The following is a 72,089-nucleotide window of genomic DNA, read 5'->3' on the forward strand; positions in this document are numbered from 1 at the left end:
GATAATTCAAGGAAGTCAGCAAATTCGAATTTCAAGAGAACCTCTCATCTTTACTTTTCTTCTTTAAGGTACAAGAATCACAGACAAGTGACAGTATGACTTCCAAAAAAAAGGTAATGAGGATGGATTATGTGAAGATCTAGCACTGTGAATTAATAATAATAATAATAATAATAATTGTATTTATATATCGCCAACGTATTCCCCAGCTCTTTACAAATTATAGAGGGGACTTATAACAGAAATCACAGTTCAAAATAGATACCAAAAGGAATGAGGGCCCTGCTTGCACAGCTTACAAACTATGAGGAAAAGGGAAACACGAGAGGTGGAGGGTAACAATTGCTTTAGTTATTCGGACCAGCCATAGTGTAAGGCTCGGGTGTTCATGTAAAGCTGCATGAACCAGTTAACTGCCTAAGTATGTAGCAGTACAGACACAGAGGGCTATTAACTGCATAAAGTGAATGAGAACATGATACGAGGAACCTGATTATGTTTTTTTTTTTTTTTGTAGGCCACACAGGGATCGTTAGGTTAATGCGTTGAGGCGGAAGGCCAGTCTGAACAAATGAGTTTTTAGGGCACACTTAAAACTGTGGGGATTGGGGATTCATTGTATTAACCTAGGTAGTGCATTCCAAAGAATTGGCGCAGCACGTGTAAAGTCTTGGAGACGGGTGTGGGAGGTTCTGATTATTGGGGATGCTAACCTGAGGTCATTAGTGGAGTGGAGGGCACGGGTAGGGTGGTAGACTGATACCAGGGAGGAGATGTAGGGTGGTGCTGAGCCATGGGGTGCTTTGTGGATGAGGGTAGTAGTTTTGTACTGGATTCTGGAGTGGATGGGTAACCAGTGTAATGACTGGCACAAAGTAGAGGCATCAGTGTAACGGTTGGTGAGGAATATGATCCTGGCTGCAGCATTCAGCACAGATTGGAGCGGGGAGAGTTTGGTAAGAGGAAGGCCGATTAGTAGAGAGTTACAATAGTCCAGACGAGAATGAATGAATGAAACAGTGAGAGTTTTTGCAGAGTCGAAAGTAAGAAAAGGGCAAATTCTACAAATGTTTTTGAGATGCAGATAAGAAGAGCGAGCCAGTGATCGGATGTGGGGGGTGAATGAGAGCTCGGAATCAAGGATGACCCCAAGGCAGCGGGCATGTTGCTTTGGAGTAATGGTGGAACCGCACACGGAGATGGCAATGTCAGGCAAAGGTAGGTTAGTAGAGTTAAGGACTCAAACAGCTTTTCTATAAATATTTTCAAAAACTTCATGCTTTTATATTTATTTGTCAGGACTGCAGAGAGGCTCCATATGGCTACCGTTCATGAGAATTCAGAAGTATTAAGGTTTTTAAAAAAAAAAAAAATAAATAAAAAATTTGGGTTGAATATGCATTTTAAGTCGACCATACAGTTTATGTAGATGTCAACGACTTTCTGATAATGTGTCCTACAGATGACCTAATATGTAAGTTTAAAGAACAAGACGCTGCTCAGCACCTACTATCTCCCAGAGGAACAAATTATTTGCACGTTTTAAACTAAAGGTACCGTCACACATAACGATATCGTTGCTTTTTGTGACGTAGCAACGATATCGTTAACGAAATCGTTATGTGTGACAGCGACCAACGATCAGGCCCCTGCTGGGAGATCGTTGGTCGCTGGGGAAAGATCAGAACTTTATTTCGTCGCTGATCTCCCGTTGACATCGCTGAATCGACGTGTGTGACGCCGATTCAGCGATGTCTTCACTGGTAACCAGGGTAAACATCGGGTTACTAAGTGCAGGGCCGCGCTTAGTAACCCGATGTTTACCCTGGTTACCGTTGTAAATGTAAAAAAAAAACACTACATACTTACATTCACGGTGTCTGGTCATGTCCCTCGCCTTCAGCTTCCCGCACTGACTGGTGAGCGCCGGCCGGCCGTAAAGCAGACATCACCGCTGTGCTTTACGGCTGGCGCTCAGTCAGTGCGGGAAGCTGAAGGCGAGGGACATGACCAGACACCGGGAATGTAAATATGTAGTGTTATTTTTTTACATTTACAACGGTAACCAGGGTAAACATCGGGTTACTAAGCGCGGCCCTGTGCTTAGTAACCCGATGTTTACCCTGGTTACCCGGGGACTTCGGGATCGTTGGTCGCTGGAGTGCTGTCGTTGTCTATATCGCTGCAGCGTCGCTTAGTGTGACGGTACCTTAACATTCCCATTACCTTATCTCCATGACAGAAGACTTTGAGGAAGTACGAAACTTTATGTATTGAAATATTTAAACCATCCCATACTATATACTACAAAGACTATAGAAACGACAATGCAAAAATCCAGAAAGACTATATGGTCATTCTTGAAGTTTTTCTGCCTGTTATTAAAATGAGCATTTTACAACTAAGGCTCATATTTGGTTTATTTAGCCATTCTGACATGGATTTTCACAGTAAGTACACCAGCCCCATCAGAATTAAGAGATCTATTTAATACAGAATTAAATTTTTCAATGTGAAGTCTGATAACAGATTCACTTTATATGAATGTGTTTCAAATGTTTGCCTGTGGATGACGGCGGTTTCCTAGAACCGAAAAAACAAACAAAAGAAAAATAGGATTCCTCAGGAACTGAAATATCACGCAACACAGATATGTGTTATTAAACTGCTATAAAATAAGGACTGGTTTATTTTGCCTTTCTAATGGGAATGATATAATATTGCTATTTATCTAATTGTTATTATAGTAATTTAATTAATGTTATGACATGAAAAACATTAATTCTTTGTCTACTGATTTCGAAATAGGGAAAGGGAAGAACAGCAAGTGATATGGAAAGTTACAAACTGCAGTATCATTACTAACATCGATTGAACCCTGTGTCCCAGATTGCTCGCCAGGTGTTTTTCTAACTAAATTAGTAAAGAAATCAAAAGTACTAGGAGGTTATAGAAGTTTCTGGTTTGACCTCAGTAAACTAAAAGGGCAACCATAAAGTTGCTATTACGTAGTAGAATAAAGCTTTTATATGTAGATTGTGTAAACTATAAAGTGGTGAATTAGGGTACCGTCACACTATACGATTTACCTACGATCACGACCAGCGATATGACCTGGCCGTGATCGTAGGTAAATCGTAGTGTGGTCGCTGGGGAGCTGTCACACAGACAGCTCTCCATCGACCAACGATGCCGAGGTCCCTGGGTAACCAGGGTAAACATCGGGTAACTAAGCGCAGGACCGCGCTTAGTTACCCGATGTTTACCCTGGTTACAAGCGTAAAACTAAAAAAAAACAAACAGCACATACTTACATTCTGGTGTCCGTCAGGTCCCTTGCAGTCTCTGCTTCCCGCACTGTGACTGCCGGCCGTAAAGTGAAAGTGAAAGCACAGCCGCTGTGCTCTGCTTTCACTTTACAGCCGGCAGTCACAGTGCTGGAAGCAGACGGCAAGGGACCTGACGGACACCAGAATGTAAGTATGTGCTGTTTGTTTTTTTTTAGTTTTACGCTTGTAACCAGGGTAAACATCGGGTAACTAAGCGCGGTCCTGCGCTTAGTTACCCGATGTTTACCCTGGTTACAAGCGAACGCATCGCTGGATCGCATCGCTAGATCGCTAGATCGGTGTCACACACACCGATCTAGCGATGACAGTGGGAGATCCAGCGATGAAAGAAAGTTCTAAACGATCTGCTACGACGTACGATTCTCAGCAGGATCCCTGATCGCTGCTGCGTGTCAGACACAGCGATATCGTAACGATATCGCTGGAACGTCACGAATCGTACCGTCGTAGCGATCGAAATGTTATAGTGTGACGGTACCCTTAGATGTGTATCTCTGCCTTTTAAGTTGAAAGGCTTCGTTACATAAGGGTATGTGCACACGTTCAATATTTGCAGCAGAAAAGTCTACTGCAAATACTGTAGCCTTGGCAGGAAAACTGCTCATTTTTGCCGAGTTTTTTTATTTTATTTTTTTTTTATGTATTTTTTTCCTCATTCATTTTTGAATGGGTGAAAAACGCTGCCAAAATGCTGAAAAAATTGACATGCTGCAGATTTAAAATTGCTTCTGATTGGCATGTCATTGGTTCCTGTCCTGCTAGAGACCAGTAGAAGTAGCTTATACTTGGGCCAAAAATAAAAGCTTGGACAGTCATAGGCCAACCTTGCTACTTATTAAAAAAAAGTTTACAGTTTAGTAAGTTTTTCCTTATCAAATAAAACGATGAACTTTTTCATATGGAAATAAACATAAAGGGATTTGTCCCACAAACAAAGTACATTTTAATAAGTAGATCTTAGAATAAAGTATTGGAATACCGTAATATGTTATGTAAGGACAGTAAAAAGCATATGGCTCAATGTCCTTATTTTAAATATGTAATAACAAAGGATAAAAAAACCTTGAATAATACAGATAATAAAGTATGATGCAGACAAAAATGCCAGCAAACACCTTATGATACCCCCACAGTGAATTCCTCCACAATAGCCTCCACAAGCAAAATCCTCAATCCCCCCGACAAAGAATAGTGACCCCATCACAGTATGATTCTCTAACTTTAATCCCCACACAGCCCTCCATACAGTAAAAAAGCCTTAAAAAGTACTTTATACAGTATAATAGGCCCCACATAGTCCAACATACAGTATAATGGGCCCACATAGTGCTCCATACAGCATAATGGGCTCCAAAAAGTGTTTCGTACAGTATAATGGGTCACACATAGTCTTCCATACAGTATAATGGCCCCACATAATGCTTCATACAGTATAATGGGGCCCTGAATTGCCTTCCATACAGTACAATGGCTCTACATAGTGATCATACAGTACAATGTACACAAACAGTGCTTCATACAGTATAATGGCCTCGCATAGTCCTCTATACAGTATAAAGGCCCCACATAGTGCTCTATCTATAATATAACGCTGGGAGCGTCACTCTGTCCGAAGCCTTTATAGACTGCGCAAGCGCTGGCGCAGTCTGGCCCCCTCAGAGTGACGCTCCCAGGAAATCGCGGTATGCGTAAACACTGAACGCACACCGTGATCTCCAATGGAGAGGCAGGGACCGCCAGGAGGGTAAGTATCGGCTATATTCACCTTTCCCCCATTCCAGCGCTGCATGCGGCTCCGTCTCCGTGTCCCGGTCCTCGGCCTGTGACGTTCAGTTCAGAGGGCGCGATGACGCGCTTAATACGTGCCACCCTCTGACTGACCAGTCACAGCCAGAGAACCCGGAAGATGGCGGCGCGCAGCGGTGGAACGGGGCCAGGTGAATATAGCAAGTGCTGGGGGGCCTGAGCTAGCGGCGATACCGGCACCCGACCCCCACAGCGCGCCGGTGTCCCCGTCTGCTCAGGCCCCCCAGGCACTCGGCGCCCAGCGACGATAGGTGAGTATGGTATTTTTTTTTATATATTGCAGCAGCATACGGGGCATATACTATGGAGCATCTTATGGGGGCCATCAACCATAATGGAGCAGTGTACGGGGGCATACACTATAGAGCATGTTATGGGGGGCCATAAACCATAATGGAGCAGTGTACGGGGGCATACACTATGGAGCATCTTATGGAGGCCATCAACCATAATGGAGCAGTGTACGGGGGCATATACAATGGAGCATCTTATGGGGGCCATCAACCATAATGGGCAGTGTATGGGGGCATATACAATGGAGCATCTTATGGGGGCCATCAACCATAATGGAGCAGTGTACGGGGGCATATACAATGGAGCATCTTATGGGGGCCATCAACCATAATGGAGCAGTGTATGGGGGCATATACAATGGAGCATCTTATGGGGGCCATAAACCATAATGGAGCAGTGTACGGGGGCATATACCATGGAGCATCTTATGGGGGCCATAAACCATAATGGAGCAGTGTATGGGGGCATATACCATGGAGCATCTTATGGGGGCCATAAACCTTTATGGAACAGCGTACGGGGCATAAACTATGGAGCATCTTATGGGGCCATCAACCATAATGAAGCAGTGTACGATGGCATATACTATGGAGCATCTTATGGGGCCATAAACCTTTATGGAGCAGCGTATGGGGCATATGGATGGGAGCAGCAAATTAAAGAACGGTGGCGCAGGATGGGAGCAGCACATGACAGAACGGGGGTGCAGGATGGAAGCAGCACATGACAGAACGGGGGCACAGGATGGGAGCAGCACATGACAGGATGGAGGCGCAGGATGGGTGCAGCACATGACAGGATGGAGGCCCAGGATGGGTGCAGCACATGTCAGAATGGAGGCGCAGGATGGGTGCAGCACATGTCAGAATGGGGGCGCAGGATGGGAGCAGCACATGTCAGAATGGAGGTGCAGGATGGGTGCAGCACATGACAGGATGGAGGCGCAGGATGGGTGCAGCACATGTCAGAATGGAGGCGCAGGATGGGTGCAGCACATGTCAGAATGAGGGCGCAGGATGGGTGCAGCACATGTCAGAATGGGGGCGCAGGATGGGAGCAGCACATGTCAGAATGGGGGCGCAGGATGGGAGCAGCACATGACAGGATGGGGACGCAGGATGGGAGCAGCACATGACAGGATGGGGACGCAGGATGGGTGCAGCACATGACAGGATGGGTACCATATACCAATATAAATGCTCGCCAGAACGGGTTCAATAGCTAGTACAGTATATTGTCCCCAGATAATGCTCCATACAGTATAATGGCCTTACACAGTATTCCATGATGTATAATGACCTCATATAGTGCTCCATACAGTATAAATGGCCCCACATAAAGCTCAATACAGTATAATGCAACCCACATAGTGCTCCATACATTAAAAAAAATATCTCTGTCCATTACCCTGCTGATCCGGTCTCTTTATGGAGTCTTCAGATCCTCTGCACATCTCAGTACAGCAGGCGAGTTGTAATGACGTCATTGCGCCCTCTGCGCTGAGATATCAGGCGTAGAGGGGGAATGATGGGAGAGGGAATGTCAGCTGACGCTCCATCCATCATCATTCCTTTCAAAAGTATTGGCATCTAGGATGGCGATATAGTTGAAAGTGTGATGTCGGGTGGAGGATCCGCCCGTCGTCGCTGGTCAAATGTATTTGGGGGACCCGTCCGGTGTTGCGGGCCAGGTTGCACTTAATTAACCTCTTCTTCCTGGTAGTGTGATGTAATGTGGTGCACTCCAAATAGTCCAGAAAACAGGGAGGCCAGAGAGGCTATTGATAAACGTTACTTGCTGCATAAATACACAGGTACATCCTGATGGCTTAACAGAGATTCATTTCCAATGCAGCAATTACAGTTACTTCCCAGTATAGTCATGCAAATATACAGTTGAAACTAGAAGTTTACATACACTATAAAAAACATATATGTATGTTTTTGTCAATATCTGACATGAAAAAAGAATAAATCTTACCTGTATTAGGTCAATTAGGATTACGATAATTATTAATATTTTCCAAATGCCAGAATAATGAGAGAGAGAGAGAGAGAATGCTTTAAGGTATTTTTATTACTTACTGCAAAGTCAAAAGTTTAGATAGATTTCATTAGTATTTGGTACCATTGCCCTTAAACTAAATGACTTGGGTCCAACATTTGGGATATCCATCCACAAGCTTCTCACAATAGTTGGTTGGAATTTGGGCCCCTTCCTCCTGACAACACTGGTGTAACTGATCCAGGTTTGTAGGTCGCCTTGCTCGCACCGGCCTTTTCAACTTTGCCCATAAATTTTCAATAGAATTGAGATCAGGGCTTTGTGATGACCACTCCAAAACATTGACTTTGTTATCCTTAAGCCACTTGGTTACCATTTTGGCAGTATGCTTCGTGTCATTGTCCATTTGGAAGACCCATTTCCGCCCAAGCTTTAACTTCCTGGCTGATGTCTTGAGATGTTGCTTCAGTATTGCCACATAATCTTCTTTTCTCATGATGCCATCTATTTTGTGAAGAGCACCAGTCCTTCCTCCTGCAGCAAAACAACCCCACAAAATGTTTCACAGTTGGGATGGTGATCTTAGGCTTCCAAGGTTCTTCCTTTTTACACTAAACGTAACGATGTTCATTATGCCCTAAAAGTAAAATTTTAGTTTCATCAGACCACAGGACATCTCCAAAAATTAATATCTATGTTACTGTGTGCACTTGCAATCATTAATCTACCTTTTTTTATGTTTCCTTTCGAGTAATGGATTCTTCCTGGCAGAGTGGACTTTCAGCCGATGTTGATAAAGTACTCATTTTACTGTATATATTGACACAATTTTACCAGATTCCGTCGTCATCTTTACAATGTGTTTTGCTTTTGTCCTTGATTTGATATGCACATGTCGGACCACAGCACGTTTATCTCTGGGACACAGAACCCGTCTCCTTTCTGAGCAGTATGATGGCTGGACATTCCCATATCGTTTGTACTTGCATATAATTGTTTGTTCAGATGAACGAGGAACCTTCAGGAATCTTGAGATTGTACCAAAGGATGAGCCAGGCTTGTGCAAGTCCACAATTCTCTTCCTGATATATTGGCTGATTTCTTTAGACTTTCCCATGATGCTACATAAATAAGCATACCCTGTTTTTTCCATCTTTTTACTAGCACTTGCTGTCCACTGTGATTTTTTTGCAACAGTGTGTTTTTGGTTTTACTGTGCTTTTTTGTGTTTTCAAGTCTCTTGGTGGTGTGAACATGTCTCTACGGGCTTGTTCACTGTGCGCGCAGCTCATGTGTTCTGGTTTCATATAATTGTTTTCTTGTGTCCACAAGACTGGGGAGGCCTCCACCCCTCTTTTTTTGAGCTGTGCGCACAGGAGCCGTTCTGTCCAGCGTGTCCAGATGGACATTCCTTTTCTGAATCCTGCTCATACAGGTATTGTACATATGACCAGGTTTTAAATACATCAGATAGGGATTACATACATTAGTTAGGACTGCTCTGATATGGGTATACCTTGACGTTTGGTAGAGCGGCTTAATATACATTTTTTGCAAAAAACGTATCAATCAAATACCCTGTTTTTTCCATCTTTTTACTAGCACTTGCTGTCCACTGTGATTTTTTTGCAACAGTGTGTTTTTGGTTTTACTGTGCTTTTTTGTGTTTTCAAGTCTCTTGGTGGTGTGAACATGTCTCTACGGGCTTGTTCACTGTGCGCGCAGCTCATGTGTTCTGGTTTCATATAATTGTTTTCTTGTGTCCACAAGACTGGGGAGGCCTCCACCCCTCTTTTTTTGAGCTGTGCGCACAGGAGCCGTTCTGTCCAGCGTGTCCAGATGGACATTCCTTTTCTGAATCCTGCTCATACAGGTATTGTACATATGACCAGGTTTTAAATACATCAGATAGGGATTACATACATTAGTTAGGACTGCTCTGATATGGGTATACCTTGACGTTTGGTAGAGCGGCTTAATATACATTTTTTGCAAAAAACGTATCAACCAAATACCCTGTTTTTTCCATCTTTTTACTAGCACTTGCTGTCCACTGTGATTTTTTTGCAACAGTGTGTTTTTGGTTTTACTGTGCTTTTTTTTTGTGTTTTCAAGTCTCTTGGTGGTGTGAACATGTCTCTACGGGCTTGTTCACTGTGCGCGCAGCTCATGTGTTCTGGTTTCATATAATTGTTTTCTTGTGTCCACAAGACTGGGGAGGCCTCCACCCCTCTTTTTTTGAGCTGTGCGCACAGGAGCCGTTCTGTCCAGCGTGTCCAGATGGACATTCCTTTTCTGAATCCTGCTCATACAGGTATTGTACATATGACCAGGTTTTAAATACATCAGATAGGGATTACATACATTAGTTAGGACTGCTCTGATATGGGTATACCTTGACGTTTGGTAGAGCGGCTTAATATACATTTTTTGCAAAAAACGTATCAACCAAATACCCTGTTTTTTCCATCTTTTTACTAGCACTTGCTGTCCACTGTGATTTTTTTGCAACAGTGTGTTTTTGGTTTTACTGTGCTTTTTTGTGTTTTCAAGTCTCTTGGTGGTGTGAACATATCTCTACGGGCTTGTTCACTGTGCGCGCAGCTCATGTGTTCTGGTTTCATATAATTGTTTTCTTGTGTCCACAAGACTGGGGAGGCCTCCACCCCTCTTTTTTTGAGCTGTGCGCACAGGAGCCGTTCTGTCCAGCGTGTCCAGATGGACATTCCTTTTCTGAATCCTGCTCATACAGGTATTGTACATATGACCAGGTTTTAAATACATCAGATAGGGATTACATACATTAGTTAGGACTGCTCTGATATGGGTATACCTTGACGTTTGGTAGTGCGGCTTAATATACATTTTTTGCAAAAAACGTATCAACCAAATACCCTGTTTTTTCCATCTTTTTACTAGCACTTGCTGTCCACTGTGATTTTTTTGCAACAGTGTGTTTTTGGTTTTACTGTGCTTTTTTGTGTTTTCAAGTCTCTTGGTGGTGTGAACATGTCTCTACGGGCTTGTTCACTGTGCGCGCAGCTCATGTGTTCTGGTTTCATATAATTGTTTTCTTGTGTCCACAAGACTGGGGAGGCCTCCACCCCTCTTTTTTTGAGCTGTGCGCACAGGAGCCGTTCTGTCCAGCGTGTCCAGATGGACATTCCTTTTCTGAATCCTGCTCATACAGGTATTGTACATATGACCAGGTTTTAAATACATCAGATAGGGATTACATACATTAGTTAGGACTGCTCTGATATGGGTATACCTTGACGTTTGGTAGAGCGGCTTAATATACATTTTTTGCAAAAAACGTATCAACCAAATACCCTGTTTTTTCCATCTTTTTACTAGCACTTGCTGTCCACTGTGATTTTTTTGCAACAGTGTGTTTTTGGTTTTACTGTGCTTTTTTTTTGTGTTTTCAAGTCTCTTGGTGGTGTGAACATGTCTCTACGGGCTTGTTCACTGTGCGCGCAGCTCATGTGTTCTGGTTTCATATAATTGTTTTCTTGTGTCCACAAGACTGGGGAGGCCTCCACCCCTCTTTTTTTGAGCTGTGCGCACAGGAGCCGTTCTGTCCAGCGTGTCCAGATGGACATTCCTTTTCTGAATCCTGCTCATACAGGTATTGTACATATGACCAGGTTTTAAATACATCAGATAGGGATTACATACATTAGTTAGGACTGCTCTGATATGGGTATACCTTGACGTTTGGTAGAGCGGCTTAATATACATTTTTTGCAAAAAATGTATCAACCAAATACCCTGTTTTTTCCATCTTTTTACTAGCACTTGCTGTCCACTGTGATTTTTTGCAACAGTGTGTTTTTGGTTTTACTGTGCTTTTTTGTGTTTTCAAGTCTCTTGGTGGTGTGAACATGTCTCTACGGGCTTGTTCACTGTGCGCGCAGCTCATGTGTTCTGGTTTCATATAATTGTTTTCTTGTGTCCACAAGACTGGGGAGGCCTCCACCCCTCTTTTTTTGAGCTGTGCGCACAGGAGCCGTTCTGTCCAGCGTGTCCAGATGGACATTCCTTTTCTGAATCCTGCTCATACAGGTATTGTACATATGACCAGGTTTTAAATACATCAGATAGGGATTACATACATTAGTTAGGACTGCTCTGATATGGGTACACCTTGACGTTTGGTAGAGCGGCTTAATATACATTTTTTGCAAAAAACGTATCAACCAAATACCCTGTTTTTTCCATCTTTTTACTAGCACTTGCTGTCCACTGTGATTTTTTTGCAACAGTGTGTTTTTGGTTTTACTGTGCTTTTTTGTGTTTTCAAGTCTCTTGGTGGTGTGAACATGTCTCTACGGGCTTGTTCACTGTGCGCGCAGCTCATGTGTTCTGGTTTCATATAATTGTTTTCTTGTGTCCACAAGACTGGGGAGGCCTCCACCCCTCTTTTTTTGAGCTGTGCGCACAGGAGCCGTTCTGTCCAGCGTGTCCAGATGGACATTCCTTTTCTGAATCCTGCTCATACAGGTATTGTACATATGACCAGGTTTTAAATACATCAGATAGGGATTACATACATTAGTTAGGACTGCTCTGATATGGGTATACCTTGACGTTTGGTAGAGCGGCTTAATATACATTTTTTGCAAAAAACGTATCAACCAAATACCCTGTTTTTTCCATCTTTTTACTAGCACTTGCTGTCCACTGTGATTTTTTTGCAACAGTGTGTTTTTGGTTTTACTGTGCTTTTTTGTGTTTTCAAGTCTCTTGGTGGTGTGAACATGTCTCTACGGGCTTGTTCACTGTGCGCGCAGCTCATGTGTTCTGGTTTCATATAAATAAGCAGTGTGTTTCAGGTGTGCATTAAAATACATCCACAGGTGTGTCTCTAATTAAATCAGATATTGCCAAAAAACCAGAAGCTTCCAGACACATGACATCATCATATGGGCAGTGCAGAATTGTTTAATGGCACATTAATCTTGGTGTATGTAAACTTTTGACATTGTAGTAAGTAATAAAAATGCCTTAAAACATTCTCTCTCTCTCTCTCTCATTATTCCGGCATTTGGCAAATATTAAGAATTATGGTAAGATTGCGCAGTGGCTTTATTCAAAAGTTATTTTTCTCCTCACCAGACCCAGGGAAATTTGGAATCCGCTCCTCTACATGTCCTATGCTGCGCATGCTGCAGCTCCTCATCCATCCCCGCCTTCCATCTCAGGGATCTGGGTTAGTTCCAACATAGAAACATTTTACAGTTGAAACCAAAAGCTTACATACACTATATTAAAAGACACATATCCATGTTTTTCTCAATATCTGACATGAAATCAGAATAAACCTTTCCTGTTTTAGGTCAGTTAGGATTACCATAATCTACTATATAATTGTCTAAGGGTCACTTCCGTCTTTCTGTCTTTCTGTCTGTCACGGATATTTATTGGTCGCGGCCTCTGTCTGTCATGGAATCCAAGTCGCTGATTGGTCTCGCCAGCTACCTGTCATGGCTGCTGCGACCAATCAGCGACGGCCACAGTCCGATTAGTCCCTCCCTACTCCCCTGCAGTCGGCACCCACTCCATACTCCCCGCAGTCACGGCTCACACAGGGTTAATGCCAGTGGTAATGGACCGCATTATGCCGCGGGTAACTCACTCCGTTACCGCCACTATTAACCCTGTGTGACCAAGTTTTTTACCATTGATGCTGCCTATGCAGCGTCAATAGTAAAAACATCTAATGTTAAAAATAATTAAAAAAATAACAAATCATTATGTACTCACCTTTTGCGACGCCCCGGTGACCTCTGGCAGGTTCCGATGCCAAGGATGGTATGGGAGAAGGACCTGCCATGACGTCACGGTCATGTGACCGCGACGTCATCATAGGTCCTGCACGAGAAGGACCTGCCATGACGTCACGGTCATGTGACCGCGACATCATCACAGGCCCTGCGCGAGAAGGACCTGCCATGACGTCACGGTCATGTGACCGCGACATCATCACAGGCCCTGCGCGAGAAGGACCTGCCATGACGTCATGGTCATGTGACCCCGACGTCATCACAGTGCCTGCGCGAGAACGACCTGCCGTGATGTCACGGTCATGTGAACGCGACGTCATCACAGGTCCTGCGCGCCTGCGCGAGAATGAACTGCCATGACGTCACGGTCATGTGACCGAACAGCAAGGGGCCCTCGGAAGGTGAGTATATGTTTATTTTTTATTTTTTAACCTGTGACATACGTGGCTGGGCAATATACTACGTGGCTGGGCAATATACTACGTGACTGGCCAATATACTACGTGGATGGGCAATATACTACGTGGCTCTGTGCTGTATACTACGTCGCTGTGCAATATACTACGTCGCTGGGCAATATACTACATGGCTGGGCAATATACTATGTGGCTGGGCAATATACTACCTGACTGGGCAATATACTACGTGGCTGGGCAATATACTATGTGGCTGGGCAATATACTACCTGACTGGGCAATATACTACGTGGCTGGGCAATATACTACGTGGCTGGGCAATATACTACGTGGGCTGTGCAATATACTACGTGGCTGGGCAATATACTACGTGGACATGCATATTCTAGAATACCCGATGCGTTAGAATCGGGCCACCATCTAGTTATTAATATTTGTCAAATGCCAAAATAATGAGAGAGAATGTTTTAAGTCATTTTTATTACTTACTGCAAAGTTAAAAGTTTCCATCCACTAAGATTACTGTGCCTTTAAACAATTCTGGACTGACCATATGATGATGTCATGTGTTTGGAAGCTATGTGGTGCCCATAATACTGTATGGAGGACTATACTGTCCCATCCATATTGATAAGTCTGCAGTCACTCTGTGTGCTGTGTTTTGCGAGGATTCGCCGTTTTCTGAGCTATTGTAGGATTTACAATAGATATCACTCATGTAATGTAAGGTAACTTAAATAGTTGGCATTGTACTATACCTATATTTCTCTGTCGTATCTGTGCATCATATACCGTACTGTATAAGTATCTGTTATTTTCATTCAGAAAAGTGGGATGATTATCTTCTCACTTGTAATCCGTGTGCAGTCAGTTTTTTTCTCAGCAGCCATTGGTATAGATTGGGAATGAGCTGTCTTAGGGGGGTGGGGGGTAGTTGGGGTAATGTTGGGGTGTATTGAAATAAGAAAACGTGCATGTGATATAATGCAATGTAAATGACATCCGGATGTTCTTCTTTATTTTGTTAATAAAAATTTATTTAAATTAAAAAAAAAAAAATCATTTACATGATCATTCACAGTTTTCTATGTTACAGAATTGTAAAGTATCCATAAATATTGAATGCTATATTGTAGTATCTGATTTTTTTTTCTCACATGCATAGACTTGAATTGGTGAGTCTCATTCAGTTATAGAGTTAAATCGCAGCATGATACGAGTTTTTTCTCACATCGAATCAGTGCATAACATCGGTCAGCGTGCTATCTGCTAAAAAAAATGTGGACATACCTGATTTATATGCTTGTTTACACAAGCCCTTGGCAGCATTGGATTTCTAGATTGTCATTATTGGTTTTATTATTTTCTACATTCCTATGGGCAAATAAAAATACATCTTGAAAAACCTGTTTAAATAAGTTATCCCAAGTTTGATTGTTATGCCCTGTCTTCTGGATAGGGTATAACACTCCGTTTCTTCTGGATCTGACCACTGGGACCCCCATGATCCTGAGAAACGAAGCTTTGCAGAGCACCATGTAAATAGAGCTGTGGCTGATCATAGGCACTGCAGTGCCATTCACATGTGGCTCTTCAAATAAATCATTTAAGGCCAGGGTCACACTTGCGAGTGTGATACGACAAACTCGCATCAATACTGTTAGGGCTGTCAGAACGCACCGATTAAATATGGAGATAATATTGGTGCGTTCGCAGCCCGGGGTCCACCGTGCAGGAGTGGAACCTGCTGCTACTAAATGGTGGCACTATATGGCGGTATTACGCCTGAACATACACGGGTTCCGTCACACTGTCTGTATAGGAGCAAACTCTGTTGCTTCACAGAGTCGCCGGGATAAGAGATAATGCTGTGCCCTGTTAACCTCACAGAGGGTCACAGCTATCTAACGGAGCAGGTAGCATATAGTGGTCTTACAGTCAGCAACCACACTCAAACATCTCCTCTCCGGGGGTGCCGGAATTCTGGTGGCTTTACGCCAGCCCTGAATTCATACACACTAACTCCTCTCCGGAGGTGCCGGAATTCTAGTGGCTATACAGCCGACCCTGAGCACATGCTGACAGCGACCACAAAAGTAGCTATGCTCATACACACATGAACTTAAGTTGATACTAGCGCATGGCCGTGCGACCATGCAAATCTTTTATAGAGGAAGCACTCCGGGACCTTCCTAGTGGTCCAATAAGAATGCTTGAGGACCCGAGCATGTGACCCCCGACCTCCAATGAGATGTCGTCCCTTGGGCATGCCCAGTAGAGGAAAAGCAGGAGCATCTGCTCACCGCAGAACAGTGCTGGTTACAATGGCTGAGTCTGAAAGATCAGCAGTAACCAAGCGCACAGTATCTGCCTGAGCCAGACTCTGGGACCGATGTCTCCGCTGAGCAGGCTCCACTGCAGCCAGAGAAGAATGGGAGACCGCAGCGGAGGTGGTTCAAGATTCCCCCTGTGCAGCGGCGGGAACTCGACACCTAAGAAATACCCTGCCAACACTCTGACCTGAGCGTGAGCCTGCATGTATTTCTATGCAGAGGATGGACCGACCCAGCAAACTGTGTCCTGTGCACCATAGACTTTATAAAACTGTTTGATCCCCACCATTGTCATGCCACACAGCGTGAGAGAAGCAGAGGAGGTGTGTCTTGGTGGGTGGGGCCCAGAGAAAGAGCGGGAAGGAAGCTGCGCTCCGTTCTCGTCCGTCATCGGGTGAAAAAGCAGGAAGCCTCGACTTGGAGACTGGAAGGAGTTCATCCAGCCCACTGGCAAAGCAGCCGCTGATCACAGTAACGATACCCAGAGCCTGGCTGAGGTTCACTGAAGGGGGAAAGGACATGTCAAACTCAAGTGGAGATCTAGCGGCAGACCCAGCCACAGACCCTATAGTGCTGCAAGATTCAGTGGCAGCCGCAGCCCCATAGTACAGCAGAATCCGGAGGCAGATACAGCCGCAGCCTCCAGAGTACAGCAAGATCTGGCAACCGCCGCCGCAGTCCCCATAATGACGCTATCAATGCCGTACATACCCGGAGCAGCCTAGTTACCGCAGTACTCAGGAGAGTCACACACCCTGAGCAATTTTAAGGAGAGACTCTGCAGTTTGCTTAAAATGTACCCCTGTCTGAGGAGCAAAAAGTCAACATCCTCATTGGTCTGTTAACTCGTGTGGTCCAGAGGAAAGTAAAGGCCTGGCCGGACACTGATAAAGGGAATGTCAAACAAATCCTGGCCAAGCTGAAGGACACCTTTGACACCCGCTCTGCAGCAGAGATAAAAAATGAGATTCTTTGGGTGTAAAAAAAAAAAAGGTAAAGGACAGTATACGGGACACAGGTGGCATCACGAACAATCCCCTACAATCATTCCCTCATCCCTTTTAATTGCGCACCCAGGGCCACGGACCGGGTCACTGCTGCCGTGGCCACCTCTTTAAGAACCGTCCGACTCGGTTCCGAGTACTGCATGACCCTGGCGGGTGTTGCAATAGCCTATTTTTGAACAATCAAATTTCTACACCTGTAGCAGAACAATTTTTTTTATTTCAAACCAATGAAATTTCACAACCCAAGTTCAATGGTATATACGACAATAGTTAATTTTTGAACAACCAGATTTGTACACCTGTAGCAGGTCAATTTAACTTTTTATTTCAAACCAACAAAATTTCAAACAAACCAAGTTCTAGAGTATATATGACAATAGTCAATTTTTGAACAACCAAATTTCTAACACCTGTTGCAGGACAATTTTGTTTTTTATTTCAAACCAACAAAATTTCACACAAACCAAGTTCTAGAATATATATGACAATAGTCAATTTTAGAAAATCCAAATTTATATTGCGATGACTAAGGACATGTATCTGAAACGTGTGCCAGACCTTTTAATTTTTCATGTGGTGGTGGGTTAGATTTTTCTATGATTTTTCTATGACAAAATTAACTTTGGATTTTTTATTGGATCCGCCTGCTGCTGGATTTCCTTCCTTTCAACCAAATTTCTACACCTGTTGCAGGACAATTTTGTTTTTTATTTCAAACCAACAAAATTTCACACAAACCAAGTTCTAGAATATATATGACAATAGTCAATTTTAGAAAATCCAAATTTATATTGCGATGACTAAGGACATGTATCTGAAACGTGTGCCAGACCTTTTAATTTTTCATGTGGTGGTGGGTTAGATTTTTCTATGATTTTTCTATGACAAAATTAACTTTGGATTTTTTATTGGATCCGCCTGCTGCTGGATTTCCTTCCTTTCAACCAAATTTCTACACCTGTTGCAGGACAATTTTGTTTTTTATTTCAAACCAACAAAATTTCACACAAACCAAGTTCTAGAATATATATGACAATAGTCAATTTTGGAAAATCCAAATTTATATTGCGATGACTAAGGACATGTATCTGAAACGTGTGCCAGACCTTTTAATTTTTCATGTGGTGGTGGGTTAGATTTTTCTATGATTTTTCTATGACAAAATTAACTTTGGATTTTTTATTGGATCCGCCTGCTGCTGGATTTCCTTCCTTTCAACCAAATTTCTACACCTGTTGCAGGACAATTTTTGGTTTTATTTCAAACTTACAAAATGTCCCACAAAGTTGGTACTGCAGTATACGGCCCTGAAAAAAATTAAGAGACCACCACATCAAAACCCTGTCATGGGCAGCCCAATCTCCAGACCTCAACCCCATTGAAAACCTCTGGAATGTAATCAAGAGGAAGATGGATAGTCACAAGCAATCAAACAAAGAAGAACTGCTTACATTTTTGCTCCAGAGGCAGTGTGAAAGACTGGTGAAAAGCATGCTAAGGCGCATGTAGGCTGTGATTAAAAATCACGGTTATTCCACAAAATCTTGATTTCTGAACTCTTCCTGAGTTAAAACATTAGTATTGTTGTTTCCTTTTGATTATGAACTTGTTTTCTTTGCATCATTTGAGGTCTGAAAGCACTGTTTCTTTTTTTAATTTTGACCATTTTTCTTTGTCAGAAAAAAATACAAAATCTATTGCTTGGAAATTTGGAGACATGTTGTCAAAAGTTTATAGAATAAAAGAACAATTTACATTTTACTCAAAAATATACCTATAAAGAGAAAAGTTAGACAAACTGAACATTTTGCAGTGGTATCTTAATTTTTTCCAGAGCTGTATATGAGAATAGTTAATTTTTGGAACAAAAATATTTTGTGAACTGTACCAGGCCAAGCGTTTTTTTAAATTTTTCAAACCAATGTAATTTTACACAAAGCACATTAAACTGGAGCCCGATTCCCAGATGCCTGAGCTCCAAGTGACCTGGCTTTGGGTAGTGCTAGAGCCCGACATGTAGAAATGGGTGACAGCCCCTGTGTCACCTGCACCATTGTCTGCTCCTGCATAGGAGCTGGTGAACCCCAAGGACAGTACGATCTCTCGGGAGTTATAGCTGCATCTCAAGCCCGCCTCGAGGAGCCTCTCCCAGTCTCTTTAATTTTTCAAGAAGGGTTCATCCTGCTCCTTTCCTTCTCAGATCACACCGACGATGTTGACCATCCATTTTGAGAAACATAACCTTGGTTCCAAGGCTGCTCTTGCAGCCTTCGATGCAAGTGTTCCATCTCTACTGCCCACTGTTGAGCGAGATGTGATGACTGGTCCCAAACTCTTCTATGGACCCCATCTCTGCTGCCGGTCATATTTAACAACATCCCACCAGGATGCCAACTGTTGGTACCTTGCAGTTAGCGGGCCCACCTGCATTTCTCCAGACCTGGTACTGGCTCACATCCTTCTCTCTTACAACTAGCCTAGACCTAAAGTCTGCTCACTAGTTGCTAGATCCTGGCTTTCCCGTCTGCAGTCACAAGAACCCCAGAGGTGAAGGCTGTGACCTGATTGTGGGCCTTGCTGGTCCTAGGAAATCGGCCGGTACCAGACCACATGCTACTGCCACCTCTACTGTTGGCCCATCTTGGTCTGGCTCCGATATTTCTCTGGTCACTTCCTCTGGAGTCTTGCAGTTGTGGCACCCCTGGGGTACAGTTGCCACAGAGGTACTGCACTTCATCCAGAGGTGTGGTATCCCACTCTCAGGTAAGGAGGGGGCACCACTCAGGACTCTACTCTAACACTCACATCCAACACACACCAGTTCAGTCGGGGAACCTGGGCATACCCTTAGGGAGGAAGGTCTCATCCCAGGCTGGAGAGGAATAGGTGGTGGGAGTGGGTGGGGTAGGTAGGAAAAGGGGAGGAGCTTAGAAGGCGGGAAAAACAGTGCAGAGATGAGTCTGAGAGAAGAAGTGGAGCTGAGCAGACATGAGGGTCTGCCGCTCCTGACAGCCTGAAGAGAGAATTGAGAAAGACATGAAGGAAGCTCCCGGGAGGACAGAAGGGCTCCTAGGGTCACGGGTAGTGCAGAAGCCACCCGTGGGGCCCGTATCCATGCTGACCATAGTTGGGTGGAGGGACCAGGTCGCAAACAGGGGACCGGCCTCAACTTAGTGGAATACTTCAAGTTCAGCTAAGAAACCAGAGGCTGTGGCTTTTGCAAGAGTCACAGCCACATCTAACCATACTTCGCCAAAAAAACAACCATATAGAATTCAGGGGAATGAGAGGACGTCACCCGACCAGGTTCATGGCTGCTGGCTTGGGATACTGTGGGTAAAGTGCTGGACAGGAGAGGTGGAAGCCAGTGTAGTGAGACAGCCAGAGAAAGGCAGTCCTGGAAAGGTGCATCCCAATCTACCTGGGAGTTTGCTGGACCACTGACCCGGAAAACACAGCATCTGGCTGGCGTTTGTGGACTGTAGAACTGTGAGTAAAGTGGAAACTGCACCTTACTGTGTCCTTGCGTTATTCCTACAACACCTGCCCAGAATAACCACCACCATCATCTTATCATTCAATACTACATCTGCCCTGGGGTTATCTCTACCTGTGGGAGCAGCACCAACTCTGCTGCATCACCATCTGCCCCAGAGGATCTGAACTGCCGCATCGGCAGTAATCTCATTGCCGAATACAACAGGTGGCATCACGAACAATTTCCCGAAGATCCTCCCCATAAACTTTATTTCCCATTTTCCATTTTCTACAAAACACCCCTTTAATTGGAGGCCCAGGGCCATGGACTGAGTCACTGATGCCGTGACCTTCCCATTTAAGAACTGCCATGTTGGACCCGGTACCGAGTAACCCACGGCCCTATTGGGCGCTCCACAGTATTATGCCATCTTTGTCGCCTTGTTTCCCACTAAGCACCCTACACTCTACAGATTACTAATTCAATACAGAAACATTTTTGAACACTTTTTTAGAGTGTTATATACCATAGAAATGTATCAAAAAGCATAAAATACTCTATGGATGAGTAATATAACACCACAAACAATTTTTTTGTGTTACATACCACTGAAATGTACCCCAGAGCATGTAATACTCTATGAATGAGTAATTGAATACAGAAAAAAATTTTAACACTTTTTTGGAGTGTTATATGCCACCAAAAATGTAACAGAAATCACGTTATACACTATGTATGAGTAATTGAATACCAAAGCATTTTTTAACGTTTTTTGGAGTGTTATATACCACTAAATCATACCCCAGAGCACATAATACTCTATGGATGATACATTAATTGTAATGTCAGGTCAGACCCATATACATTTGTATCGCATGAACCTACAACTCCCAGTGTGACCCTAACAATGACAATGAAATTGTTGGAGTTGTTCTTATCAGTCATCTTCAGACTTCAGATCGTCTAGTATTGAAAAGAATTAGTCAATATCACAAATGAACATTTACATCCAGGTACTTTAAAAATAACGTCGACTCTGACTAGAGTTGTTCTCTTTCTATTCTTCGTCTTGTCCAGACACTATGATGACTTTTCACATCCACAGCTCATCTCTGAACACTTCAATCTAACCTGGTCTTCTGCAGCATATCCCAACATGATGCCCTTAAAAATAGTAGCGTTACTATAATTCTTTTGACTGCCCCTGGATAAATAGTTGTCCCTCACTTTATTCCCTGCACAAAAAATGACCACACATTGTCCCTCTTATGGTACATACCCGCCACATTGCCCTCTTCTTTCCATACTGGGCTCCCTCTTAGCACTGTCCTCTCACACTGGGTCCCCTATACTATAATGTGTCTTTTTACATCCTCCCCTTCGCTTCTCACACTGGTTTCTCATATATGCCCCCCTCACTCATCATATGGTGTTTGCACCACACACCCTCCCTCATTCCCTCATATTGTGTCCTCAAATTTCCCCTTCCCCCTTCGCTCCTTATACTGTGTCTGCACCAATCCCCCTTCATAATGCTTGCTCATATGAGCTCCCCATACTGTCTCTGCACCCATCCCTTCCTTGCTTCCCAAGCTGTATCAGAGACTTGCTGGAGAAAAGATCATAGTGCAGGAGCGACGGCCATAGGTTTACCGCCATTGATCTAGACCCTCTGTCATGACTCCCAACCTCTGGCTTACCACCTTCACAGTCTCAGATGCCAGTATACCCACTCTCTGGATACTGTAGGATCAAGGTTGCTCCCCACCGTCACTAGGTCCATCTCAGCCTAAAAACTGCACAGACCCTCACCACTAGGTCTTGCAAGTGGGTTATTCAACATCTCTTCCTTATTTGTGTATTGGATGCTTTTCGTCCCTCCCTGGACAATTTTAAATATTGTCTAGAGACGAGGCTTAAAAAATCAGCAGGTTGCCAATAAATGTACCAAACTGCATCAAAATTTTGGCTCAAGCAAATAGACCAATCAAGAGGTTGCAATAGGAAGAGAAAAGTGTTTAACATGTCTAGCAAGATGCTCAAAATTTATCACTTAGAGTAGACCACTGTGGTATAGTTTTATCATATTCTGCCTTGTTTAATTTCATGCTAACTTTAAGTCAGAAACAATAATAAATCAAGAATGACAAACTGTCTGTCTAATATTGTAGACGAGGGGGAACTTCAAATTATACTGGGCTAATTCTCTAAGTCATGTCTTGCAAAGCAAAACCTGGCACAATTGTTGCGAAGGGGACCCGTTTTTTCTGTCTAGACCAATGTTGGAGATGGTAACTTCTAGGCTTCCATAGATGTAATTGTCAGACATGTCATAAAATGGAAAATATTTTCAATCTCTTGCCCACCAAACTCTCTTTAGCTGATTGCATTGGTAATTTATTAATATCTTCAATACACAAAATCTAATCCAAAAAAGCACAATGGTTGCAAAGTTCATTCTGGTATAACTTCAAATCAATTCATTTGTGTCCCCAAACATTAGTATGTGAATGTTATATCTTGGCACTGGTAAAGCTGCAGAACAAATACGATAAAACATTGCAAATCATTTTCCTTTATCCCACTGTACACATCACTTTATAATACACTTGGCCAACATTCATTTGGATGAAATATATAATGCTATGTATGCAAAAACAAGATTGTGCAATCTAAGTCAAGATTGTCTGACCAAGGTAGATGGCAATGGACCAATCAGTTTATTATAGGTTATTTGTGCCCTAGTAAAGATTAACACATCTAGGAACAATAAGCCCAAGTGTATAAATATAAGGACAGAAGCACAATCAGAACTGACTCTTACCAGTACTTTGCTATGTCTTTTATTGCCTACTTTTTGGCTAGAGCCGATGTGTTGGTATATTTTTCAATTTTCATTGCACTATTCATCTATTGGATAAATGGAATTAAGAAGAGCACAGCAAAGATGCCCCCTGGACCTATGCCTTTGCCGGTCATTGGAAATCTCCACATAGTGGACCTGAACAGGCCCTACGAATCTCTGATGCAGGTAGGATTCTGTACTTACTGTATAGTCAAGAAGGGTTCAACATTATTTAGCTGGGGGCAAAGTAATTGGGGGTGGTTGCTGAATAAGACAGGTGCAATTGGATTCATGGTGGGCATTAAAGGTCTGGAGGTCTTGTTCTTTGCTGCATTATACACGAACCATTGATATGAATGGCCACCATTTTCCCTGTGGGCACTATGTGGGCCTATTATAATGTATGGATCACTATGTGGTACCCATTATACTGTACTGAAGACCATGTAGGGCCCATAATACTGTATACAACACTATGTGGGACATTATACTGTATGGAGCACTTTGTGTTGTCCACTATTCTGTGCGGAGAACTAAGTGCTGCCCATAATACTGTATCGAGGACTATAGGCAGCCCTTAATACTGTATTGAGGGCTACATGGGATGCTCATAATACTGTATGGAGGATTATGTGGTGCCCATAATACTGTATGAAGTGCTGTGTGGTGCCCATAATACTGTACAAAGGGCTATGTGGTGCCCATAATACACTATGGAATGCTATTGTGGTGCCCATAATACTGTACGAAGGGCTATGTGGTGCCAATAATACACTATCGAATGCTATGTGGTGCCCATAATACTGTACGGAGGGCTACGTGGTGTCCATAATACTGTGTGGAGGGCTACGTGGGGCCCATTATATTGTTTGAAGGGCTATGTGGGAGCCATTATACTGTATGTAAGCATTTATACAGTGTGAAGGTTTTTGTGGGATCCATAATACTGTTTAGAGGGCTACGTATGGGTCAGCATGCTGTTTGAAGGGCTGGGTGGTGGCCATTATACTATATGGGGGGCAAGTGGGGGCCATTATACAGAGTGGATTGTTGTATTGGGGCCATTCTACTGTATGGAGGGCTATGTGACGATCACAGTTGAGGAATCATACTGTGTGTTGGGGTTACCATATTTTATCAAGGGAGGGGGGTACAGTAGGGTCTTCATACCGCGTGTGAAGGGTACTGTGAAAGAATTCACTGTGGGGTATCATACTGTTTTTCAGGAAAGCACTATAGCTGGCATCATACTTTATGGGGCAATGAAAGGGCAATCTAGGGGCTTCAATAGGAGGAAAATGGCTTTATAAGGGCTGCAAAGTTGTGAGATATGCTCTTCTGTGACTCTGCCGAATATTATTATTTTTTTTGGGGGGACCCAATTAGAACTTCTGATATGGGGCCCGATAAATTCTATGTACGCTCCTGATCATGGTGCTGGAGATGCATGCCTGTTATGGCTGGCAATCAGGCAACACAGCGTGCAGTAATCAGCGCACATACAGAGATCTGGCAATAACCAAAAACAATAGGACGAGCTCTGAGACGTGGAATCTCTGTAGACTGCAGTACCTGATCTATCCTCACACAACTATAAGCAGCAGTGGATTGCGCCTATAACTACCTATGCAACTCGGCACTGCCTGAGGAGCTGACTAGCCTGAAGATAGAAATACAAGCCTGACTTACCTCAGAGAAATACCCCAAAGGAATAGGCAGCCCCCCACATATAATGACTGTTAGCAAGATGAAAAGACAAACGTAGGAATGAAATAGATTCAGCAAAGTGAGGCCCGATATTCTAGACAGAGCGAGGATAGCAAAGAGAACTATGCAGTCTACAAAAAACCCTAAAACGAAAACCACGCAAAGGGGCAAAAAGACCCACCGTGCCGAACTAACAGCACGGCGGTGCACCCCTTTGCTTCTCAGAGCTTCCAGCAAAAGTTAATAGCAAGCTGGACAGAAAAAACAGAAAACAAACTAGAAGCACTTATCTAGCAGAGCAGCAGGCCCAAGGAAAGATGCAGTAGCTCAGATCCAACACTGGAACATTGACAAGGAGCAAGGAAGACAGACTCAGGTGGAGCTAAATAGCAAGGCAGCCAACGAGCTCACCAAAACACCTGAGGGAGGAAGCCCAGAGACTGCAATACCACTTGTGACCACAGAAGTGAACTCAGCCACAGAATTCACAACAGTACCCCCCCCTTGAGGAGGGGTCACCGAACCCTCACCAGAACCCCCAGGCCGACCAGGATGAGCCACATGAAAGGCACGAACAAGATCTGGGGCATGGATATCAGAGGCAAAAACCCAGGAATTATCTTCCTGAGCATAACCCTTCCATTTGACCAGATACTGGAGTTTCCGTCTAGAGACACGAGAATCCAAAATCTTCTCCACAATATACTCCAATTCCCCCTCCACCAAAACAGGGGCAGGAGGCTCCACAGATGGAACCATAGGTGCCACGTATCTCCTCAACAACGACCTATGGAATACATTATGTATGGAAAAGGAGTCTGGGAGGGTCAGACGAAAAGACACCGGATTGAGAATCTCAGAAATCCTATACGGACCAATAAAACGAGGTTTAAATTTCGGAGAGGAAACCTTCATAGGAATATGACGAGAAGATAACCAAACCAGATCCCCAACACGAAGTCGGGGTCCCACACGGCGTCTGCGATTAGCGAAAAGCTGAGCCTTCTCCTGGGACAAGGTCAAATTGTCCACCACCTGAGTCCAGATCTGCTGCAACCTGTCCACCACAGAATCCACACCAGGACAGTCCGAAGACTCAACCTGTCCTGAAGAGAAACGAGGATGGAACCCAGAATTGCAGAAAAATGGAGAGACCAAGGTAGCCGAGCTGGCCCGATTATTAAGGGCGAACTCAGCCAACGGCAAAAATGACACCCAATCATCCTGGTCAGCGGAAACAAAACATCTCAGATATGTTTCCAAGGTCTGATTGGTTCGTTCGGTCTGGCCATTAGTCTGAGGATGGAAGGCCGAGGAGAAAGATAGGTCAATGCCCATCCTACCACAAAAGGCTCGCCAGAACCTCGAGACAAACTGGGAACCTCTGTCAGAAACAATATTCTCAGGAATGCCATGTAAACGAACCACATGCTGGAAGAACAAAGGCACCAAATCAGAGGAGGAAGGCAATTTAACCAAGGGCACCAGATGGACCATTTTAGAAAAGCGATCACAGACCACCCAAATGACCGACATTTTTTGAGAAACGGGAAGGTCAGAAATGAAATCCATCGAAATATGTGTCCAAGGCCTCTTCGGGACCGGCAAGGGCAAAAGCAACCCACTGGCACGTGAACAGCAGGGCTTAGCCCTAGCACAAATTCCACAGGACTGCACAAAAGCACGCACATCCCGTGACAGAGATGGCCACCAGAAGGATCTAGCAACCAACTCCCTGGTACCAAAGATTCCTGGATGACCGGCCAGCACCGAACAATGAAGTTCAGAGATAACTTTACTAGTCCACCTATCAGGGACGAACAGTTTCTCGGCCGGACAACGATCAGGTTTATTAGCCTGAAATTTCTGCAACACTCTCCGCAAATCAGGGGAGATGGCAGACACAATGACTCCTTCCTTGAGGATACTCGCCGGCTCAGATAACCCCGGAGAGTCGGGCACAAAACTCCTAGACAGAGCATCCGCCTTCACATTTTTAGAGCCCGGAAGGTATGAAATCACAAAATCAAAACGAGCAAAAAATAACGACCAACGGGCCTGTCTAGGATTCAAGCGCTTGGCAGACTCAAGATAAGTAAGGTTCTTATGATCAGTCAAAACCACCACGCGATGCTTAGCACCCTCAAGCCAATGACGCCACTCCTCGAATGCCCACTTCATGGCCAGCAACTCTCGGTTGCCCACATCATAATTACGCTCAGCAGCAGAAAATTTCCTGGAAAAGAAAGCACATGGTTTGAACACTGAGCAACCAGAACCTCTCTGTGACAAAACCGCCCCTGCACCAATCTCAGAAGCATCAACCTCGACCTGGAACGGAAGAGAAACATCAGGTTGACACAACACAGGGGCACAGCAAAAACGACGCTTCAACTCCTGAAAAGCTTCCACGGCAGCAGAAGACCAATTAACCAAATCAGCACCCTTCTTGGTCAAATCGGTCAATGGTCTGGCAATGCTAGAAAAATTACAGATGAAGCGACGATAAAAATTAGCAAAGCCCAGGAATTTCTGCAGACTTTTTAGAGATGTCGGCTGAGTCCAATCCTGGATGGCCTGAACCTTAACCGGATCCATCTCGATAGTAGAAGGGGAAAAAATGAACCCCAAAAATGAAACTTTCTGCACACCGAAGAGACACTTTGATCCTTTGATCCCTTCACGAACAAGGAATTAGCACGCAGTACCTGGAAAACCATTCTGACTTGCTTCACATGAGACTCCCAATCATCTGAGAAGATCAAAATGTCATCCAAGTAAACAATCAAGAATTTATCCAGATACTCACGGAAAATGTCATGCATAAAAGACTGAAAAACAGATGGAGCATTGGCAAGTCCGAACGGCATCACCAGATACTCAAAATGACCCTCGGGCGTATTAAATGCCGTTTTCCATTCATCTCCCTGCCTGATTCTCACCAGATTATACGCACCACGAAGATCTATCTTGGTGAACCAACTAGCCCCCTTAATCCGAGCAAACAAGTCAGAAATCAATGGCAAGGGATACTGAAACTTAACAGTGATCTTATTAAGAAGGCGGTAATCAATACACGGTCTTAGCGAACCATCCTTCTTGGCTACAAAAAAGAACCCTGCTCCCAATGGTGACGACGATGGGCGAATATGTCCCTTCTCCAGGGACTCCTTCACATAACTGCGCATAGCGGTGTGTTCAGGTACGGACAAATTAAATAAGCGACCCTTAGGGAATTTACTACCAGGAATCAAATCGATAGCACAATCACAATTCCTATGCGGAGGTAGGGCATCAGACTTGGACTCTTCAAATACATCCTGAAAGTCCGACAAGAACTCTGGGATGTCAGAAGGAATGGATGACGAAATAGACAAAAATGGAACATCACCATGTACTCCCTGACAACCCCAGCTGGTTACCGACATAGAGTTCCAATCCAATACTGGATTATGGGTTTGTAGCCATGGCAACCCCAACACGACCACATCATGCAAATTATGCAGTACCAGAAAGCGAATAACTTCCTGATGTGCAGGAGCCATGCACATGGTCAGCTGGGCCCAGTACTGAGGCTTATTCTTGGCCAAAGGTGTAGCATCAATTCCTCTCAACGGAATAGGACACCGCAAAGGCTCCAAGAAAAATCCACAACGTTTAGCATAATCCAAATCCATCAGATTCAGGGCAGCGCCTGAATCCACAAATGCCATGACAGAATACGATGACAAAGAGCACATTAAGGTAATGGACAAAAGGAATTTGGACTGTACAGTACCAATAACGGCAGAGCTATCGAACCGCCTAGTGCGTTTAGGACAATTAGAAATAGCATGAGTAGAATCACCACAATAGAAACACAGTCTGTTCAGACGTCTGTGTTCTTGCCGTTCTACTTTAGTCATAGTCCTGTCGCACTGCATAGGCTCAGGTTTACTCTCAGACAATACCGCCAGATGGTGCACAGATTTACGCTCGCGCAAGCGACGACCGATCTGAATGGCCAAGGACATAGACTCATTCAAACCAGCAGGCATAGGAAATCCCACCATTACATCCTTAAGAGCTTCAGAGAGACCCTTTCTGAACAAAGCCGCTAGTGCAGATTCATTCCACAGAGTGAGTACTGACCACTTTCTAAATTTCTGACAATATACTTCTACATCATCCTGACCCTGGCATAAAGCCAGCAGATTTTTCTCAGCCTGATCCACTGAATTAGGCTCATCGTAAAGCAATCCCAGCGCCTGGAAAAATGCATCAACATTACTCAATGCAGAATCTCCTGGTGCAAGAGAAAACGCCCAGTCCTGTGGGTCGCCGCGCAAAAAAGAAATAATAATCAAAACCTGTTGAATAGGATTACCAGAAGAATGAGGTTTCAAGGCCAAAAATAGCTTACAATTATTTCTGAAGCTCAGGAACTTAGTTCTGTCACCAAAAAACAAATCAGGAATCGGAATTCTTGGTTCTAGCATCGATTTCTGATCAATAGTATCTTGAATCTTTTGTACATTTACAACGAGATTATCCATTGAGGAGCACAGAGCCTGAATATCCATGTCCACAGCTGTGTCCTGAAGCACTCTAATGTCTAGGGGAAAAAAAAGACTGAAGACAGAGCTAAGAAAAAAAAAATGATGTCAGGATTTCTTTTTTCCCTCTATTGGGAATCATTGGTGTGGCTCCTTGTACTGTTATGGCTGGCAATCAGGCAACACAGCGTGCAGTAATCAGCGCACATACAGAGATCTGGCAATAACCAAAAACAATAGGACGAGCTCTGAGACGTGGAATCTCTGTAGACTGCAGTACCTGATCTATCCTCACACAACTATAAGCAGCAGTGGATTGCGCCTATAACTACCTATGCAACTCGGCACTGCCTGAGGAGCTGACTAGCCTGAAGATAGAAATACAAGCCTGACTTACCTCAGAGAAATACCCCAAAGGAATAGGCAGCCCCCCACATATAATGACTGTTAGCAAGATGAAAAGACAAACGTAGGAATGAAATAGATTCAGCAAAGTGAGGCCCGATATTCTAGACAGAGCGAGGATAGCAAAGAGAACTATGCAGTCTACAAAAAACCCTAAAACGAAAACCACGCAAAGGGGCAAAAAGACCCACCGTGCCGAACTAACAGCACGGCGGTGCACCCCTTTGCTTCTCAGAGCTTCCAGCAAAAGTTAATAGCAAGCTGGACAGAAAAAACAGAAAACAAACTAGAAGCACTTATCTAGCAGAGCAGCAGGCCCAAGGAAAGATGCAGTAGCTCAGATCCAACACTGGAACATTGACAAGGAGCAAGGAAGACAGACTCAGGTGGAGCTAAATAGCAAGGCAGCCAACGAGCTCACCAAAACACCTGAGGGAGGAAGCCCAGAGACTGCAATACCACTTGTGACCACAGAAGTGAACTCAGCCACAGAATTCACAACACATGCCACCTTGTTCTGTTAGGATGGTTCTCACTGTGTTAATTTACTAATGCCTTGCTCTTTTAATGAAACAATAGAAGAAAAATGGATTAATGAAAATACCATAGCATTTAATGTATGACCAATTGTAACTCCAATGCCTTTTTCAAGACCATTGATCATTTCATTTGAAAATTTTGGCCAATATTATATTATGGGGTTGAACGTCTCTCCTGGTGGTGCTATAACAATTTTTAATATCCTGGGGAGAATTTCTATCAAATATTACAATGACTGTAGAGTTTTATGCCCATTGAATCACATGAGCATTAGTAAAGTTGGGCATTGCTATTGGACTTTCCTTGGGATTAACAATTGACCACCATAAATGAGAAAAGCCAAATCTTCTCTAGTCAACTGATCACTGAACCAGATTATTGGGGTGATCATCCTCTTTAATAATGTTCATTGTTGGAATCAAGGTTTTTTTCTTCGGTTCTTTTTCACGACACTTTGCAAAAAACTTTTTTTTATCAGTTCCTAGAAGCTGTGGAAAATATAATTTGCATAGATGGCGGAGGTCTTCACTGGTTGCAGGATCCTGTCTTCTGCACAGGTGGTATGTCTTCTGCTACTGGCAGGACATTAAAGTTCAGCTTTCTGAGCTTTTTCTATGTCATTAAAGGCTATGCTAGTACATTTTATTGGTTAACATCTGAAAATGAACAAAATACGTGGACAGATGAAGTTATCAAATAATATATAAATTTTCATGCACTTTTTATATTTTGTAGGCACTTTTCATGCATGTAGATTGGTAGGTGGTTACAGTCCTGAGATCCTCTCAAAGCACTGAAAAGTTGGCAGAGAAGTCTGTAGAGTTGAAGGCAGGAATGCAAAGCTGCTGCCCGATTGAGCACACAGAATGGAGTACAGATACATTAGAAAGTAATAGGCTTTCTATTATATCCATACTCCATTTTGTGCACTCTCGTGAGCAAGCCTTGTGCACTTCTCCCTCCCATATGACACACTTCTATGCCGTGTTTTGAGTGATCTGTGAGGGTCTCAGGATCCGGGCTCCCACTGTACAGTGTCTACAAAATCTTAAAAAATGCATAAAAGTTATGATCCTCTCTAAATAGTTGATTATCAGGATCGTTGATTACAGTTTTGACCTCAACTGAACTCCGAAAAATTTGGTTTAAACTCAAAACTCAATGAATGTGCTGATTCATCATGAGCTGCTAAACTGAGTTTCATCAGTTAGTTTTGTAATCTCCTGTGGTTTGGATTGTATCAATGAATAAATATGTAAGTCGGCCAGCAGTTGTGGGTGTCTTTGTCCTTAAACATGTCTCCCGGGATGGTGCAATTATGGACATTGCAGAGTAAACTTACAACTTACTCAGTATGAGGCTGGCCAGTGTAGCACTTACAGTCTCTGAGAGCACAAGCTGAATCAATACAACACAATATCTAGCCACAACTTGTAATAACTACATGTTATTGAGGCGCTAATCTTGGTGGTTGCAGTTTGCGTCGGGTAACTAGGGTGTCAACCTCTGTGGGCAGGTAGGGTTATTGAGACTGCATTGCTTGACCAATCCAGTCCTGTAGTTCACTTGGAACTATAGTGGATATTCAAAGCACTTGAGCCATTATATATATTTTTACTTTTAATTGTGAAAAATCAAGGTTATCTTTTATTGGGGGGGGGATATTGTTTTGACTAGTCATACCTCACAGAGTAAATGGGAATTTTTTTCTCAAATATCAGTACACTAACAATCGCAGCCCAGCTACTCAGGAGTTCCAAGTAGCTCTCAGAGCATGCCTTGCACTTTCCTATCTATGCAAGGGGCAACTGCTTCTAGAGACACATATTGTCCCTTTGCTCAGTTCTCCTGATACAGGCCACAATTTCTCACCACCATCTCAAGTCATAGAGACTACTAGTTCAGGCGACAACTCGCATCCATCCACAGTTCCTCAAACTGTCTTAGACTATAGTACCATTTAGTGTTCAGAGCAGGAATTGAGGCCCTAAGCTTCGTTGTTACACTTTGAAATTGAAGCAGAAAGCATAATGGTTACAGAGTAATATGTATATTAATTTTTCACGCTAACATCAGAATGCCTACAATCACAGGCATACTACTCAGAGGTTCCAGGCAACTGTTACAGCATGCTTTCCACTATCTTACCTATGCAGGGTGCGACTGCTTTTAGAGCCACACATTGTCTCTTTACTCAGGTCTACTGGTGGAGGCCACAGTTTCTCACTGCTGGCTCGGGTCTTAGAACACCCCTTCCAGTTCAGGCCACAGCTTACCTCCAGCCACAGTTTCTCAAACTGTCTCTAACTGTACTACCGCTTAGTATCCAAGCTATGGCTCCTCTCTTATTGTCTCGGCAGCCATTTCAAGGCAGGCAGACTGATGCATTCAATTTCCCAAGGTCACCACTGAGCTTCTAAGTCCAGGTTCCATCTTTAGGTCAGAGAATCACTCCACTTAGCTTAGATCCTTCAAACACTAACTATATCCAACTATGTCCTGTCAGGCTTACATTTTTTGCTGTTCCGATCAAGTCTATAGGTCTCTTCTTCAATAACTTTAGTGTTAAGGCAACATCCATCCTCCCAGTGAATGGACATTGAACAAGAAGATTGAACAGGATTCTACAGGGAAACAACTGGCTACGTTGATGGTGCCGTCAGCAACATTTTGGGTTTCTTGACTATATGGAGTGACTTACCTGGATGATGGAATCCTTGCTACAGATGGGTTGCATTTTCCAAAAACAGGAAACTACATATTTGGTAGATGCCTTGCTACACTACTCAGGAGAGCTATAAACTAGAGTAATATGGGATGGGAAAAACTATGCAGCTAATGAATTCTATTGAGGACCCTGCTATTAAAAGTGGAAATAAAGAACAAAGACAACAAATTCTGAATGAACATAGAGGAGCAAGAAAAAACGACTACAAACAAAAATGTGTCTATTCAAATGCACAGAGCATGGGAAACAAACAAGAAGAATTGGAGCTGCTAACACAGGAAAAGAGATATAATGTTATAGTCATCACTGAAACTTGGTGGGATGATGCACATGATTGGAATACAAACCTTGAGTACTACAACTTATTTGTAAGAAAGAGGCTTAACAGTAGGGGAGGAGGTGTTTCATTGTATGCTAGTAAAGCATATATCTCCACAGAGATCCACGCTTCAGAAAATGGTAGCTCTGTAGAAACTGTTTGGGTAAGAACACAAGGAGAGAAGAACAGAAAGGACACTATTGTAGGTGTTTACTATAGGCCACCTGGACACACTGAAGATAAGGATTAACTCTTTTTACATCAGATGTCTTTGTTCTAAAAAAAATACGACATAGGAATCATCTGAGATTTTAACTATCCAGATATTTGTTGGGAATCTCTCTCAGGAAAAGTAATAGGCCTAGAAAATTTTTATCTTCTCTCACTGAATATTATCTTATCTTTCAAAAGGTAGAAGAGAGAACAAGAGTATCTGCTCTATTTGACCTAATTCTTATCAACAGGGAGGAAATGGTTGAGGAGGTAAAGGTAGCAAAGAATTTAGAAGGCAGAAATCATGCTATTCTCAAATTTTGGATTACAAGAGGAGAAAAACTGTGTCTGCAAGGACTTAGACTTTAACGTTTATCTTCAGAAAGGCTGATTTTAATGAACTCAGGAACAGGGTAGGAAAGGTCCAGTGGCTGGATGTTCTAAAGGACAGAAATGTTCAATAAGGATGGGAGATTTTGCTAAATGAAATTCTCAATGCACAATCAGTCATAATCCCAAAATGAAGGAAGAATTGGAAGCATTTAAAGAGACCAGGATGGATGAACACAAACCTCAAATACTTGCTGAAAAGAAAAAAATGAATGTATATACAATAGAAAGAGTGGGGAATATCTAAGAAGAATATAAAGCTGTCTGTAGGGAATATACGGCAAGCAATAGATAAGCTAAAGCCAGTAATGAAGTGAGGCTTGCAAGGGAGACCAAAAGCAATAAAAAATAATTTTGTGGGTATGTCAAAAGTAAAAGAAAAGTAAAAAATGCTATAGGACTTTTACAGAATGAAAAGGGTGAAGTCATCAAAAATGATGTTGAGAAGGCCGAACTTTTAAATTCTTAGTTTGCATTTGTGTTCTCTAAGAAACCAAATGTAACATCAACTGATCTTCACTGTGCTATTGAAGAAATAAAAGAATCCACACTTTGTAAAAGCACAGATATGGTGAGGGAATATAGATAATTTAAATTAGTTTAAATCTCCATTGTGGTTTGAAAATACAATTTTTGTCTCTATAGAAGTACGACTCAAATTAATGTTTTATATAACTAAAAAACCCCAATATTTTGCAGCTTTCTGAGAAGTATGGCGAAATATTTACTTTGCACTTTGGACCGAAGAAAATGGTGGTACTTGCTGGATATAAGATCATAAAAGAAGCACTTGTTACGCGAGCTGACGATTTTGGAGAACGGGCGATTACTCCAGTCTTCAAAATTTTCTCTAATGAGCATGGTATTTATAGAACTATAATATTGTGATTCTATGAATTGTAAAATTCACCATAATGACCTGTTAGGGGAGCAAAATACGTTAAAGTACAGTAACAATAGCTGCTTCTGCTAATTGAATTTTCACTAAATATTCGCTAAAAACATCAAATATTATTAATTGAAGAACACTTTAACATCTATGCCAACTCTTAGAGGTTGTGTAATGACCACAGAAAGTCGTAGTGGCTAGTGTCCATAATGAATTTTGCACAAAATATTACACATTACAATGAAGCTGCTGATATTTATTGAATAAATCTAGGGGAACAAACATCCAAACATTTTTTATCAGTCAAGGGTGAACATGAACAAAAGACACAAAAGAAAAAGGAAGTGGAGGTGCTTAGGTTATTCCTAGAAAGTAACCAGCAGTTCTGTTTTTAATTTTTATCTACCTTCTTCTTCATCTCCTTCTTCAATTTCCTTCTTCTCATTCATCTTCCTCATCATAATGCTTCCTACTTTTTCATTTTACTCTTTTCTTTGATTTCATCTTCCTTCTGTTTTGTCTTTATCTAATTATTTATCTACTTCATCATTCTCTTAATTTTTTTTATCTTTTTTTTTACGCTATCTCCTTCCTGGCTTCTTTTCCATTCTCCATCTTCATCATTACTATTATAATAATCATTTTAATTATTCTTCCATTACCTTTTTCTTCTCCATCTTTATAATTATCATCTTCATTTTACTATTCTTCCTTTGTTTCTTTTTCCTCATCCATCATCTTCTTCTCCTACTTTCTTCTTCAGTTTTATCATAATTTTCTTAATTATTTATTTTCCTGTTTTTTTCCTTATCTTTCACTTTTTTCATTACTTTCTTATTTTTTTTGTAGCCACCACATTTTTTTTTTCTTTTTCTCTTCTTCTTTCCTCTTACTGTTGCGTCATTTTCTTCTTTCTCATTATTAGTTTCATTATTATTGTGTATGGCAACATCAATTGTCAATTTACATGCATTTTTTTTATTTGTGCTTTTCTTTTTAAATCCAATTATTAAGTCACAGAATTAAACTTCTTCATCTTACTAAAGAAACTACTTGTTGGATTGTTTAGATTGCTAAAGGATATTTTCTATTCAGTATGATTAATTATTTGCCAAAGTTTTCCATATTTAACCAAATTTTAGGTGTATTATTTGCTAATGGAGAAATATGGAAATCCATGAGGAGATTCATGCTATCAACACTTCGAGACTTTGGAATGGGGAAGAAAAGTGTGGAAGCCAGAATTCAAGATGAATTAATGCCCCTTATAGAAAGTTTTAAATCTCACAATGGTAAGATACATCATCCACATTTATCTCATAGCTTTCATATATTCTAACTTCTTGTCTGTCGCTTTCTACAACCCGGTCTACACAATCCACATTGTCAATCCCCAACACAGTTGAACTACAACATTATTCAGAGGGGTTTTGCAAACCCGCATTCACATATAGTAAAGGGTACGTCACAAAGTGTTGTTGTTTCAGTGATCTACTGTCATTACTGAAGGTAGTTTTAACCTGGGGTTACAAATGACCTTTAACATTAAAAGGAAGGTGCCATCAAAAAAATTTTTTTTTCAGAAATTGTAAAAATGTAAAGAATTAATGATTACATTTTCTTAAAAAATATTATCATTTGTTTATAATTTAGTAAAATATGAAAAATAATTTGAAAAGTTTTGGAATTTCCACTTTTCAACACTAGGGGGAGCAGCTGCTGAAATTTCAGAAAAACCTAGTGTACAACTAGCTCACATTACTGCACTGCAGTAATTCTGGGCGGAGTCTGCTGACGTGTGTGATGTCTCCTCTCCTTCTGGGTGTTTGCTAAGGGATTAGAGAGGATGATATTCAGGAACCCAGTGAGCAGCCATTTTGTTGGTGACTGCAGAGTATGGCTGCCGTCACACCAGCAGTATTTGGTCAGTATTTTACCTCAGTATTTGTAAGCCAAAACCAGGAGTGGAACAATTAGAGGAAAAGTATAATAGAAACATGTGCACCACGTCTGCATTTATCACCCACTCCTGGTTTTAGCTACAAATACTGAGGTAAAATACTGACCAAATCCTGAGCGTGGACGGCAGCCTTAGGCTACTTTCACACTAGCGTTGTTGGCTGTACGTTGCAATGCGTCATTCAGGAGAAAAAACGCATCCTGCAAAGTTGTCTGCAGGATGCGTTTTTTCCCCATAGACTAACATTACCGACGCATTGCGACGTATTGCCACACGTCACAACTGTAGTGCGACGGTTGCGTCATGTTTTGGCGGACCGCCGCCACAAAAAAAGTTACATGTAACGTTTGTGCATCGAGTCCACCATTTTTGACCGCACATGCACGGCAGAAACTCCGCCCCCTCCTCCCCAGACCTTACAATGGGGCAGCTGAAGCGTCGTAAGACTGCTTCCGCTGCCCACGTCGGGCATTTCTTTCACAGCATGCATCGGTACGACGCACTGCGACGGGCCCGTACCGACGCTAGTGTGAAAGCAGCCTTATACTGACAAGTCTACGGTCATCGAGGATGGCAGGCAGCAAGGATTCTGGGAGATATGTGGTGGAGGGAGCAGGGTGACAGCAGCACAGAGTATTTCAGGAGAGCAGTGTGCTGGTCTATGGGGGCCCCCTGTTCGGTGTGCGGAGCAGCCAGGGATTGTACATAGGGCGCTGTCTTTTATACACATGGATGGACCGTCTGCTTGTTTGCTCCACAGAAATCCAGGAAACATTTCTGCGGATTGATGGCCTGTTCTGATCCAGACTTTGCATGCAGATCCCACTCCCCTCCTCAGATCCTGTCTTCTCCATCCTGTCCTGGTGATGTGTGAAAGCGAGGCGACAGGCGCAGTCTGGGGTGACGCTGGGAAGGAAATGTAGCCATATAGTAACCATAAAAATGAGACCCCTCTCTTCAGCTGCCTCACCAGCCCTGACAGCACCTAACTGGAGGTCATGCTGCCCCCTCTATTACCCCAGACCCGCGTGCAGGTGCTCAGCCAGAACCACCATAGAATGGGTCCGCTTTCTGAAGATAATACTGCCATAGTGTTCTCACATAATACCGCCATACAGATCACACACAATACTATCAAATAGATCACACAATACTGTCATACAGTTCTCACATAATACCACCATATAGATCACACATACCGCCAGTGTTCTCACATACCGCCATATAGATCACACATAATACCGCCAGTGTTCTCACATACCACCATATAGATCACACATAATACTGCCATAGTGTTCTCACATAATACCGCCATATAGATCACACATAATGCTGCCAGTGTTCTCACATAATACCGCCATATAGATCACACACAATACCACCATATAATTCTCACAATACTGATCAAGCATAATACCACCATACAGATCACATAATACCGTCATATAGATCTCACATAATGCCATAATACAGCATGACGCCCGCAGCTCCTGTTATCGCACGCATTGAGTTGTGTGTGCAATGGGGAAAGATATGCAGGGGGGAGAGGAGTGCATAGGAGAGGATTAGATACACGGTTCACCAGACAGTATCACACAAGAGGATTAGATACACGGCTCAGCATAATATCACACAGTATAGGATTAGATACACGGCTCAGCAGTCAGTATTTCACAGGATTAGGCTATGTGCACACGTCAGGATTTTTTCCTGACATAATCCTGAGAATTCTGCCAGAAATCCGCGTGCTTTTTTTGCGCAGATTTCTCGCGGAATTTGCGCGTTTTTTGCGCGGATTTTTTGAGTTTTTTATTTTTATTTTCCGGAATGTCCTTTTTGATAGGAAATCAAAAAAAAAAAAAAATCCGCAAAAAGATAGAGCATGTCCGGATTTTTTGCGGTATGCGTTTTTTTTTCGGAAAAAAACGTTAACATCTGCACAAAAAATGCGGAATGCATTCTAAATGATAGGATGCATAATGTTAGCGTTTTTTTTAGCGGATTTATAGCGTTTTTATGGCGAAATTCCGCCAAAAAAAACGCTAAAAATCTGGACGTGTGCACATAGCCTTAGATACACAGGTCAGCACAGGATAGGATTAGATACACGGTTCACCAGACAGTATCACACAGGAGAGGATTAGATACACGGCTCAGCAGACAGTATCACACAGGAGAGGATTAGATACACGGCTCACCAGACAGTATCACACAGGAGAGGATTAGATACACGGCTCAGCAGTCAGTATCACACAGGAGAGGATTAGATACACAGCTCAGCAGACAGTATCACACAGGAGAGGATTAGATACACGGCTCACCAGACAGTATCACACAGGAGAGGATTAGATACACGGCTCAGCAGTCAGTATTCCACAGGAGGATTAGATACACAGTTCAGCACAGGATAGGATTAGATACACGGCTCAGCAGTCAGTATTCCACAGGAGGATTAGATACATAGTTCAGCACAGGATAGGATTAGATACACGGCTCAGCAGACAGTATTACACAGGAGAGGATTAGATACACGGCTCAGCAGACAGTATCACACAGGATAGGATTAGATACACGGCTCACCAGACAGTATCACACAGGAGAGGATTTGATACACGGCTCAGCAGTAAGTATTCCACAGGAGGATTAGATACACAGGTCAGCACAGGATAGGATTAGATACACGGCTCAGCAGACAGTATTACACAGGAGAGGATTAGATACACGGCTCAGCAGACAGTGTCACACAGGATAGGATTAGATACACGGCTCACCAGACAGTATCACACAGGAGAGGATTAGATACACGGCTCAGCAGTCAGTATTCCACAGGATTAGATACACAGGTCAGCACAGGATAGGATTAGATACACGACTCAGCAGACACTATCACACAGGAGAGGATTAGATACACGGCTCAGCAGACAGTATCACACAGGAGAGGATTAGATACACAGCTCAGCAGACAGTATCACACAGGATAGGATTAGATACACAGCTCAGCAGACAGTATCACACAGGAGAGGATTAGATACACGGCTCAGCAGTCAGTATTCCACAGTATTAGATACACAGGTCAGCACAGGAGAGGATTAGATACACGGCTCAGCAGTCAGTATTCCACAGTATTAGATACACAGGTCAGCACAGGATGGGATTAGATACATGGCTCAGCAGACACTATCACACAGGAGAGGATTAGATACATGGCTCAGCACAGTATAGTGATAGATGCAGGGTCTGATGTCCTGTGAGGAGCTGCAGTGAGAGGTCGTGCAGCACAGAGCCTCCCCCATCCCCCTCTGTTACCTCTCTGCAGCTCCTGATAAGAGAACATCAGACCACAGCACTTCAGACTCTCTAGCGATTCTAGAGATTCAGCCACACACCAGGCAGCAGAGGACAGGGAACGGCCGCTGAGTGTGAGGGGAGACAGATGGAGCTGCCCCTCCAACAGCACAGCTCAGTCACAGTGGAGCTCACAGGTACACTCCACTGTGGGCTGAAGCAAGATGGCGCCGATCTCCTGCCTCTGCTGTGATGTGGAGACAGCCCAGGGGGCGTGGCCACATCAGAGCAGAGAGCAGCTTATAATGGTAGCTATGGGGTCGCCTCCCGACTGCAGATGTCTATGTCCAGGGCAGCCGTATGTGCAGACTGTAAGTGTCGTGCAGCTACACTTACAGTCCTGCAAATGAAAATGGCGGCGCCCAGTGGCAGAAAAAAAAATGAATAAAAAAAAACAATAAATACCATGCACTTGAAAATAACTTATAAAAATAAGGAATTAAAGAGGTTTTTTTTTTTTTTTTTACAATATTAAAACGTGGCACCTTCTCTTTAAGTGATTTGTAATATTCTTTAGGGTTTTTTTTATTCAAATTTGATTTTATTGTTTGTTTTTATCATTTTAGGCAAACCATTCAATAATCACTTGCTGATAAACAGTGCAGTTTCCAATGTAATCTGCTCTATTATCTTTGGGAAAAGGTTTGAGTATGATGACCCAACATTTGAAAAATTAATAAAAATGTTAGATGAAAATGCTAAACTGGCCGGTACACCCACAGTGATGGTAAGAAAAACTTCAGCTCTTATAGCTAACCTTTTTAGTGAATTTTCAGAAGAATGGTTTCAGGGTCACCTTTAGGACTAACGGCAGTGCAATCATGAGTTCAGACAAAAGGACCCAAACTCATTTTTTGGTTCTCACCCAATACCATCCAGTTGATTATGATGTACAAACATTGATCCCTAAATGTTTCCTTACAATTCATGTATAATATCCAATTAGTATTCTGTTTCTCCTTTCTCAAATGTAAAGGTTTACTGTACTGGAGCAGACCAGTCCTTCTCAGATGCTGCTCACCAGATATGAACAGTGGGTACAAGATGAACATAATAGGGAGTTTAGGGGAATTGACCACTTTGCCCATTTGGAAGTGAAAATACCGTGATATTCTACAGCGCTCTACATAGATTGCCATTACTCTTATTAGTTCTTATCCCCATTTACATAAGTTTTGCATATATGTTTTGTGTTTTTTATTTGCTTGTTTTTTTGCAGATAGAACACATATCTATTATAGTCTATGGCCTTTTTCATATACCCAAAGTCATGTCTGATTTTGATCCATTTTTGCGAATAAAACTCATCCATTTCAGTGAATTTGTGATGTTTCCTTTTTTTCAGTGACTAATGATGGTAGAATCTTAGGAAACCCCAATCTGTTCTTTTTTCTCATATGAGAACAATGGATGACACGCATGAATGGTAAAAAAAAACATCCATGCGGTCCAAAATGGATACAAATTAGATCCTCTACACTGATAAAAGTCATGTAGAAAAAAAAAACTGAACGGGGCCCAGTTCAGATGTTACACTTGGCTGTATTCTACCCTAGGCTCCTAGTGATGTAGGGTGGAGCGCCACTGACTGGCCGAGCTGCTCCCAATGTACACCGTTATTGAACTGGTCTGTACTTTTTGCTGCAAGAAAATCTAAAGAGGAATTGTTGATTTCCACAGCTGTATAATTATTATACCTTCCTCGCATCACTCCTTGGCCTACATAAGAAACTAATGCAGAACATACAAGATCTTAAGAATTTTATTTCCCAATCTTCAATGACTCGACGGTTGGATTTAGATGCAAATTACGTCACAGGATATATTGATGCATATCTCCTGAAGCAGAAACAGGTGCGTTAATGTTACCTTCATTTATTTTTAAGTGGTCAAAAGGGTGTGATGAGATTTATTTTGGGAACACCTGAGGATTTTACAATCTACTTAATCAAGGTTGATTTTAGGCGACGTGTGACCCTGTGGCCGAAAGCAAAAGTGAGACGGTAAATGATGAACTATTATGCCAACAACACAATCATATTCAGTCAGCACAGACGGTCCTGTGCTGAGATCAGAAGTATCGATCTCTGAGCACTGCTAGGGTTGTTCAGGATCAAGATCACAATATTAAACTACAGCATTTTTTGGACTTTAAGAAGCACCAAATGTTTAGACAGCATATTTTCTACCAATGAAAACTGTCCTGGCAGTATAAAAAGTGTGTTTGGGTCAATACATTGACCTTCTTGTTATACCTTTTACTGTAAAGTTAAGTTATTGTTTATAATTTTTGCATGTCCTGGATACCTTACTGCTGATTATCTCCTTCTTTCCGTTCCCTTTATTCCTTCTTCCACTTTCCTATTTTTTTCCCATTGATCTACCCCCTAAAAAAGCAAGGCAAAAATCTACTTCTATCCTCCCCTTTTTTCCATTTTTTTTCCTTTTCCTTCCCCTTGCCCTCCTCTTTATTATCTGTTTGTGTTATGGTATCCTAACACCATAATCAGTCACATGTACATTAATCCCATGACTTATGGGTAAAGAGGAAAAATAGTGCCACATAACATTGAAATAGGGGGGGTCTTCTCTGGGAACTTCGGTGATTTGACCCATATGGTCATATGTTACCATCATAGGGGCCAAGTGTCCTATTTGAGATGAGTGTGTGCTACAGGGAAACCCTCATCAACACCCAGCTCTTGACTTTCAGGCTCAGGGCTCATGACAGTCATTTCTTCATTTGGTAATTCTGCTTCCCCTGACTGAGGACAGTAAGGGATTTGTGGCTGATGCAAATGGATGTTAAGCCTTACAGGCAGTAGCAGCGCATTAGGATAGGTTTTGGCAGTCCCCCTTTCATTCTTGGGCTTTACAACTTGTTCTCATAGTCTTCTGCCATGGTGAGTTTTCCTAGGGACACACCTGGCACAGGAATTACAATGGTACTTATTGCCAGCTCATTCTTTTCTAGAAGAATCAATTGGCTATAAAATCAATGGTCTTCGTAACACCCAGATGCCCATTGTCATTATGCAATCTTCTTATGACAATCTTCGGAAACAAAACAGAGTGGGAAGCACCAACTGCCTGCAAACTCCTCCATTTTGACGCTTGACCTCCTGATATAGCAGTCCATTTCTCACAACTAACCAAGGACTCCAACAGGTGAGTAAGCAAAGCAGATTCTTCTGTCTTCAAGGCATTTCTCTCTGGCATCCAGTCTCTTTTCACAGACCACTGAACTACTCCTACAGAAAGATCTTCTCAACCTAGCTTTGTATCAGTGGTAGCAGAGAAAACCAGTCAACTGGTAGGACCAATGTGCAGAGGCTTCCTCTAAAACTCCTGAAAGCTGAGCACTGTCCCATGATGGAATGATCTTGCATCAGATCCGGTGACACGTCTTAAATCCCAGGCCTAGGTACCTCCGGTTTGGAAGGGCACCCAATACAGGACTCTACATCTCCAGACAACCTTTTCTCATGGTGGGGCGAAGACTGGGACTTTTTTAAACCCCACAGTTTTGAGCACTGATGAGCCATGTGATTGGGATTCTCAGAGACAAAGCGCCCCTCGTCTTCCATATCTCCAATCCAACGCTGACCATCACTCATCCATCTTGAAGACTGTTGTCATCTTTCATTGGCTGAATCAACAATTAGTTTTAGCCTCTCCACTTCCCTAGCCTGGCATTTAGAAGTTGGACAATTTACTCCCTTTTCCTATCAATGATTTTCAAGAGCTCTTCTCTCGATCATTTCACTTGGGATTTAAGGCAACAGCAGCTACTCGCTTTATTGTCTGCTATGATAGCTTTTCTTGTCACACCTCCTTAAGCAACTGATGGAAGGAACGGGGTATCTGCTCTTTATCACAGCACCTGAGTCATGGAGCAATGGGATCATGGGTCAGAGCCACCTTTAGCACTTGTTCAAGACGACATTGGACAACTTGTTCAGGGATAAGTTAAGTCTGCCCATGGATACTATTCTGTGCACCAGCTTGTCCAGTCTACAGAGATAACTGGACATTTTTCTCACCAGAGTCTTGGTAGGTGGCGTAGAGTTTATATTGGAGGTCTATGGCATCCTCTGGAGATCCAAAATCATCTTCTAAGGTAACCATGTAGTCTTGATAGGACTTCTGTGGCTGGCTTTGCTAAGTAGCTTGTACTACTTCCATAGCAGGACCTTTCAGACTCTCCACACGTCTTTGTTTCTTCACAGCATGGGTGCACTGCCATTCTTCTAGATACTGCATCCCTCCACGTATCTTACCCTTCTTCAACAACTGAGATGGGCGTGACACCCGAAAATGTTCTGAGACAACAGTAGACAACTTCAGCCTTCATCTGTACAAACCTGATGACTGACTTTTTCAGGGTGGCCACAACTACATCAATAGTACTAGCGGCAATTTCCTCAGGCTTGTTGCAATCAGGGATGGGAGGTGGACATTCCCTTTGCCTCCCAGGCTGTGTGCATTGATTCTGGAGACAATGCTTCTGTTGTAGGTCTCTCAGGTCAATTGATCTTCAACTGTATCCCATATATTATTGGCACAACCATGACTGATGGGAAGTACTTTTTCCACTTGGTCCTTTCAGTAGTGATCAGGGCTGTTGATTATTTTCTCCCTTCATCACTCTGCCTGTCAACCACTCTGGGATGAAAAACTTCTAGGAGTTGGTTCACATTCTGTAGTACCTCTTTATCAGACAAATCAGTTTGTTCACTACATACTGTAAAACTGTTTTCATCTGTTATGCTCATCTCATCACTTCAGGTGGACACTCAGAGCCTCCATAATAGTGGTACCTGTCTTAATCTTCTCAGCAGTGCCTACGCTGTAACACTCCTTTAAGCCACCTCCGTGGGCAGTGTGTCCAATAGTTCTTCTCACCTCAAAATGGCGCCGTGCCTCCACCTGAACCTTGCAGCAAGCTGTTGTGGGACGCAGGAGGGTCTTCCTTTTCTGCCAGGTGTCGACTCTGGAAACCCCTGTCCATGCTCCATACACACTCACAAAAGATGGTGTTGAAACAATTAGCAGGTTTATATGCAAGAGAATAAATACTAGTAAATTCAGAGGGCATAACAAAGCACAGTAAAATATACAGTGGGGGAAATAAGTATTTGATCCCTTACTGATTTTGTAAGTTTGCCGACTGACAGAGACATGAACAGTCTATAATTTTAAGGGAAGTTTAATTTTAACACTGAGAGATAGAATATCAAAACAAAAATACAGAAAATCACATTGTATAAATTACATAAATGTATTTTCATTTTGCAGTGAGAAATAAGTATTTGATCCCTCTGGCAAACGACTTAATACTTGGTGGCAAAACCCTTGTTGTAAGCACAGCAGTCAGACTTTTTTTGTAGTTGATGATGAGGTTTGGGCAGATGTCAGGAGGAATTTTGGTCCACTCCTCTTTGCAGATCATCTCTAAATCATTAAGATTTTGAGGCTGTCGCTTGACAACTCAGAGCTTCTGCTCCCTTCATAAGTTTTCTATGGGATTAAGGTCTGGAGACTGGCTAGACCACTCCATGACCTTAATGTGCTTCTTTTTGAGCCACTCTTTTGTTGCCTTGACTGTATGTTTTGTGTCATTGTCTTGCTGGAAGAACCAGCCACAACCCATTTTTAATGTCCTGGCGGAGGGAAGGAGGTTGTCACTCAGTATTTTACAGTACATGGCTCCATCCAGTCTCCCATTGATGCAGTGAAGTAGTGCTCTGCCCTTAGCAGAGAAACACCCCCAAAACATAATTTTTCCGCCTTCATGCTTGACAGTGGGGATGGTGTTCTTTCGGTCATAGGCAGCATTTCTCTTCCTCCAAACATGGCGAGTTAAGTTAATGCCAAAGACCTCAATTTTTGTCTTATCTGACCACAGCACCTTCTCCCAATCACTCACAGAATCATCCAGGTGTCCATTCGCAGACTTCAGATGGGCCTGCACATGTGCCTTCTTGAGCAGGGGGACCTTATGAACCCTGCAAGATTTTAAACCTATACGGCGTAATGTGTTACCAATGGTTTTCTTGGTGACTGGGGTCTCAGCTGCCTTGAGATCATTAACAAGTTTCCCCTGTGTAGTTTTAGGCTGATCTCTGATGTTCCTCATGATCAAGGATACCCCACGAGGTGAGATATTACATGGTTTTCCAGATCGATGTCAATTGACAGTCATTTTTTATTTCTTCCATTTTCTTACTATTGCACCAACAGTTGTCTCCTTCCCACCCAGTGTCTTACGTATGGTTTTGTAGCCTATTCCAGCTTTGTGCAGGTCTATAATCTTGTCCCTGACGTCCTTATAAAGCTCTTTGGTCTTGCCCATGTTGTAGAGGTTAGAGTCTGACTGATTAATTGAGTCTGTGGACAGGAGTCTTTTATAAAGGTGACTATGTAAGACAGCTCTCTATAATGCAAGTAATGAGTTTATTAGGAGCGTCTAACTGGTCTGTAGGAGCCAGAACTCTTAATGGTTGGTAGGGGAACAAATACTTATTTCTCACTGCAAAATGCAAATAAATGTGTATAATTTATACAACGTGATTTTCTGGATTTTATTTTTGATATTCTATCTCTCAATGTTAAAATTAACCTACCCTTAAAATTATATTTCGGGTGTTTGATTCACCCTTTCCTTACCCGCTGGCTGCATGCTGGCTGCAATATTGGATTGAAGTTTATTCTCTGTCCTCCATAGTACACACCTGCACAAGGCAATCTTGCTTCAGGTATTCAAAGCACATTCTTAGTGAAAGGATCGCTTTAATTTCATGAATGACAGGATCCCTGGGATTATACAATACACAATACTAGAAACATCCAGAGAACAGTTAATCTGGATGTTAACTTGTATGCTTAAAATTTATGTGTAGCTCAGTAACTTTAGTTAGTCAGTATGTGCTTTTATTTAGTATTTGCTGTTTTTATTATTTAGCTCTGATCTATTAAGGCACAGCCATGATCAGTGACTACTGCCAAGGAGAGTCTAAAAACCAGCGCCAACCTTGGCAGGAACATGGCGCTACTTTGTCCTTCCCCTTTCTTGGCTCTGGTAGCTTTGATTGACCTCAGAGGAACAACAGAGTCCATGTTGTTGTGAAAGGAGGTCAAAGTCCCCTACTGCTGAGCTGTTTTGCTGACAGCCCTTTTAACAGCTCTCATGTTCTATGCACCCAATTGGTCCTTTTGTTCTTTACAAACATGGATAAAATAACTTAGTCTTGGCCCTTCAAGTTTTGGAGAACGTCACGGACTCTTCATCTGTAGGGTCCTAGACCTGACTGACTTTTCTCCACTTTATGCTCTGCCACCTCTTTTCCTTGTTTCAAAGAGGACTAAGTCGTCAACTATGACCTGCTTCAATGATATCACAAATTGCCTTAATACTTCCCATTCAGGCAGTTACAGTCATGAGAACATTTCAGTGATAAATTTACGGTAATCGGTTTCAGGTTTATAATAATGTTAAGCAAAAGGGAAAGGTGCCTACCATAGAAGAAACAGAAGAAGGTTATAATTACCTTAGAACCAGCTGATTATAGTAACACGGAGAATATTTGTGCTATTTATTTTAGGAGTCAACAAAAGCTCAAACATATTTTAATGAAGAAAGTCTACTTACTTCTGTCCTGGATCTCTTCGCTGCTGGAACTGAAACTACATCTACAACGATCCGCTGGGGAATTTTATTCATGATGAAGTATCCGGAGATTCAAAGTAATTCTTTCTAAATTTCTAAAAGTTATATAAAACTGTAGGTTAAAAGTCACAGTCTCTTAAGACCACCAGATCATGTCTTCATGAAGGCTACCACTTTACCCAGATTTTCTGTTATTTATTCACTTTTGCATCATATTCCATATACTGTATAAGGGCCATTTTTTGATGGCCAATCCCTGTAGAAGTCAATTGTTAAGTGCAATTTTGGGTGATTCTCTCAAGTAGTTTTTACTATTATTTTTTATACAAATTATCAATTAAGTTAAGGGATCCAAGAAGTATCGTTTCTCCTTGCGGAGAGTGGCATGGTTAGCATGTCGAGAGGAGGAAACTTAAAGCCGCAATGCTCCTCTGGGAAATATGCAAATTGTCTCTTCAGAGAGGAAGAGGACTAGAACTCTAGTGCCACCTATTGGAAGTAGCAATCATAACTTAGGATAAGTCATGTGACAAGGCTCGTTAAAGGGTCGACATTGACTGTTAGGATTGCTACTTCCAATAGGTGACACTAGAGTTCTAGTCCTCTTCCTCTCTTAAGAGACAATTTGCAATTAAGTTAAGGTAATTCTAGCGTATATTTTTTGCATTTATTATTTTCTATATACCAATGTTGTAGGATGATGTTGCCACCCACCCTAAACAGAGGGAACATGTGCTTTTTGGTGGGGTATGACATTTAGATTTTGCCTAAAATAGCTTTTTTCATAGCCAATAAAAATCCAAGTTTTAGTCTCATCAAACTTTAGAACTTTATTATGTGAAGGAGTAAACTGGAATTCTAGATAGTCTCCAGCAGTCCAACAGAGAATTAATGGAGTAGCAATGCCCATGGTTAATCTCCACTTCATTTAAAGAGAACTTTTCATGTTCCCAAATGCTATTAGCTTGCAGATATAACGTTAATCTGTAGGTTAATAGCATTCCAAAGCTGCATGGCCACTGCACTGAATCCTCGGCTAATGGGAGGAAATTAACATTATTCCTCTCGGCAGCCTTTGGCTTTCAGTCATAGAGTCGCAGCCTGTAATCTGTTAAGTAAATGCATTGGTATTGTTGTGCTAGTGCAAAATGTAACAACATGTGTTTTATTTTGCTTTATAGAGAGGGTACAGGAAGAAATTAAAAGACATATTAAACCAGGACAGCTGCCGACAGTTGAAGATCGGAAGAAAATGCCCTATACCGATGCAGTAATACATGAAATACAAAGGTTTGGCAATATTTTGCCAATGAACGTGTCACACTCAACTCCAACTGATGTGTATTTTCGGGGTTACCTTATCCCAAAAGTGAGTTTATATATATAAAAAAAAATCCTTATACTCAAGTACTGTCTGTGTTTACCTATTAGTAAAAAGTACTGCTATGGGATCCACAACCACCCCAGGAATCTCACATTTTTGAAAATTAAACGTATAAAATAAAAAAGATATTTGGTGATTTATTGTTCACAGGGTACAGAGGTTATTCCATTCCTGACATCAGTTCTCTATGACAAGACTCAATGGAAAACTCCCAATGAGTTCAATCCCAATCACTTCTTGGATGAAAATGGGAAATTTGTCCGACATGATGCATTTATGCCATTCTCAGCAGGTAAGTAATGAGGACCATTTAGATGAAAAACTAAATAATTTTACATGTTACCCAACTGACAAAACACTGTCCAACAGAATGACTATATTTTACCAGGAATAATATATATGTTTTCTAAATCTCATATTTTTTCTTCCAAAAAGTTCAAAAATGTTTTGTGATCTTATTCAGATGGTGAGCATATGCATGAGCACTTTATATATTTTTTTGCAATATAGTCTAGCATAATAATAATTTAATTTATATAGTGCCATCATATTCTACAGTACTTTACAATTAGGCAGGGACATTTACAGACAATAAAAACAATACAAAGTAATACATAGTTCAACAGTTACAAGAGGAGTGAGGGACCTGCAGCAAGTTTACAATCTATAAGGAGATTGGAGGGCACAATAGGTTGAACCTGCTTGTTATGTACGGTCCAGCCATCATTATAATAAATATGGCTTTTCAAATAAAGCTGCACGATCCGGTCATCAGCCAGTATCTGTTTAAGTGAAATTACCGTGTGCTATTGGGTGAATGGAAGATGTGGAGACAGATAAACAGGAAGGAGGAGATTATGATTAACATTTAGAAGGAGGGAACAGGGGAAAGTTAGGTTGGTGAGTTGAGGTGATAGGCCTGTGTAAAGAGATTTTTTTTAAAGCATGCTTAAAAATATGTGGGCTAGATATTATTTGGATAGTTTAGGGCAGCGCATTCCAGAACTCTGGTGCAGCATGAGAGAAGCCTTGGAAACAGAGGTGCAAGGTTTGGATTATGGAAAATGTTAGCCTTAGATCAGTTGCAGAACGGAGGGCATGGATAGGGTGAGAGACAGAAATGAGTGATGAGTAGTGTTGAGCATTCCGATACTGCAAATATCGGGTATCGGCCGATATTCGCTGTATCGGAATTCCGATACTGAGTTCCGATATTTTTGCGATATCGGATACCGGAATCGGAAGTCCCCATAATGCAATTATGCATTATAATGGAGTGTGGGCGGTGTGTGGGCGGAGACTGCGTGTGTGTGTGTGTGGGCGGGGTCTGTGCGTGTCTGCCGGGGCTCTGTGCGTGCCTGCTGGGGCTCTGTAAGGCGTGCCGGGGCTCTGTGCTGCCTGCCGGGGCTCTGTGTGGCATGCCGGGGCTCTGTGTGGCCTGCCGGGGCTCTGTGCGGTGTGCTGGGGCTCTGTGTGGCGTGCCGGGGCTCTGTGCGGCGTGCTGGGGCTCTGTGCGGGGCTCTGTGTGGCCTGCCGGAGCTCTGTGTGGCCTGCCGGGGCTCTATGCGGCATGCTGGGGCTTTGTGCGGCGTGCTGGGGCTCTGTGCAGCATGCCCGGGCTCTGTGCGGCGTGCCGGGGCTCTGTGCGGTGTGCTGGGGCTCTGTGCGGAGTGCTGGGGCTCTGTGCGGCCTGCTGGGGCTCTGTGCGGCCTGCCGGGGCTCTGTGCGGCGTGCCGGGGCTCTGTGCGGCGTGCCGGGGCTCTGTGCGGTGTGCTGGGGCTCTGTGTGGGGCTCTGTGCAGCGTGCTGGGGCTCTGTGCAGGGCTCTGTGCGGCGTGCCGGGGCTCTGTGTGGCGTGCCGGGGCTCTGTGTGGGGCTCTGTGCAGCGTGCCGGGGCTCTGTGCAGGGCTCTGTGCGGCGTGCCGGGGCTCTGTGTGGCGTGCCGGGGCTCTGCCGGGGGTCTGTACGTGTGTGCAGTCATCGTCCGATAGAACTACAAGTCCCATCGGACGATGCCTGCAACAGTGACAGTGATTGACACATTAGCCAATGATGGGACAGTAGTAGTCCCATCATCCGGCTAATGTGTTGAATGTAAAAAAAAAATACTACATACATACAATATACATACTACATTCATACTACACAGGGCCGGCTCCAGGTTTTTGAGGGCCCCGGGCGAACGAGTCTCAGTGGCCCCCCCCTTTAACACATACCACGATTCATGATGCACAGATAAGAATCAGCCCACGCTACGCAGTATATAACACACTAACACAGCCCACGCAGTATATAACACAGCCCACACACGCAGTATATAACACACAGCCCACGCACGCAGTATATAACACACAGCCCACGTACGCAGTATATAACACACAGCCCACGCACGCAGTATATAACACAGCCCACGCACGCAGTATATAACCCACAGCCCACGCACGCAGTATATAACCCACAGCCCACGCACGCAGAATATAACACACAGCCCACGCACGCAGTATATAACACACAGCCCACGCACGCATTATATAACAGCCCACGCACGCAGTATATAACCCACAGCCCACGCACGCAGTATATAACCCACAGCCCACGCACGCAGTATATAACACACAGCCCACGCACGCAGTATATAACAGTGTTATATACTGCGTGCGTGGGCTGTGTGTTATATACTGTGTGCGTGGGCTGTGTGTCATAATAACACACAGCCCACGCATGCAGTATATAACACAACACAGCACAGCCCCGTGACGTAGTATATAACCGCGGCAACACCTAAAATGGGTGACACTGGCTGAGATCAGATTTGGAAAGTAAAAGGGTCAGTCACGCAGCAGACCCAGGCTCAGTCAGCAGCAGGCTGCCTGCATCCCATTCTGATTCATTCCCCCCCCAGCCCCCACAATGCGCAGCGTTGGGGTTGGGGACCATCACCGAAGACGAGTCACTCACTCACAGTCACTGCTGCTAGCCTTTGCCGGCCCGTCGCCCTCGTTGTGGACACACAGGAGAGGGCACCGACCGTGCACCCCCTCACTCACTGCAGCTGCTGCTCGTCTTCTCCTGCTTGGCGCTGCTAGACCTGTCCTCTTGTCCTGGATGGTGGCTCTGTCTTCTTGCTCTTAGGATGACAAGCCGACCGGAAGTAACAGGACAGATGACCCAGCGCCGCCCGGAAGTGACTCTCTCTGTATTGTGTATCCATGGTGAAGGGCCGGCGGAGGTGAGTATTGCTGCTATTGCAGCTGCGCAGTGCCAGGCGCCAGCGAAACAGCTCAGACAGAGCTCTGTTGTCTGCCCCCTGCTGCCGAGGTGCCACCGGGCGCCGGGGATAATGAGGGATATGATTTGATCACTGTACACACACAGCAGCGATGTAGACAGTGACAGTGTGTACTTCCATAAATGGGCCTCCCCGTCTCGCCAGGGCCCCGGCATTTGCCCAGGTACGCCGGGTGCTGACGCCGGCCCTGATACTACATACATGCTACATACATACATACTACATACTATATACATACATACTACATACATACTACATACTACATACATACTACATACATACATACATACTACATACATACTACATACTATATACTATATATATACTACATACATACATACCACATACATACTACATACATACAACATACATACAACATACATACTACATACATACTACATACTATAAACATACTACATACATACATACAACATACATAATACATACATACTACATACTACAAACATACTACATACACACATACTACATACAGTACATACTACATACATACTACATACATATTACATACATACTGCATACATACTACATACAGTACATTCATACATTATATACAATACATACATATAGACATACAGTACATTAAACATAGATTTCATACTCACCATCACTTGTCACTTTGTTCCCCGAAGCCAGTGTCATCTGTAAAAAAGATTAAAATAACAAACAACCAATATACTCCCTGTCCGCAGAAATCCACGAGTGTTCCACGACGATCTCCCGCGGAGAACGGCAGCATCAGCTAATGGGACCGCTCTAGGGGCGCCAGGAATACAATGACAGGAGGAAGGTATCCTTCCGCACTGTATTCCTCCGCCACTGTAAAACAAATAGTCCCTAGTCTCACTTTTGGCATTGCTGTGTGAAAAGTTTTCCCATGCAGCAATTGCCATAAAGTGAGACTTTGTCCTAAGGTAACCTCTCAGTGATGCACTGCAGGAGCCATTGTCTCCTGTCAGTGTGTCATTGAGGGTCCTATAGAGCAGTGACATCACCCGATGTCACTGTTCTATAGGGGAGATCGTCATGGGACACTTGTTATTAATTGGACTACGGCGGACAGGTAGTATACGGTTTATTATTTTACGTTTTTTGCAGGCGCTGAAGTATGGTAAGTATGGTTAAATGAAGAATATTAAAATACTTTTTTCTAATGTGTGTATTTTATTAACCCTTTCCTACTATTGGAATAATAATGGATAGGCGTCTTATTGACGCCTCTCCGTTATTAACCCGGCTTAATGTCACCATACAATAGCAAGGTGACATTAACCCCTTATTACCCCATATCCCACCGCTACACGGGAGTGGGAAGAGAGGGGCTAAGTGCCGGAATTGGCGCATCTTACAGATGCGCCATTTCTGGGGTGGCTGCGGACTGGTATTTGAAGCCAGGGGGCCAATATCCATGGCCCCTATCTATGCTATGAATATCATCCCGCAGCTGTCTGCGTAGCCTTTCTGGCTATAAAATATAGGGGGACCCCACATCATTTTTTGGGGGGTCCTCCTATTTTAATAGCCAGTAAAGGCTACGCAGACAGCTGCGGGCTGATATTCATAGCAGGCTACAAATATTGGCCTCGGCCGTCGGCTTTCCCCCTCTGGCGCAAAAAATTGCGCAGGAGCCCACGCCGTTTTTTTATTTTTTTTAAATTCAACGCTCATTAAGGCCTCTTTCACACCTGCATCGGTACGGGTCCGTCGCTATGCGTCGGGTCGACGTGCCGACGCACGTTGTGAAATTTGTGCACGACGTGGGCAGCGGATGCAGTTTTTCATCGCATCCGCTACCCATTCTGGGTATATGAAATATGACCCTGGCTGCTGCATTCAGGACGGATTATATAGGAGAAAGTTTAGTTATTTAATTACTACAAGTGTTGGGGTCAAAATCTACTTTAAACATGACATTGTTAACTCACTAATCCCATTTCTACAGGAAGAAGAGCTTGTGCTGGGGAAAGCTTGGCCAAGATGGAACTTTTCCTGTTTTTTACTGGACTTCTTCAAGCATTTACTTTCTATCCGCCTCCAGGAGTTTCCAGAGAAGACCTCAGTGTCAAGCCTGCCATTGGATTCACATTAGTGCCCACACCATACATGACCTGTGCGAAGCCAAACTATTAGTTTGGGGTGAAAAACAGAGACAACACAAAGACTGATGTTTTTTGCTTGTTTATATTTTAATATATTTAACATTGCACTTTCTTTTAAAGCTCCAAAATCTTAGTAGAGTCAATCTTGCAATGGCCTCAAATTATCTTATCCAACTAAAGGAATCTTTTTTAGTTTTAGTAAACACTGATAGGATTCTTCTGGCACAAATAAAAATGTTTATGTGCTGTAATTGCATAGTTTATATTTTGTAAGGTTTTTTTCGACTTCTTGTGACTCTTTTTCTGTATATAAAGACTGATCGAATGATGTAAAAAAAGAGATCTGATTTGATGCTCAATGTATCCGCGTACCTCTTCTGTGAACGTATTTGATTTTTACCATTTGATTTGGAAAAGACACACAATGCTTCAGAACGTCCCACATTATATGGCGACGACATGTATAAAAATAAGGACAGCAGCACAATCAGAAAGGACTCTTAACAGTTCTTAACAGTACTTCGCTAAAGCTTTTCTACTTTTTGGCTAAAGCCATTCTGTTGGTATAGATTTCAATTTTCATTGCACTATTCATTTATTTGATAAATGGAATTAAGAAGAGCACAGAAAAAAGGCTCCCTATGATTTCAATCACAGTCACTTCTTGGATGAAAATAGGAAATCTGTCCGACATGTTGCATTTATGCCAGTCTCAGTCGAAAAATAATGAGGTCAGTTAAGAAACAAACTCAAATCATTTTCCATGTCATACAACTGACAACACACTACTTATATTTTGTCAAGAAATAATATATTTTTTCTAATTCCCATATTTTATCAGCAAAAAAAATTTGAAACTATTCTTCAGTCTTATTAAGTTGCTCAGTACATGCATGGGCAGTTTATAATTTTTCAGCAATGTATGTAGAGTACATTTCACAAAGTCTTCATTATGTTTTGATTTAAAAAAGAACAAGAATGGCCTTGGAGGAATGTATACTGAATTATTAACCAAATGGGGAAAACCCCATATAAATATCCCTCTCTATTAAGCCATACAACTTATCTCTTATAATTATTTATATTAAAATTGCATAAAGGGTATAAAATTGTCCCTAAGCTGCCTATATTCTTTTTTTCAAGTTGCCACCTATATATTGATCTAATAACACTGTGGGGTGCTACCAATTACAAAATCAGTCTGTGAACGGTATAATTCAATTTAAATTCAATAACAATTTACAGTAGTTCTAAACAAATAAAACATAAACTATAATAATGGTAAGATTGAAATAGCAATGAGAGTTCTTCACTATATACTGCTAATGTTCTCCTTACGAAGGTAGTGTGCCCATTCACGGGAGTTACCATATCAATTCTTCTTATAGCTCTGGCTCTAGCGGGGGCCACTGGGTTTTCCTGCTAGGCTGCAAGTCTTTCTGACAAAGTCTACTAGCCCTCATTGAGCCTGCCACTCGCCATCCAGCAACCTGTTGTCCTAATTCCAGCCACCCCGGTACTATGTGTTATAGCTGAAAGTGACAGCCGCGCTCACTCGCACTGTCCCTCTGCAACTAAAGTTGTACCTCCCTAAACGTTGTCTCATTGTGGATTTTTGTGGCTTGATCGTTGGCAGAAGTCTCCTAGGTCTGGGAAGGAAAAGACTGGGCCTTTGAGGAGAGGCGGCTGAACTCTTGGGCTTGTCCAGCGCAGAAGGCAGGTTTTGGTCTTGACTGGTGTAGTCAAGACCCTGGGTAGTTCTGGACGTAGTCTGAACCTTGTCACGCGGTTACCGGCACCTGGGTGGTGTACACTTCCTGCTGAGTCCTGTCACGCTGGCCTCAGCTCCCTCCCTGGTCTATGTCTTCTCTGCTCTCCCTCTTGGTGCCCAATCTCTCTGTGGTTTGGTGAACAGGCCTTTTATATTCAGGAACTTTGTCTTGCGAGTCACCTGATCAGGTTTAGCACACAAAGTTGCTCCCCCTGCAATTTCTCTGGTACAACTCGGTCCCACCTGATTTTGCCTTGCCGGCAGATGGCAGTCCTTCTCCACCAATGTCTCATCCCGCAAAGGCTCTTCAGGGGATTCACTGCTTCCTCTTACACCCACATCATACATGACATGTGCGAAGCCAAACTGTTATTGTTAAAGAACAGAGTCAACACACAGACTCATGTTTTTGTTGATGATATTTTAATATATTTCATTTTGTACATTTAAAAAAAAAATTTAATTATCAAATATATTCAGGCGAAAGCTGTGTTATTGAATCACGCAATGCTCCCAAAACTTAGTGGAGTAAATTTCGGAATTTTGATTAAGTGTATCTTCTGGCACAAAGAAATATTTGAATGTGCTGTAACTGTTTTCTTTGGTAAGATCAGTTTGTTTTCTTTAGACTTCTTTGGGCCTAATTTATAACTTTTAGAGCCCCCATACACAATGATCAGCTCTGCCATCAATTTTAGATGGTAGCATTTTAAAGACATCTTGATTTATTAAGTATCACGTATGTGTACCACACACAGAAATCCTCATTCTTACACCCTTTGACTAGGGTTGAGCGACCTTTACTTTTATAGGATCGGGTCGGGTTTCACGAAACCCGACTTTTTCAAACGTCGGGTCGAGTGAAATCGGCCGATCCTATAAAAAAGTCGGGGTCGGGGTCGGCCGAAACCTGAAACCCAATGCAGTGCATTGGGTTTCCATGGTTCCCAGGGTCTGAAGGAGCGGAAACTCTCCTTCAGGCCCTGCGATCCATATTTTAGTGTAAAATAAAGAATTAAAATAAAAAATATCGCAATACTTACCCTCTGACGCGCCCTGGTACTAACCGGGAACCTTCCTTCCTTAGAATCAGCCTTCCAGGACCTTGCGGTGATGTCGCGGTGACGTCGCGGCTTGTGATTGGCTGCGCGGCCGCCCATGTGACCGCTCACGCGACCAATCACAAGCCGCGACGTCACCGCGACGTCACTGAAGGTCCTGGAAGGGCTGATTCTTAGGAAGGAAGGCTGCCGGAAAGAAGCAGGGCGCGTCCGAGGGTGAGTATATTCCTATTAGGTATATTCCTATTAGGTATATACTCACCCTCGGACGCGCCCTGCTTTTTTCCGACAGCCTTCCTTCCTAAGAATCAGCCCTTCCAGGACCTTCGGTGACGTCGCGGTGACGTCGCGGCGTGTGATTGGTCACGCGAGCGGTCACATGGGCGGCCGCGCGGCCAATCACAAGCCGCGACATCACCGCGACGTCACCGCAAGGTCCTGGAAGGCTGATTCTAAGGAAGGAAGGTTCCCGGTTAGTACCAGGGCGCGTCAGAGGGTAAGTATTGCGATATTTTTTATTTTAATTCTTTATTTTACACTTAAATCTGAATTCCGATACCAATTCCCGATATCTTAAACATATTGGGAATCGGTACCGGAATTCCGATTCTAGATTCAAAAGATCGCCGACTTCATGGCCGACCCCACACAGGGGTCGGGTCGGGTTTCATGAAACCCGACCTTGCCAAAAGTCGGCGACTTTTGAAAATTTTTGACCCATTTCGCTCAACCATATCTTTGACTGCTATGAATAAGGTTACTAATGGTTGTCTGAGAAACGTTCTCCCACGCTTAAGGCACTTGGGCAACAAATTATCAAGAGCCGCTGCTGACAGCTCCCTGTGCAATTGCCGACTAATAAAGTCCCAGATGTGGTTGATGGGAAACAAGTCCGGAGACACTGAATGCCAAGGCAGCTTATTCAGGCCATGCAGGCTGCTCACAGTAGAACATTGGATATTTTGGATCCAGTTTTTCGTGATTAAGATGGAGTCCACAACTACATCAGGCATGGGGTCTCAAATATGTTCATTAATAATTGTTAAAGATATCCTCCACCTCTCATGTTAAATGTAACTATACATTTCTTATGTATCATCACTTTACCTTACAAGATCCATTTTGCTATTGCTGCTTTTGTCTCCAAGATCAGTGGCCCATCCTCAGCTCCAAAATGGCCACGACAGAGGCATGGGGAGCACTGTGGAGAGTCTGAACCTTGCAACTGCAAATATAAACTAAGAATAACAATGTCACATAAAGTAAAGTCTCAGAATAAACTGTGTTTTCATCATTTAATCCTCTGCTCTTTTAGGGATTTTCTGTCCAGTGGGCGGTCCTATCAGTGACTGACAGCTTTCTTTGTATAAGTGTGCATGCCCAGACAGCTTTCAGTCACTGATAGGACCGCCCACTGGACCAAACATCTCAGAAAGAGCAGAGGATTATATGATGAAAACACAAGTTGTACTGAATCCTTTCTCAAAAAAATCAAACTGCTCAGCTCCTCCTGCTGTATAACATGGTGCCTGCAGATTGGACTGGATAATGGTGGTGACAGGTTCCCTTTATCATGTCTAGCAAAATGCTCCAAATATATCAATGAGTTTAGGCCACTGTGGATTTATTTTGCATGTATTCTGCCTCGTTTATTTTCATGCTACGTTTAAATCAGAAACAATAATAAATCTGCTCCAATATAAAATGATTAAATATATATATAAATAATAATTTCTAATTTAATTGGTTAACCACTGTTTTGGTGAAAAAGTTCCCCTATAATAATCGAATGTTATCACTAGGGTTGAGTGACTTTTACTTTTTCAGGATCGAGTCGGGTTTCGCGAAACCCGACTTTGTCAAAAGTCGGGTCGGGTGAAATCAGCCGATCATTGCGAAAAGTCGGGGGGCCGACTGAAACACGAAACCCAATGCAAGTCAATGGGGAATAAAAGTCGGCAGTGAGTAGAGGACAGAAAAACACCTACAGAGCCCATTTTAATGTCAAAATCATCAATTCTTGTTACTTAAGCTTGTCAATTTTAATTAACCTTATAATAATAGTTAGGTATTGAAAATTGGGGGTCATTTGGTTAAAGTTGTGGGGGGGAGGGCTGGTTCAATTTTTTCTTGGGCCCAGGAAATGTGGAATACGTCACGGTGGTGGAGCAGGGAGAGGTAAGTATTTCAACTTTGCAAGTGCTGTGATCCAGAGCAAGCAGGGGGGCCCACTTGTTCGCATTGGCACTGACACAGGGCCCCGCAAAGTACGACGTTGTGTTTGACGGCGGGGGCGCCTCCCACCAGCAGTGACACTTTTGCGCACTATGACGGGCCCTGTGACAGTGACGTCGCCAACGAGTATGCCCCCCCACCTGATGAAGGAACCTGCACTTTCATATGCACCTTCCTCTTTGTCCCCGTGTAAGGTGGTATACAGGGGCGACATACCGCCGGTTCAACCGGTGCAACCGCATCGGGGCCCAGAGCGGGAGGGGGCCCGACGGACATACACGGCACGTCGGCATTGTTGTGATACACTGCTGCGTGGATCCTGTAATGAGCGCCGGCGCCACGGTACTCAGAGCGAGTGACCGCTGGTGATTAGAAGCTGCCGTGCCCGCCGCTGCCCGGAGTCTGCGGAGACCATCTGTCCACAGTCCGGGTCCGGGAGAAGGAGCCAGGAGCAGGTGAGTATCATATTTACCTGTCCACGATCCACGCGCCGGGCGCCGCTCCATCTTCCCGTCTCTCCGCACTGACTGTGCAGGTCAGAGGGCGTGATGACGTATAGTGTGCGCGCCGCCATCTGCCTGATCAGTCAGTGCAGAGAGACGGGACGGGGAGGACCAGAGATGAGAGTCGAGGTGAGTATGTCTTTTTTTTTTATTGCAGCAGCCTGCAGCAGCATTAATATGTGGCACAGCGTTATATGGAGCATCTATGGGGCCATAATGAATTGTATGGAGCATTATATGTGGCGGCACAGCTTTATATGGAGTCCATATAAAGCTGTGCCGCCACATATAATGCTCCATACAATTCATTATGGCCCATAGATGCTCCATATTATGGAGCATCTATGGGGTAATAATGAATTGTATGGAGCATTATATGTGGCGGCACAGCTTTATAGGGAGCATGATGGCACAGCGTTATATGGAGCATCTATGGGGCCATAATGAATTGTATGGAGCATTATATGTGGCGGCACAGCTTTATAGGGAGCATCTATGGGGCAATATTCAATAATGAATTGTATAGAGCATTATATGTGGCGGCACAGCTTTATAGGGAGCATCTATGGGGCAATATTCAATAATGAATTGTATAGAGCATTATATGTGGCGGCACAGCTTTATAGGGAGCATCTATAGGGCAATATTCAATAATGAATTGTATGGAGCATTATACAGTTAGGGCCAGAAATATTTGGACAGTGACACAAGTTTTGTTATTTTAGCTGTTTACAAAAACATGTTCAGAAGTACAATTATATATATAATATGGGCTGAAAGTGCACACTCCCAGCTGCAATATGATAGTTTCCACATCCAAATCGGAGAAAGGGTTTAGGAATCATAGCTCTGTAATGCATAGCGTCCTCTTTTTCAAGGGACCAAAAGTAATTGGACAATGGACTCTAAGGGCTGCAATTAACTCTGAAGGCGTCTCCCTCGCTAACCTGTAATCAATGAAGTAGTTAAAAGGTCAGGGGTGGATTCCAGGTGTGTGGTTTTGCATTTGGAAGCTGTTGCTGTGAGCAGACAACATGCGGTCAAAGGAACTCTCAATTGAGGTGAAGCAGAACATCCTGAGGCTGAAAAAAAAGAAAAAATCCATCAGAGAGATAGCAGACATGCTTGGAGTAGCAAAATCAACAGTTGGGTACATTCTGAGAAAAAAGGAATTGACTGGTGAGCTTGGGAACTCAAAAAGGCCTGGGCGTCCACGGATGACAACAGTGGTGGATGATCGCCGCATACTTAATTTGGTGAAGAAGAACCCGTTCACAACATCAACTGAAGTCCAGAACACTCTCAGTGAAGTAGGTGTATCTGTCTCTAAGTCAACAGTAAAGAGAAGACTCCATGACAGTAAATACAAAGGGTTCACATCTAGATGCAAACCATTCATCAATACCAAAAATAGACAGGCCAGAGTTAAATTTGCAGAAAAACACCTCAAGAAGCCAGCTCAGTTCTGGAAAAGTATTCTATGGACAGATGAGACAAAGATCAACCTGTACCAGAATGATGGGAAGAAAAAAGCTTGGAGAAGAAAGGGAACGGCACATGATCCAAGGCACACCACATCCTCTGTAAAACATGGTGGAGGCAACGTGATGGCATGGGCATGCATGGCTTTCAATGGCACTGGGTCACTTGTGTTTATTGATGACATAAGAGCAGACAAGAGTAGCCGGATGAATTCTGAAGTGTACCGGGATATACTTTCAGCCCAGATTCAGCCAAATGCTGCAAAGTTGATTGGACGGCGCTTCATAGTACAGATGGACAATGACCCCAAGCATACAGCCAAAGCTACCCAGGAGTTCATGAGTGCCAAAAAGTGGGACATTCTGCAATGGCCAAGTCAATCTCCAGATCTAAACCCAATTGAGCATGCATTTCACTTGCTCAAATCCAGACTTAAGACGGAAAGACCCACAAACAAGCAAGACCTGAAGGCTGCGGCTGTAAAGGCCTGGCAAAGCATTAAGAAGGAGGAAACCCAGCGTTTGGTGATGTCCATGGGTTCCAGACTTAAGGCAGTGATTGCCTCCAAAGGATTTGCAACAAAATATTGAAAATAAAAATATTTTGTTTGGGTTATGTTTATTTGTCCAATTACTTTTGACCTCCTAAAATGTGGAGTGTTTGTAAAGAAATGTGTACAATTCCTACATTTTCTATCAGATATTTTTGTTCAACCCTTCAAATTAAACGTTACAATCTGCACTTGAATTCTGTTGTAGAGGTTTCATTTCAAATCCAATGTGGTGGCATGCAGAGTCCAAATCGCGAAAATTGTGTCACTGTCCAAATATTTCTGGCCCTAACTGTATGTGGCGGCACAGCTTTATAGGGAGCATCTATGGGGCAATATTCAATAATGAATTGTATGGAGCATTATATGTGGCGGCACAGCTTTATAGGGAGCATCTATGGGGCAATATTCAATAATGAATTGTATAGAGCATTATATGTGGCGGCACAGCTTTATAGGGAGCATCTATGAGACAATATTCAATAATGAATTGTATAGAGCATTATATGTGGCGGCACAGCTTTATAGGGAGTATCTATGAGACAATATTCAATAATGAATTGTATAGAGCATTATATGTGGCGGCACAGCTTTATAGGGAGCATCTATGGGGCAATATTCAATAATGAATTGTAATACAATCAAACTCCATTCAAATGTAATACAATAAAACTTTGTTGCAGTTATGGGGGGGGGGGGGGCAGGAAAATTTCTTGCACAGGGGCCCTCTGCAGTCTGTGTCCGCCCCTAGTGGTATAGTATGCGGGAAGGGGGACCTGACTTTCAGCAGGGTCAGATTCTGGCTGTGTAGAGTGCAAGGGGAATGTAGTGGTCTGGGTCAATGTACCAGCAGACCCATCAAGCAGTGGCTGGGTAATAGGCAGGATGAGGAGGAAACACAGATATAGGCCCAAAATAAAAAAGGAGGCTAAAAGCAGAAAAAAATTGGTAACAGGAGTAAACAGGCAGCATTGCTTTGTTCAGTGGAGGACAACAACAAGCAGCAGCAGACACTGTTAGTAGGGCCCGACCAAACTAGTAGGGCAAATACAGGTTCAAATTCTAAATACAGGCCGAAAGCCTGTAGATTGAAATCAACTTTGTTTCTTTGAGGAAACCAAGAGGCAGCAGCAGACGTCACTAGGCCCAAACCAAGAACCAGGCCAAATGCAGTTTCATATTGTTGATAGAGGCCGAAAGCCTGTAGATTTCTCATACAGCAATGCCAAAAGTGAGACTACGGACTATTTTTTTTCAGCGGCGGAGGAATACAGTGTGGAAGGATACCTTCCTCCGTCATTGTATTCCTGAAGCCCATACATTAGCTGATGCTGCCGTTCTCTACGGGAGATCGTCGTGGGACACTCGTGGATTTCTGCGGACAGGGAGTATATTGGTTGTTTATTATTTTCATCTTTTTTACAGATGACACTGGCTTAGGGGGAACAAAGTGACAAGTAATGGTGAGTATGAAATCTATGTTTAATGTACTGTATCTCTGTATGTATATATTGTATGTAATGTATGTAGTATGTATGTAGTATGTATGTTTTTTTGTTTTTTTTTACACTTAACACATTAGCCGGATGATGGGACTACTACTGTCCCATCATCGGCTAATGTGTCATTCACTGTCACTGTTGCAGGCATCGTCCGATTCGACTGCAAGTCCCATCGGACAATGCCTGCACACACGCACAGAGCCCCGGCAGGCCGCAAAGAGCCCCGGCACGCCTCACAGAGCCCCGGCATGCCGCACAGAGCCCCGGCTTGCCGTACGGCGCCCCGCACAGAGCCCCGGCACGCCGCACAGAGCCCCGGCACGCCGCACAGAGCCTAGAAACGCCGCACAGAGCCCTGGCATGCCACACAGAGCCCCAGCTTGCCATACAGAGCCCCGCACAGAGCCCCGGCATGCCGCACAGAGCCCCGGCACGCCGCACAGAGCCTAGAAACACCGCACAGAGCCCTGGCATGCCGCACAGAGCCCCGGCTTGCCGCACAGAGCCCCGGCACGCCGCACAGAGCCCCGCACAGAGCCCCGGCATGCCGCACAGAGCCCCGCACAGAGCCCGGGCACGCCGCACGGAGCCCCGGAAGCTGCACAGAGCCCCGGCAGCCCGCACAGAGCCCCGGCAGCCCGCACAGAGCCCCGGCAGGCACACATAGAGTCCCAGCAGGCACGCACAGAGCCCTGTCAGGCCCGCACAGAGCCCCGGCAGGCCGCACAGACCCCGGCAGGCACACACAGACCCCTGAGATGCCCGTACAGATCCCTGGCAGGCCCGCACAGACCCCGCACACACACACGCAGAGTGTCCGCCCACGCACCGCCCACACTCTTCCCCCCTCCGGAACAGGAGGTAGAAGAACAGAAAGGGCTTATTTACATTCCGATATTTGTGTCCCATTCACTTGCACTGGTATCGGGTATCGGTATCGGCGACATCTGATATTTTTTGGATATCGGCCAATCCAATACCGATACTTCTTGATATCGGAAGGTATCGCTCAACACTAGTGATGAGATATAAGGTGTTGCAGAACTGTGGAGTGTTCTGAGGGGGAGAGACTTAAGTTTTTATTGTATTCTGTAGCGAATGAGTAACTAGTGCAATGACTGGCACAAGTTGGAGGCATTGTTGAAGTGGCTGGACCAGAATTTACTTTCTATCCGCCTCCAGGAGTTTCCAGAGAAGACCTCAGTGTCAAGCCTGCCATTGGATTCACATTAGCGCCCACACCATACATGACCTGTGCGAAGCCAAACTATTAGTTTGGGGAGAAAAACAGAGACAACACAGAGACTGATGTTTTTTGCTTGTTTATATTTTAATATATTTAACATTGCACTTTCTTTTAAAGCTCCAAAATCTTAGTAGAGTCAATCTTGCAATGGCCTCAAATTATCTTATTCAACCTTTAAACTAAAGAAATCTTTTTTAGTTTTAGTAAACACTAATAGGATTCTTCTGGCACAAATAAAAATGTTTATGTGCTGTAATTGCATAGTTTATATTTTGTAAGGTTTTTTTCGACTTCTTGTGCCTTTTTTTCTGTATATAAAGACTGATCGAATGATGTAAAAAAAAGAGATCTGATTTGACGCTCAGTGTATCCGCGTACCTCTTCTGTGCACGTATTTGATTTTTACTATTTGATTTGGAAAAGACACACAATGCTTCAGAACGTCCCACATTATATGGCGACGACATGTATAAAAATAAGGACAGCAGCACAATCAGAAAGGACTCTTAACAGTTCTTAACAGTACTTCGCTAAAGCTTTTCTACTTTTTGGCTAAAGCCATTCTGTTGGTATAGATTTCAATTTTCATTGCACTATTCATTTATTTGATAAATGGAATTAAGAAGAGTACAGAAAAAATGCTCCCTATGATTTCAATCACAGTCTCTTCTTGGATGAAAATAGGAAATCTGTCCGACATGTTGCATTTATGTCAGTCTCAGTCAAAAAATAATGAGGTCAGTTAAGAAACAAACTCAAATCATTTTCCATGTCATACAACTGACAACACACTACTTATATTTTGTCAAGAAATAATATATTTTTTCTAATTCCCATATTTTATCAGCAAAAAAAATTTGAAACTATTCTTCAGTCTTATTAAGTTGCTCAGCACATGCATGGGCAGTTTATAATTTTTCAGCAATGTATGTAGAGTACATTTCACAAAGTCTTCATTATGTTTTGATTTAAAAAAGAAGAAGAATGGCCTTGGAGGAATGTATACTGAATTATTAACCAAATGGGGAAAACCCCATATAAATATCCCTCTCTATTAAGCCATACAACTCAGCTTTTATAATTATTTATATTAAAATTGCATAAAGGGTATAAAATTGTCCCTAAGCTGCCTATATTCTTTTTTTCAAGTTGCCACCTATATATTGATCTAATAACACTGTGGGGTGCTACCAATTACAAAATCAGTCTGTGAACGGTATAATTCAATTTAAATTCAATAACAATTTACAGTAGCTCTAAACAAATTAAACATGAACTATAATAATGGCAAGATTAAAATAGCAATGAGAGTTCTTCACTATATACTGCTAATGTTCTCCTTACGAAGGTAGTGTGCCCATTCACGGGAGTTACCATATCAATTCTTCTTATAGCTCTGGCTCTAGCGGGGGCCACTGGGTTTTGCTGCTAGGCTGCAAGTCTTTCTGACAAAGTCTACTAGCGCTCGTTGAGCCTGCCACTCGCCATCCAGCACCCTCCCAGCCTGTTGTCCTAATTCCAGCCACCCCGGTACTATGTGTTATAGCTGAAAGTGACGGCCGTGTTCACTCGCATTGTCCCTCTGCAACTAAAGTTGTACCTCCCTAATCGTCTCATTGTGGATTTTTGTGGTTTGATTGTTGGCAGAAGTCTCCTAGGTCTGGGAAGGAAAAGACTGGGCCTTTGAGGAGAGGCGGTGGGACCTTTGGGCTTGTCCGGCGTAGAAGGCAGGTTTTGGTCTTGACTGGTGTAGTCAAGAACCTGGGTAGTTCTGGACGTAGTCTGAACCTTGTCACGTGGTTAAGGGCACCTAAGTGGTGTACACTTCCCGCTGAGTCCTGTCATGCTGGCCTTAGCTCTCTCCCTGGTCTGTATCTTCTCTGCTCCTCCTCTTGGTGCCCAATCTCTCTGTGGTTTGGTGTGCAGGCCTTTTATATTCAGGAACTTCGTCTTGCGAGTCACCTGATCAGGTTCAGCACACAAAGTTGCTCCCCCTGCAATTTCTCTGGTACAACTCGGTCCCACCTGATTTTGCCTTGCCGGCAGATGGCAGTCCTTCTCCACCAATGTCTCATCCCGCAAAGGCTCTTCAGGGGATTCACTGCTTCCTCTTACACCAACATCATACATGACATGTGAGAAGCCAAACTGTTATTGTTAAAGAACAGAGACACCACACAGTGTTAGGGGTCGAGTTCCCACCTCTGCACAGGGGGAATCTCGGGCTGTCTCCGCTGCAATCTCCCATTCCTCTCCTGCCGCAGTGGAGTCTGCTCAGCAGAGACGTCAGTCCCAGAATCTCGCTCAGTCTGACTCTGTGCAGAGAGTTACTGATGCCTTTCCAGCTTCCGCCATTGTAGCCAATACTGGGCAGCAGTGAGCAGACGTTTTTGGGACTAAGTCCTACTTTTCCCCTTCTGAGCATGCCCAGGGTAAGATCTCTCATTGGAGATCAAGGGTCACATGCTTAGATACTGCAGCAAATCCCATTGGTCCTCTAGGAAGGTCCTGAAGGTGCTCTGCTCAACTTCTGTGGCAGCCTCCCATTGGTCCTTCTGGGAAGGTCCTGTACATGCTGCAGCTGTAAAAGGTTTGCATGACTGCAAGGCCATGCTCTAGTGTACATTTGAAAACGTGTGTGTGTTGATGAGTGCAAGTCGTTCTTTAAACATCCCCTCCCTTGTGTATGACTATTCACATAAGCTGTATGTCTGCTATCTAGCGCCCGGCTGAGCTATCAGCATTAAAACACACAATACAGCGTCTACTGCTGTGACCGCCAGTGCAGTGCCGCGCGCTATTAGAGCATTTCCTTAGCCCAAGTCTGGGTGGTTAGTGGCGTCTGCCAATGCGACACTGCTCGCACGCTAGTGTTCAAAACTACTATTTCAGTTATACTCAGACACCCTGTAGCGGTGTCGAGTGCAAGTGGTCTAGACAAACTCAAATCCTGAATCTTGGGATTGAGTTCTGTGACTCCTTGCGTTCTGTGTGCGGTACCGCGGCCCTGTGACTTAACAGAGTTTGCTTCCACCGCCATATAGTGCCGCCATTTGCTAGCAGCAGGTTCTCTCCTGGATGGTGGACCCTGGACTGCGAACGAAACAAATATCATCTCACTATTTACTCAGTGCATTCCGCCAGTCCTAACAGAACTCTAGCGCCAGGGTCTGGCTAGTAAATGGTGGACGATCAGCGTCTACAGCGGTACATCCAGCAGCTAGAGGGTAGGTTGGTGGCTCTAGAACGCACAACCTCAGCTGTGGATGTTACTGCATTCGCTGTTCAGGCTGCAAGTGTAGCTGCAGCCAGTTTATCCGCTGCCACCCCTGCTCCGACTGTATCCCGTCTCCCGCTTCCAGACAAGTTTGTTGGTGACAGTAAGCTATGTCAGGGATTCGTGAGTCAGTGCTCCATACATCTAGAGCTCCGGGCTGCACGTTTTCCTATGGAATGGGCGAAAGTGGGATTTATTTTATCCCTTTTGTCGGGCAGGGCACTGGAGTGGGCAACGCCGCTGTGGGAGCATGATGATCGTGTGGTACAGAGTGCTCCTCTCTTCTTGGACGCTCTGAAGCAGGTCTTTTTAGGACCTCGTGTCACCCACGATACCGCGCTCCAATTGTTGGCAATTACACAGGCTTCGTCCATGGTCAGCCAGTTCGCCGTCCAATTCCGGACTCTGGTCTCTGAGCTGGAGTGGCCGGATAAAGTCATTATTCCGGTGTTCTGGAAAGGACTGGCAGACCATGTGAAGGACGCCTTGGCCACCAGGGAGATTCCCGCCACACTGGAGGAGCTCATTTCTATATCTACCTGCATCGACCTCCGTTTTAACGAGGTTAGAGCGGACCCAATGTAGGCAAAGGTTTCGGCTGGCTCCCACCTTCGTCAGACCTCTAGAATCTTCCGTTCAGGCGTCCGACTCTCTTGAGGCCATGGAGGTTTCTCGAGTGGGACCAAAGTCTCGGACCGCTCGAGTACCTGTGGTTTGTAAAAATTGCCAACAGCCAGGACATTATGCCAATAAATGTCCACGGCGGTAGGGAAAACTATCACGTCTAGTAACCATTGGAGGAGGTTCACTAGACACAGCAGCATTTTCCTCCAAGCTGTCCTTTAAAGGGACAATCAAGTTAGGCTCATCCACTCTAACAGTCAAGATTTGTGTGGACTCTGGAGCAGAGGGGAATTTCATGTCCTCTGCGTTTGCTCTGTGCCATGCAATACCTCTGGTGATGCTCGCCAAACCGATGACTGTTAGAGTAGTGAATGGGTCGACACTTCCCTCACAAATCACACACCAGACTGTCCCTTTCACGTAATCCATGTCCCCTTCCCACCAGGAGATTATTTCCCTACTTGTCTTTCCTGGGGGAATAGACGAGATTCTGCTGGGAATACCCTGGCTCTGTTTCCACTCCCCACATTGAGTGGACCTCTGGGAGGATATTGGGTTGGAGTGAATTATGTAAGGGCAGATGTGTGAGGGAGTGCATTCAGGTTTCCACTACCGAGATACCCGCAGATCTTTCTTCCCTTCCCAAGTGCTATTGGTCCTATGCAGACGTGTTCTCCAAAAAGGCTGCGGAGACCCTTCCGCCTCACCGCCCCTATAACTGTCCTATTGATCTCATGCCTGGAGCAGAACCTCTCCGGGGAAGGGTCTATCCCCTCTCTCTGCTGGAAACGGAGGCTATGTCCCAATACATCCAGGAGAATTTGGCAAGAGGGTTCATTAGGAAGTCAGTGTCACCTGCAGGGGCGGGGTTCTTCTTCGTGCAGAAGAAGAATGGAGAATTACGTCCATGCATAGATTACAGGGATCTTAACACCATCACCGTTAAGAATAAGTACCCATTGCTCCTGATTTCTGAGCTCTTTGATAGGCTACGGGGAGCAAGGGTATTTACCAAATTAGATCTGTGGGGTGCTTATAACCTGATTCGCTTTTAATACCAGGGATTGGCACTATGAGTATCTGGTGATGCCCTTTGGGCTCTGTAATGCCCCAGCCGTTTTCCAAGACTTTGTTAACGATATGTTCCAGGATATGCTCTCCACCTCGGTCGTAGTCTATCTGGATGATATTCTCATCTTCTCTCCAGATATTGACTCCCACTGGAGAGATGTTGGCAGCGTCTTCGACCTCTTACGGGCAAATTCCCTCTATGCAAAATTGGAGAAGTGTATGTTTGAGCAGGAGTCTTTACCTTTCCTGGGCTATATCATCTCCGTCCAGGATTGGCTATGGATCCTGCTAAACTACAGGCTGTGATGGACTGGCAAGAACCCCATTCTCTTAATGCGGTGCAGCACTTTATGGGGTTCATTAATTACTATCGCCAATTCATTCCCCACTTCTCAACTTTGGTAGCTCCCTTGGTAGCCCTCACCAAGAAGGGAGCAAATCCCAAATTGTGGTCTGAGGAGGTCTCCAAGGCTTTATCTTCTATTAAGTCTCATTTTGCTAGTGCTCCCATCCTACATCGTCCTGATGTTGATAAGCCGTTTATAATGGAGGTGGATGCCTCATCCGTTGGTGCTGGAGCAGTCCTCTTCCAAAAGGATGCTCAAGGATGGAAGCACCCTTGCTTCTTCTTCTCCAAGACCTTCACACCAGCGGATAGGAATTATTCCATCGGGGACAGGGAGTTACTAGCAATGAAGTTGGCCTTCTCGGAGTGGAGACATCTTTTGGTGCGGGTTCACGGACCACAAAAATTTGGTTTATTTACAAACAGCCCAGCGGCTAAATTCTCGTCAGGCCAGATGGTCCTTGTTCTTTTCCCGCTTCCACTTCACCCTCCATTATCTCGCTGGGGAGAAGAACATTCGTGCTGACGCCCTCTCTTGCTCCGTTGTGACTTCTGAGGAGGAGGAAGGGGAGCCTCGGCTTATTGCCCCTTCTGAGAGCCTGAGAACCGTGGCTCCGGCTTCGCTAGAGTCAGTGCCCCCGGCCAAGACTTTTGTACCTATTAACTTGCAACCAGAGGTTCTCTCTTGGGCTCATTCGTCCAGGGTGGGTGGACATTTTGGGACAAAGAGGACATCTGAGCTACTGGCGAGGATGTACTGGTGGCCGCATATGGTCCGTGACGTCAGAGATTATATTTGGGCGTGTGTCTCCTGCGCCCAAAATAAGTCTCCTCGACAATGGCCAGCTGGGTTACTTTATCCCTTGCCGGTGGCAGACAGGCCCTGGGAGATGGTCGAGATGGACTTTGTGGTGGGCTTGCCCAAGTGTCGTGGCTGTACCATCATTTGGGTTATCACTGATCATTTCTCTAATAAAGTGCACTTGGTGCCGCTTCCACGGCTACCTTCTGCACAGGCCTTGGCAGCGTTGTTTATAAAACACATTTTTCGCCTTCACGGTATGCCGGACAAAATTGTCAGTGACCGGGGTCCCCAATTTGCGTCTCGGTTCTGGAGAGAGCTTTGTTGTCTCCTTAGCATTGAGTTGAATCTCTCTTCTGCATATCATCCAGAGACGAATGGGTTGGTAGAGAGGGCCAACCAGACCTTGGTCACATATCTGCGACATTTTGTCTCTGCTAGGCAGGATGACTAGGTATCCTTGCTATCGTGGGTGGAGTTTGCGCTGAACAACGCTGTAGCCAACTCCACTGGACAGACCCCATTCCTCCTTAACTATGGTCGGCATCCGTGGGTACCTGTGCCTATGCCCATGTCTTCCGCCGATTCCAGGGTGGCAGACTGGGCTGTGGAGGCACGGGACCTTTGGGACCACACTCAGGATGCCATTCGGGCCTCCAAGAAGAGAATGAGGTCCTCCACCGATGCACATCGGCGCCCCGCTCCGAATTTTGCTCCTGGCGACTTAGTGTGGCTCACCGCCCATAGCATCACGCTGCGAGTTGAGTCCACTAAGTTTGCACCTCGCTACTTGGGCCCCTTCAAGTTC

At 43.8% G+C, this 72,089-nt stretch overlaps 1 protein-coding gene across 1 annotated transcript; it reads left to right on the forward strand.

Moving 5' to 3' along the window:
• Positions 1-23,282: 23,282 nt before the first annotated feature.
• LOC138645175 (cytochrome P450 2K1-like) lies at positions 23,283-55,074 on the forward strand. The gene is made up of 9 exons (XM_069734275.1): positions 23,283-23,508; positions 34,859-35,021; positions 36,191-36,340; positions 40,920-41,080; positions 42,034-42,207; positions 47,958-48,099; positions 49,204-49,391; positions 49,557-49,698; positions 54,655-55,074. The coding sequence occupies exons 1-9, from the start codon at positions 23,314-23,316 to the stop codon at positions 54,840-54,842; spliced, it is 1,503 nt and encodes a 500-aa protein (XP_069590376.1). The 5' UTR covers positions 23,283-23,313; the 3' UTR covers positions 54,843-55,074.
• The last annotated feature ends 17,015 nt before the right edge of the window (positions 55,075-72,089 follow it).

The sequence above is a fragment of the Ranitomeya imitator genome, chromosome 7 (assembly GCF_032444005.1).
Source record: "Ranitomeya imitator isolate aRanImi1 chromosome 7, aRanImi1.pri, whole genome shotgun sequence".
Lineage (NCBI taxonomy): Eukaryota > Metazoa > Chordata > Amphibia > Anura > Dendrobatidae > Ranitomeya > Ranitomeya imitator.

Excerpts from the sequence above, each read along its gene's own strand:
- LOC138645175 (XM_069734275.1), top strand. The coding sequence starts at position 23,314 with ATGTCTTTTATTGCCTACTTTTTGGCTAGAGCCGATGTGTTGGTATAT. Across the intron at positions 49,392-49,556 it reads GGGGTTACCTTATCCCAAAA|GGTACAGAGGTTATTCCATT; the intron begins GTGAGTTTATAT and ends TATTGTTCACAG. Across the intron at positions 49,699-54,654 it reads ATTTATGCCATTCTCAGCAG|GAAGAAGAGCTTGTGCTGGG; the intron begins GTAAGTAATGAG and ends CCATTTCTACAG.